At 31.4% G+C, this 70,441-nt stretch overlaps 7 protein-coding genes across 12 annotated transcripts in view; 4 read left to right on the top strand and 3 right to left on the bottom strand.

The window, feature by feature from the left end:
* PLDEPSILON (phospholipase D alpha 4) overlaps positions 1 to 3,205 on the top strand; it is a 3,419-nt gene extending 214 nt beyond the window's left edge. The window contains exons 1-4 of the mRNA XM_020368806.3: positions 1 to 50; positions 188 to 745; positions 919 to 2,110; positions 2,558 to 3,205. The exon at positions 1 to 50 is cut by the window's left edge and continues 214 nt beyond it. Coding sequence (XP_020224395.1) covers positions 1 to 50; positions 188 to 745; positions 919 to 2,110; positions 2,558 to 2,985 — 2,228 coding nt within the window. The 3' untranslated portion in view covers positions 2,986 to 3,205. The remainder of the gene's footprint in view (positions 51 to 187; positions 746 to 918; positions 2,111 to 2,557) is intronic.
* Positions 3,206 to 12,520: 9,315 nt separating this feature from the next.
* LOC109805619 (DNA double-strand break repair protein) lies at positions 12,521 to 19,036 on the bottom strand. Of its 3 annotated transcripts, XR_002240327.3 has the most exons (6): positions 18,880 to 19,036; positions 18,104 to 18,663; positions 17,842 to 17,987; positions 16,955 to 17,034; positions 16,626 to 16,870; positions 12,521 to 13,495 (listed from the first exon to the last, which is right to left on the bottom strand). XR_002240327.3 is itself a non-coding variant. In XM_020367780.3 (5 exons), the coding sequence occupies exons 2-5, from the start codon at positions 18,643 to 18,645 to the stop codon at positions 16,787 to 16,789; spliced, it is 852 nt and encodes a 283-aa protein (XP_020223369.1). In that variant the 5' UTR covers positions 18,646 to 18,663; positions 18,880 to 19,036; the 3' UTR covers positions 16,535 to 16,786. The 3 variants fall into 3 exon arrangements, 2 of the variants coding, with proteins under 2 accessions (XP_020223369.1, XP_082921280.1); XM_020367780.3 differs by lacking the exon at positions 12,521 to 13,495 and having other exon boundaries at positions 16,535 to 16,870; XM_083065154.1 differs by lacking the exon at positions 12,521 to 13,495 and having other exon boundaries at positions 16,535 to 16,870; positions 18,817 to 18,955.
* A 6,543-nt stretch (positions 19,037 to 25,579) lies between these two features.
* Positions 25,580 to 31,078, bottom strand: LOC109806758 (DEAD-box ATP-dependent RNA helicase 20). The gene is made up of 10 exons (XM_020369272.3): positions 30,897 to 31,078; positions 30,547 to 30,797; positions 30,251 to 30,430; positions 29,970 to 30,131; positions 29,691 to 29,845; positions 28,578 to 28,670; positions 27,867 to 27,952; positions 27,548 to 27,774; positions 26,275 to 26,508; positions 25,580 to 25,881 (listed from the first exon to the last, which is right to left on the bottom strand). The coding sequence occupies exons 1-10, from the start codon at positions 30,950 to 30,952 to the stop codon at positions 25,829 to 25,831; spliced, it is 1,497 nt and encodes a 498-aa protein (XP_020224861.1). The 5' UTR covers positions 30,953 to 31,078; the 3' UTR covers positions 25,580 to 25,828.
* A 212-nt stretch (positions 31,079 to 31,290) lies between these two features.
* On the top strand, positions 31,291 to 36,764 carry LOC109806759 (uncharacterized). 3 transcript variants are annotated; one of them, XM_020369273.3, is made up of 7 exons: positions 31,293 to 31,531; positions 31,605 to 31,744; positions 32,760 to 32,849; positions 34,101 to 34,153; positions 34,827 to 34,929; positions 35,472 to 35,576; positions 36,225 to 36,764. In XM_020369273.3, exons 1-7 carry the CDS (start codon positions 31,324 to 31,326, stop codon positions 36,246 to 36,248), a joined length of 723 nt encoding a protein of 240 aa, XP_020224862.1. In that variant the 5' UTR covers positions 31,293 to 31,323; the 3' UTR covers positions 36,249 to 36,764. The 3 variants fall into 3 exon arrangements, with proteins under 3 accessions (XP_020224863.1, XP_020224864.1, XP_020224862.1); XM_020369274.3 differs by lacking the exon at positions 35,472 to 35,576 and having other exon boundaries at positions 31,291 to 31,531; XM_020369275.3 differs by lacking the exons at positions 35,472 to 35,576; positions 36,225 to 36,764 and adding an exon at positions 35,428 to 35,460 and having other exon boundaries at positions 31,291 to 31,531.
* A 13,890-nt stretch (positions 36,765 to 50,654) lies between these two features.
* On the top strand, positions 50,655 to 57,083 carry LOC109805614 (beta-galactosidase 1). The gene is made up of 19 exons (XM_020367774.3): positions 50,655 to 51,082; positions 51,167 to 51,262; positions 51,372 to 51,484; positions 51,568 to 51,634; positions 51,758 to 51,850; positions 52,005 to 52,148; positions 52,361 to 52,449; positions 52,560 to 52,665; positions 52,763 to 52,850; positions 53,175 to 53,293; positions 53,388 to 53,552; positions 53,824 to 54,002; positions 54,144 to 54,253; positions 54,619 to 54,728; positions 54,999 to 55,109; positions 55,189 to 55,299; positions 55,802 to 56,007; positions 56,096 to 56,432; positions 56,538 to 57,083. Exons 1-19 carry the CDS (start codon positions 50,915 to 50,917, stop codon positions 56,646 to 56,648), a joined length of 2,523 nt encoding a protein of 840 aa, XP_020223363.1. The 5' UTR covers positions 50,655 to 50,914; the 3' UTR covers positions 56,649 to 57,083.
* A 2,166-nt stretch (positions 57,084 to 59,249) lies between these two features.
* LOC109806441 (CA-responsive protein) lies at positions 59,250 to 62,066 on the top strand. The gene is made up of 6 exons (XM_020368849.3): positions 59,250 to 59,636; positions 60,600 to 60,652; positions 61,118 to 61,205; positions 61,291 to 61,389; positions 61,567 to 61,691; positions 61,804 to 62,066. Exons 1-6 carry the CDS (start codon positions 59,265 to 59,267, stop codon positions 61,838 to 61,840), a joined length of 774 nt encoding a protein of 257 aa, XP_020224438.1. The 5' UTR covers positions 59,250 to 59,264; the 3' UTR covers positions 61,841 to 62,066.
* A 989-nt stretch (positions 62,067 to 63,055) lies between these two features.
* Positions 63,056 to 67,717, bottom strand: LOC109805914 (WD-40 repeat-containing protein MSI4). Of its 2 annotated transcripts, XM_020368201.3 has the most exons (14): positions 67,526 to 67,715; positions 67,293 to 67,443; positions 67,142 to 67,204; positions 66,994 to 67,059; positions 66,754 to 66,828; positions 66,569 to 66,644; positions 65,993 to 66,191; positions 65,490 to 65,571; positions 64,952 to 65,025; positions 64,676 to 64,787; positions 64,501 to 64,575; positions 63,919 to 63,989; positions 63,587 to 63,686; positions 63,056 to 63,287 (listed from the first exon to the last, which is right to left on the bottom strand). In XM_020368201.3, the coding sequence occupies exons 1-14, from the start codon at positions 67,681 to 67,683 to the stop codon at positions 63,192 to 63,194; spliced, it is 1,398 nt and encodes a 465-aa protein (XP_020223790.1). In that variant the 5' UTR covers positions 67,684 to 67,715; the 3' UTR covers positions 63,056 to 63,191. The 2 variants fall into 2 exon arrangements, 1 of the variants encoding a protein (XP_020223790.1); XR_014430107.1 differs by lacking the exons at positions 63,056 to 63,287; positions 63,587 to 63,686 and adding an exon at positions 64,218 to 64,294 and having other exon boundaries at positions 67,526 to 67,717.
* Positions 67,718 to 70,441: the final 2,724 nt, after the last annotated feature.

The following is a 70,441-nucleotide window of genomic DNA, read 5'->3' as shown; positions in this document are numbered from 1 at the left end:
AAGCTACCATTTTCAATGCCACACCTTACTCACCTTCATTTCCCTTCAATGTAATCTTCATCCACATAACTTCAATGCTATCTACATATTCACTTATTTTAAGTTTAGTGAAACTTAAAATAAGTGAATATGTGAAATTGTGCATTATTCTGTAAACTCATGTATGTTTGTATTTCTATTTTGTCAGTGTGTGTTTACAAATGGAAAGCCTGCATATGTGACCATCATGATAGATAACAAGAAGGTGGCGAAAACGACACAAGAAAGTGAACGTGTCTGGAACCAAACCTTTCAGATTCAGTGTGCTCATCCAGCAGATTCAATTATCACCCTTACACTGAAAACATCATGCACAATTTTGGGGAAATTCCACATGCAGGCACAGCGGTTGGAGGAAGAGAGTTTGATCAATGGTTTGTTCCCTCTCCTCATGGAAAATGGAAAACCAAACCCACAACTGAAGTTAAGATTCATGCTATGGTACAAGCCAGCAGATTTGGAACCAAGTTGGACAAAGCTACTAAGCAATGGGGAGTTTCAAGGGCTGAGGGATTCTACATTCTCACAAAGGTCCAATTGCCAAGTTAAGCTCTATCATGATGCCCATCATTCATCAACTTTCCACCCTCCTTTTGATCTTTGTGGAGCTCCAAGAAAACTGTGGGAAGATGTCTATAAAGCCATTGAGGGTGCAAAGTATTTAGTTTATATTGCAGGCTGGTCCTTCAATCCCAAGATGGTTCTGGTAAATATGATCTCATTACAACTACTTTTAAGAGTCTCTTTCGATACAGTTTAGAAGAGTTTTTTTTTTATCGAAAATAATTAGTATTTTTCAGTAGAGACTCTTAAAAAGTTCTTTTAGTCTTATATCTAAGCATGCTCTAAGTTAGAGAAGCTAATACGCCCCTTGTTCAGGTTAGAGATCCTCAAACAGAAATTCCACATGCCAGGGAGATAAAGCTGGGCGAGCTATTGAAGAAGAAGGCAGAGGAAGGGGTGGCTGTGAGGGTTATGATTTGGGATGATGAAACATCTTTGCCTTTTATCAAGAACAAAGGTGTGATGAACACTCATGATGAGGATGCTTTTGCATACTTCAAACACACAAAAGTAGTATGCAGAAAGTGTCCCAGGTTACACCACAAGTTCCCCACACTCTTTGCTCACCATCAGAAGGCCATAACTGTGGACACCAGAACACCCAACTCTGTTCATGCCAGAGAAATTATGAGCTTCTTGGGTGGTTTAGATTTGTGTGATGGCCGGTATGACACAGAGCAACACTCATTGTTTCAAACACTTGGTGAGGAATCACATTACCATGATTTCTACCAGACAAACATAGCAGGAGCTAGCCTCAACAAAGGAGGGCCAAGAGAGCCTTGGCATGATGCTCATGCTTGTGTTATTGGTGAGGCCGCTTGGGATGTTTTAACCAATTTTGAGCAAAGATGGACTAAGCAATGTGATCCTTCACTTCTAGTCCCTGCTAGCACCTTGGAAAATCTCATTCCCACATGCTCAAGCCCTCCCAAAGAGAGGAATTGGAAAGTTCAAGTGTTCAGGTCAATTGACCATGTGTCTGCTAGCCAGTTGTTTCGAAAGCTAACTGTAGAGAGAAGCATCCATGAAGCTTATGTTGAAGCAATTAGGCGTGCTGATAGGTTTGTGTACATTGAAAACCAATATTTTATTGGAGGGTGCCATTTGTGGCAGAAAGATAGGAATAGTGGATGTAGGAATCTAATTCCTGTGGAGATCGCACTAAAGGTAGTCAGTAAGATTAAAGCAAGAGAGAGGTTTGCAGTGTACATTGTCATACCAATGTGGCCAGAAGGAGTGCCTGAAAGTGAACCAGTTCAAGATATACTGCATTGGACCAGAGAAACAATGACAATGATGTATAAGTTGATTGGAGAAGCAATAATAGAAAGTGGAGAGCCAGCACATCCAAAAGACTACTTGAATTTCTTCTGCCTTGCAAATAGGGAAAAGAAGGAAAAAGATGAGTATCTTCCACCACATCCTCCCCATCCTGAAACACAATACTGGAATGCACAAAAAAATAGGAGGTTCCCGGTTTATGTTCACTCCAAGATCATGATAGGTATGATTATATATTCTTCAATCAGTTGTTTTTATTTTTCACATTACTTAACTATGTTATTGGTGCGACTGGCTTTTTCGATGATCAATCTTTGTCCAGAACTTGATTGATTATCTTTAGTAGAGTCTTTCATCTTAACTATATTTTTTATTCATAAGACTTGAATCTGAGACATTGTTTGAAAGAACTGAGTTCAATCCACTCAGATCAAAGGGGTCTTGTTGGTATTTTTCACACTATTTTATAAAAGGCTTATTTGGAATAATTTGCTACAACAATTTTATTTCAATAACCAATAGAATTGTGCATGTGAATTTGTTAAATTAACTCACTCATGCATCACATAAGCATTAAAGTAATTGAATAGGGAAATTATAGAATTGTGCTACAAACTGTATATTGATATTGTATATTAACGAAGAATTGTGGTGTATCATGTGGCACCAGTGGACGACCTATACATACTAATAGGATCAGCCAATGTGAACCAAAGATCCATGGATGGGCAAAGGGACACTGAGATTGCCATAGGGGCCTATCAGTATCAAGAAGGAGCTGATCACCACATAAGCCATGGTGATATTCATGCATACAGAATTTCACTGTGGTATGAACACACTAGAAGCGCTGAGGAACTGTTCCTAGAGCCAGAAAATTTGGCATGTGTTCAGAGAATTCGGTCAATAGGGGATCACATGTGGGAAATGTACAGTAGTGAAGAAGTTGTGGACATGGAAGGTGTGCACCTTGTAACATACCCTGTGAAAGTAACCCAAGAAGGGTCTGTGGAGGATGGTGGGGATCATTTTCCTGATACAAAATGTGCAGTGAAGGGGAAGAGATCAAAATTCCTAGCTCCTATCTTTACTACTTAACCATACAACTCAGACATGGACACACAAACTAGACTGACCATTCTTTTGCTCATCTTTTTCACCCACAAATAAAGTGTTGTTCATATGAAGCTGAAAAATACGAGCCCTGTACATTTGCTGTTGACAACAAAAGTTGTAAAGACTATTTAATTTATATATAAAGAAATTAACGAAACTATTCGTTTTTTCAGTGAATAAATAATTTATAAAAACGTCTCTTGTATTATTATCAATTATCAAATTATAAATTATTATTTACGATAAGTTTATTAACTTTTATAATAATTATTTCGTTGATAGGATAAATACACTTCTCTAATGCTTGTTTTCTCTTGTATCGTGATCTGATAATTCATTCCTCATCGCAGTTACTGTTACTGAAATCGAATACGCAAATTGTTCAACAAGCTAACGAGTTCACTCGTTGACCTGTTGGGAACAATTTTTTTTTTTTTTTCCTTTTAGGCACAATAATGATGATAAAAAATATATTAAAATAATATCATAAAAGAAAAAAAAAATAATACAAATTTATTTAACGTGATTCAGTCCTTCGTGCTTACGTCTACAAGAATGTTCATTATTTATTTTAAAATGTGTTACATATATATTAAAAATCATCTCTTTAAGTTTTGTGGGTTTAACTTGAAAATCTTTCTCACAAATTTTTTGGCAAAACTTGAAAACTATCATTCACAAGTTTTTTGGCGAAACTTGAAATGTTTAATTTGAAAATTCTTTCCCCACAAGTTATCTAGCAAAACTGGCGAAACTTGAAATGTTTAATTTGAAAATTCTTTCCCCACAAGTTATCTAGCAAAACTTGAAAACCATCGTTCACAAGTTTTTTGGCGAAACTTGGAAACACTCCTTCATATAACCATCTCTTTCATTTAAGGTGGTGAACCATTGAGGTTATTTTATTAGTATTTGTCATAGGAGATATTTTATAAGCGTTATTATTATAAGGTTATTACACAAGCATACTCTACAATGATGAAATATATTGTCCACTTTAGGTCTAAGCCCTCACGATTTTACTTTTGGGTTCATCACTCAAAAGACCTTTCGATCATTGAAATATGTTTGTACTATATAAGTTGTTATTTCTTATTTTATTTTATCAATGTGAGACTTGTTTGTATCTCAACAAACTTTCATCACATTCTTAAAAAAGGAAACAAATCTCTAAAATAAATACAATATATTTTAATTTTAAACAATATTCTAAAATAATTAATATCTTTTAAAATTTAAATAATATCTTAGAGATTTAAATTTGAAAATTTGAATTGCTTTTCCACGTGTTAAAATGCTATCCTGCTTCTCTGCATGCTTCATTTGTTCATCTGTTTTCATTCGGCGAGTCTTCCGTGCTATTTTAAGAAATGTCCAAAAATCACGAGTTTGCTATTTTTTTTTTGAGTTGGCATTTGACTCCATTAATCTTTTTTTTTTTTTGAGTCGGCATTTGACTCCATTAATCTTTTAATCAATTCTTATAATATTCTGATTTACATTTCCAAGTATAGAAGTCAAATCTTTATATCTAGATTGCTATCTGTATAACGAGATAATGAACTAAGTACAAAGACGTATATTTATTTTACATTGACTGAATGAACAAAATTTCAAATCATCCCTGCACAATAACAAAAGCAAAGAAGAGTGATTCATATTAAATCACGTGACGTGACCACTTCATGCTAAACTGAAATTCCTCTAATGTGTCAATATACTTCAAAATTTCCATCAAACCATTGCCTCTCAAGGTCTTTGGCTTTTCAGACTCACTTTGAATCTTAACACCAACACCCTTTAAGTAATGTCTCCAGCATCTGAACTCAGCTTCATCTTTACAGCAGCCTGGATTTTTTTCTCTATTCAACAATTCATCACAAAGGAACTGCAAGTTCACAATAATTGAACACTCAATTTCATCAAATGCTAACGACACTACTGTTGTTGCATTCACCTCCCCTCTACTATTCAAAATTATAGTAACCACAATTTCTTAAAACTAAAAGGGAAGTCAGCACAATCTTAATAACAGATTTTAATTGGGGCAACATATTTTGTTCAATATTTTATGTAATGTGTTTATATTTTGGTCTATAGACATGTCTAAAACTGACCATTAAAAATTAATCTGTGTTTATGGGATGTAATTTCCTTAATTAAATATTATTTTAATATTAATGAGAATCGTTCTTGTAATCACTAGGTCGACATGTGTTCATTTTTTTTTTAAAAGTTGATTTTTATATTACCTCTATGAAAGCCCTATTTGTGGAAAGTGCTTTTACTCGCAGAATACCCGGATGACAGCTACAAAGTGAACCATCTAAAAGGTATGGGTAAGCAAATGCTGGTGTTGTTGAACTGAGAGACCATATCAGGCATTTTACTTTAGGTGGAGGAGAAGTAACTTCTTCTTGTACTTGTCCTAGCCAGAGAATCTCCTGTGCTTTGAAACACTAGTTGAAGAACCCAAAAAAAAGCTCACTTGAATATCTCAGGTCTCAAGCTTCAAAAAAGATATCAATATCATATAGGTGAAATTATATACCTGTCCATAAAGATAAATTAAATGCAATGTTGGTTGGTTGAACATCTCAATACAACTCCTCACTGCAACATCCATACCAGGGCGACCTCCAAGGCGTAGTTTGAGTGTGACAGTTGGCTTTATATAAGATGTCATACCATGGAAAGATGGAACAACATAACCTTCATAATTGAGCTGTTCAAGTTTTGGGACATCAACCTCGACATCCAGTGGTTTTTCAAAACCCTTGTTTGACAAGGACATAGTTCTGAGATGAGAACACGCAACCTCTATCCTAGCACATGAGTAGAGCTCAGGTGCAAAGTCTCCAAACTGGCATGTTCAAAAACAAATTCTGGTCCATAGTTACCGGACCTTGTGATACATCAGAAACGTGCACCTTAGCTTGCCCACTTAACTTTCAGATGAGGGTACGAAGATTTGGCGCTTCAATCTTAAGCTTGTCCTCAAATTCTTGTTCAATTTCAACATAATTAAGCCTGGGAAGATTGCAAATTTTAAGGGACCCCAACCCCATGTCACCAATTTCTTTGAGAACAATTTTCTCAAGCAAAGTGGAGTAAGATAGGATCTTCTGAATGATAGAACTACTTGCATCAACCCTCAACAAAGCTAGCTCTTTAAGGCAATTAAACGGTGATCAGCAGCAAATGATGGGTGGATAGAGCAACCCTGGATATTGAGTGTGAGAAAGGATTTTGCAGAGAAAATATCCAAAGGCAAGGAATAGGCAATGTCTGAAAAACTGAGTTTGAGATGCTTGACGCAATTTATTAAAACTAAACTGATCCAATCATTGATATAAGCAATTATGGAGATGTAAAGCATATCCTTGATGTCAAAAGGTGGTCTTTCTCGTACGAAGTGCAAGTCCAATACAAAGCTGTGAATGATTGGATACTCCTGAGGTGATCGTAGAGTGGACAAGGAATCATCAACCCAAGGCATGAAACTTTGGAGATTGTGGGTAATCTGATCAAAGGAAAAGTGCAATGCAGAGAGTGAATTCCAGAGGTTATGCCAATACTTGGAGACAGTGGCCATGCGAGCTCGAGCAGCATCATGAGTTGGTAAAAAGAGAAGGATTTGCAGCAAAATGGGGTCTGGTAATTTTTTTTTATATTATCAATATCAACATCAGTATCTGCTTCCCTATTTTGTGATCAGAAGAAAGGGTTTTGTTTTGTTAGAAAATAAATAAGCTCAGTTCAGATTTCAGAATATGATGAGTTAAGGTTCGCGAAAGAAAAGGTAATCTGGACCGTTCCTCCATTCATGGGAACAGTCAAAGATTGTTTGTGAAAATGAAAACGGATTCCTGCATTCCTGGTTCGGAAGCTGGAAGCCGTTCGGCTAAAGAGGTTAAGTCAAAGCTTTCAGTTTACTAACGTTGTTACATAAATAATTTTGTAATGCATTTATTATTATTTAATAACTTTATCAAGTGATTAATTATTTATTACATTACATTATTTAACCTTATTATGATAAAAGATGGTAAAATGGTCAATAGATTCTTGAAGGATTTTTTAAAATATTTATGTTCGTAAATTTTAACCTTATTATGTAGGTTAATCTTTCTATTATATATATTTAGTTATTAACCTCGTTAGTTTCTTGAATAGTTAATAATCAAGTGTTAGGTTGACTTATTTTCTTTTTTCCAGTTGGTTGTTCTCTCTCTTAATCACTTAACATTAAACATAATGTAGGAATTTAGTATTTTCTAATAAGCAATGGTCATGTTTAAATATTCTAACCATGACTATTGTTTAAAATGGAAGGTTGTTATTGAATTTTATCAAATTTTCTATAGTTTAATTTTTTTATTTCAATCTTATTTAATTTCTTCGTATGTTATGATTACAAATTTAGGTTTGTAAATCTTAAATTATTGAATTTAAAATTTAGTAAAATAAATGATCGTTCTGAAAGATCTCAAGTAAGGATGCATCAATTAAATATGAGTATTTTTGTCATGTTTAATGAATCGTAAAACTCTTCATGTATAAGTGGAGAAGAGCTTAGTTATAATGTGAGTAAGTGAGAAAAAATAAGTCATTCAAAAGTTAATTTCATTATTTTTAAATTAAATTAATAACTAAATCTTACTTTATATTTCTAAATCTACTTAGTTTATAATTGTTGCATGCCAAGTAGGATAGAAAATATGTATCAACTTGACAATTAATTGATGACTGACTTTAAATTAATAGAATTTGTAACCAAATATACCAAAATGATTAACTTGTATAATTAAATATGCTATAAAAATCTTTCAACAACCAATTGATTACCTCTATCATCTTTAAAGATCAAATTGAGTATTTATTCAATATTTTTCTATTTTAATTTATTTAACCATGTCATTTGTTTTATTTAGGATGAATCCAACATTTTATTAAGTTTAAAACAAATCTTAAAGTGAAACTTTTCAAAATTGATAATAATTTCTTTTAATAAAAAATAAAAATATTTTAGAGATTAATATTGCAAAAATAATTATATTTGTGTCTCTTTTAGATATAGACTTTTTTAAGTGAACTTTTAAGAATGCAAAAATGACTTTAAGTTATAAAATTTTGAAAAAATTATATAAATACCTATATAAAATATATTATTTTGAAAGTGTCTAATGTAAGAGTTTTGTTAACCTCATATTGGATCAACCCGGATGTTATTTGAAAATAATGTCGTAAGATGTAAAGAATGGTTGCGTAAATAGATATAAATTAGTTTTAAAGTTAAATAAATTCTTTTAAATGTTTCCTTAATTAAATAGGTTGTTTTAAAAAATAAATAAATAAATTCGGTGCATAGCTTTGGTACTAAATTTGATTTTTATGGATAAAAAAAAGTAGTTTTTTTTATGAAAAAATATGTGGTTTGATTTTAATATTCTTATAATTTAAATATATAATCATTTTTTAAAAAATATTTTTAGTATTTTTTAATAATTAGAGTAAAGTACATTCTATAACACCAAACTCTAAACTTATCTCAACTTATTGACATTTTTTTTTTTGAGTAATTGACTATTCGTATAGCTTTATCTATATAATATTACATTCATTCTTGCATACTTTACGAAACGAATATCCTATTCATTAAGACCGATAAAAATTAATTAAATAGTTTAAGTGGTAACTTAAATTATTAATAACATAATGAATACATCTTTTTTCATGGAAAATGAGTGAATATCTCGTTTTTAATTTTACGATAAATTAATAATATACTAAAATAAAATTAACAGTTTTTTAGTGGAAATAAAAAATAAAAATAACTTTTAATGCATTTGAAAGTGGGCATATGATTTTCATAATTAGGATAAAGATGTTTTTATTTGTTTTATATAAGATTAGAGATAGTACAAAATTTTAAATTTTCTCTAATATTGCATCCTACCCTATTTTTTTAAAATTCATATTATGAGTATGAAATATTCACTAGTTAACAATAAATTTTTATTAAACAACTTAGTTAATCACTTTTAGAAAAATTTCTTCTTTTAATTATATTTTTTTATACACAGTCTCAAATTTGACATCTTATTTAAGAAAACGAGTTTAGTACCATATAAACTAATGATTTTTTAAAATGTTATACTCCATTTGAAGTAGCTTAGGAGAAATTTAAAAATAATATTTGGAATAAAATATGTGTAAATAATCTATGTATAAATAATTGTCATCTAATTACAAATCATAATATATTATAAATTTATTAATTTTTAGTATAATTATCTTGAAAATTATCCAATTAATTTATAATTAGTAGACAACATAATTATTTCTTTTAAATTGGCATTGCATATAAACTGAAGTTAAAAAAAATATACAGAAAAAAAATCATTAAATACTCGCTAACAAATTAAAGGCTAATATAACCCTACCTAACTTCAATATATAACCATAATTATTCAATATATATTTAATAACAAATTAGTATAACATTATTAGAAAACTAAGTAAAATTATAATTAAAATGAATACGAAAAATCATTTAAAAAACTATTCAACTTATTTATTAGCACTAAATTTTATCCCGTTTTGTCTAATCCCCTCTTAGATTATACAGAAAAGTAAGATGACTGATTCGTGGCTCAACCGGTTAATCGAACTAACTTCATCTCCTTTTTAGAACTTTACTTATGGTAGATAATATGGAGGATCTGACAAAGGGCCATCCCAAAACAAATTTAAGCCTCCTACCAAAATTTGAGTACGTTTTTGTTTTTAAAAGAAAATCAAATAGTTTTACCCGACCCCATGAATTTAAATCGAAATAATATTTCACATAATAGAATAATTAAAATGGAGATAGATATTTAAAAAGTTTAAATTTGGGATGACTATGATATTTTTTTTTACTGTTTTCTAATCATGTATTAAAACTTTATTTAATAAATTTGATTACACTTGGGGTCTTTGTGTTAGTATTACCGATTGATGTAGCAATCAAAGGTTTTGTTCAGATAAATATTTACATAAACACTTTTAGAAAGAAAATAAACATGAAAAATAAAATCAATTTTTCTTTATAAATTCAAATTAACTTAGGGGGGTGTATTGGTTTAGGATTTCGTAGGATTTTAAAAGACTTTTTTTGAGTAAAAAAGTCCATTGGTATTCAATCAGGATTTTATGTCACTTAAAAACAATCCAGTGGTATTCAATCTGGATTTTTAGGATTTTTTAAAGAGTCCATTAAAATCCACTGGTATTCATTTGAGATTTTTTACAACTTAAAAACAATCCATTGGTATTCAAAAATTTAAGGATTTTAAAGGATTGTTGTGTGAGAGGGATTTTGAAAGACTTTCTAGTGTTATCTATAAATACCAGATTCATAAAACAATCCCATCCAAACCCATCGGATTTTGAAGGATTGTTTGAAATGATTTTTCAAGTGTTTTAAGAATTTTCAAGTGAGTTTTTCATCTTTTTTTTTCTATGCTCTTGTCTTCTCCATTTTTTCTCTACTAATAATACTACACTATTGTTCATTGCTCATATATAATACTATTCTCATACCATTCTCCTATTTTGTGAAACTCTAATATGTAAATGATAGTGTCATTGACTTGTTTTATTTTTCTGTTCGTTCTCTTTAATTGACTTACTTTATTTTATTCTATGTAGTTGAATTTGTTCCTTTATATAACACAAAAAAATACTTGAAATTTTAACTTTTAAGTGGTAATTTTTTTTATGACACACGTTAAGAAAAGAAAAAGGTGAAAGATGAAATTGATATCATAATCTCAACAATATATATATATATATATATATATATATATATATATAAAAGATGAATTTGTTAAGGTTTTTGTGAGTAGAATGAGATAAAAATGGATCTTAGTAGGGGGAAGAACCCTCTTAGCATAAAAATTGCGAATTCTCTCTTTCCCTTGAATTTGTTACTCTTATCCCTCCTCCTTTTATGACTCAACAATTATTTTATTTTTTTTACTATGAATTTTTCTTTTTTATTTTTATATTATGAAATTAAGATTTTTTATATTTTAAAAAAAGAAAATTAACATAAGACATTGCAATATCTAATTTTTTAGGGTTTAGGATTTATGCCTTCATTAACTTATTTTTTAAAAAAGAAAATATTGTTAAAATATTTGTTAGAATAATTTATATTTATAAATATCGTTAAAAATTATCATATATATATATATATATATATATATATATATATTCTCTATATCTAAATACTTCTGTTTATATAAAAAAAAATTATATATCTAAATATTTTTTCAGTATCGAATATACTAATTTTTTTATATAAAAAATTATCTTATGTTTCTATATTTTCGTTTTTACATTTTTTTTATAATAACTGAGGTATTTGATCCATTTGGATAGCAAAAATATATTCGATCTTGTATGATGGTGTGCTTCTAAAAATAATAATATAATTTTATTGATTTTGTCTATTATCCGTAATTATTTATATAACTATTTTTTAACATATATTGTTTTAGTAATTCAAATAGGAGATTCACAAGAAAATAATAAAGAAAAATGAAAAGAGAAAGAAAACTATGAAGCTTGGATTAAGGATGATTCCGATGAATTGTTACAATTGATAGTGGATGCTATAAAAAGAGGATAGAATATTATAGAGAATTATTATTATTATTTATCTAGACATTATTTTTTTTATTTATTATTTTTATCTTTGACTCTTTAAATTTGAATGTATAATTTTTTTTAAATCTTATCAAATGTCAAAACTCCACAAAATCTCACAGAATCCATTAAAATCCTAATTTAAAAGTCTTGCAGAATCCATTAAAATCATGATTTTAAGTCTTGTAGAATCTTGCAAAATCTTAAAAGTCATGAAAATCCTGCAAAGTCTTTTAAAATCCGCAGGATTTTTTTTAACTAAAAAAGTCCTTTAAACCCCCCTTAAATATAAATTAAAAAATATGACAGAAACTAATATAAGAAATTTTATAAATTAAATTGTGCATAAGCTAATTTTAATTTTTGAAAAAGCTTATTTCATATTTTTATTATTTTCTTCTATAAATGCTTATAAAAAAATATCAAAACATACCATACTATTCCAAAACTTAATGCACTCATTGTGCCTTGGTTCTGTTCTGCATTAATAAAATATTGGCCTTTACTAGAATCAAAAAATAAGCTTCACAATAAAAACTTTAAAGTGTATAAAATAAATTAAATTAATTTATATTTCTACAAATTAACTTCTATATTTTGTGGATCTATAGGTTGTATTGTGATCTTTTAGCAGTTGCCGTAACAATTATACTATATTCCAAACAGGTCCTAGTCTTCTATAAAAAATAAATAAATAAAATGTCTGTTATAAAGGCCAACTTTAAAAAAATGAAAGACCAAGTCGAAAACATGTGATATTCAAAATAACTAACAGAAAAAATTGTTAACATTTAGGACTAAAAAGAATGCAAAAACAATATACAAACTACTGAACGATTAGCACATGAATGCATTGGAATGGAAAAAGGAATTTACATCGACTAAATTAGGTACCAAACGGGAAAATCATGCTACTTTGCAAGACCAAATAGATAATTGAACTAAAAATAATAAAACCCTAATAAGTAACGGGTATCTAGTTCAACGACAACTAAACCACAATCACACGATCAAAAGCAACTGCACTATAATCAACCATTAAGGCAACAGAAAACTGAAATAGATGGGTCAAAAATTGGAAACCAGGACCAGGATCATAACCATGGCCAAGCCCAGCCAAACCATCCTCATAAATAGCCTCTCAACTCTAGTTGCGCAGCTTTGATCATAACCAATATGAGAAGGTAAAGCTGTCCAAGCATGAGGATAACACAACAAAATATGATGATCCCAATTTGTCTGCAATGTGTTGGGTTTTCATCGATATTATTCTGCACATTGCAAACGTGGCTAACTTTCAATGCCAAATCTAATAGGGAACAACAAAAAAGTGTACGAAAGAGGCTCAATATTCCTGACCAGCCTTGAAACAAAAGGTAGTGGATTCTTAGAATCAATCTGAATTTGGGGCCTGTACTGAACGTACCTCAAGATAGATACTGAGGCTGAGGCATCCCTCAGACATGGTAAGCAAAATCTGAAGCAAGGACTCAGGCTCCATCTAGCAAACTAACAATTGTAAGTTTGAAACAATCCATGCTTACCACTAAAGCTTTCATTTCCAATCTCACAACAATATGATCCGACACAACAAAGGCATGCTAATACCTCTCTAAGTCCATCACGGCCAGGTAAAATACATCCATCCACCAGTGACCAATGGTTTTTCAGTCCCCTCGAAGCTTCCACAGATTTTGCATTTTGAAATAATAAAGATCCTACTGGTGTTCTTCAAAATAAATATATGGGGTTTTTCGTTACTTCTCAGCCCCAAACAAGATTCCCAGCTTTTCATCTGCAACCACAATAAATATAAGATTAGGACATAATAAATGGCAAGATACTTCAATATGTATACAAAGTTCAGCAGGGGGGAAATACATGAGAAAGCATAATAAAAGACAAGTGAAAGAAAATATATTGCTCATGATATATTACAGAGTTAGCAGTATCAGAACAAAACAAAATAATCATTATAAATGATAAGCAAACAAAACTGATAAGAACTAAATAAGTAAGCCACAAGACTGCTAGCATCCATCTCGCCCAGATAAAGCATACCAGTAACCTCAAGATTCATGAGGTCAATTGCTAGCACTAGCTAAGAAATGAATGCAGGTGTTTTTGGATCTAGGTGGAAACTATATCGACATTATAGGTAACCCAAAGACCCTTGTATCACTAAGGAAGCTGACTGTTCATCATGTCCCCTTAATACTCAGTCAAACTTATTCCAGAGACTGCAGATTCCAAGTCGTAAAATTCATGTCCAAGTCAGCAAAAATAACTAATATATAACCTGAATAAACTAGCCACAGCTTATTGCCCTTCAACTTAGTAGTCTCCAAAATTCTGCTACACATAAATACCTCAGATAAGAGTAGCAATAACAACCAGTATACTCAACCCACCACTAGAGATAAACGCTGAACTTTAGCCATTAAACATCAGAATTAACTGGGTGGTCCAGCAATGATTGTTTACTGTTCCTTTGCTCATATTAGAAGCCTAACAACAATCAGACCTATAGGAACATTGAACATAGAAAATTTTCCACCCTGCAACTTCAGACTGCTCCAAGTAACTAAGTATTTGAACCTATATAGAAGATCATAGTTCTTAATATTTTAAATAGGATACATTGACAGCTAGCAATATATTAAATCACTACACTAACATCAAATTAAGATTTAAATTCCTGATCATTACACTAAAACTTCTGGTTAGATGACATCACTACAAACAAAATCTAAAGATGATCTAATTCCAACCCTACTATACCCTAATTCTGGTGTGCAACAAATGTTAAAAAACCATTATAGCACTGCCATAATGCTATAACATGGCGTTTTTTGACGCCGCTGTCATAGGAATTTGTGAAGGGAAGCCTGCTAGGGCAGCGCCATAGGCCGCAATGGTGTGTTTTATGTGGCAGAATACGGCCTTCCGCCATCCACCATGGATAACCTTGGCAACAATTAAGTTTCATATTAAGCAGCATACTAAACCTTACATGATTGTAAGCAGCAGGGTAACAAATAGCAAGTTCTACATTTGTTACATCATTCAGACCGATAAAGAGAAGCAGAATACTTGCCTATGAGCTTTCTGATCAACAGCTGGCCTTCACACATACAGCAGGCTTGAAACCTTCTCTTCTGATATTCCATGGTGAATCTAGCAACATACAAGAATCTTGAAAATCATGGAGGACCTTGACCATTGAGATTTCAGCTCCTCAACCAGTATAAAGAATGAGAAAATTTGTGAAGGTACGAGAGACAACACTACCAGTTTTTTTCCTCTTTCAAATTTTCAATATCAAAAATGGTATACAATGGATAACATCCCGCTGAAATCCTAGAGCTAGGCTGGTTTGTAAGCTAACTCTAACATCTCATCCTACATTTAAATCAGCCAAACTCTGGTCCACTTCAAATAAATAGTTTGCAAGAGCAATAAAAGACCTATAGCACCACTATCTTGCTGAGCTAATGTAACACTTCCGTGAAGCCAGCTTCTCATGTATGATGATAATACTTTGTAATTGATACCAATCTCCATATGGTATTTACTATCTTAAAGCACCCAAGGTCTAACTGAACAACAATGAGAAAAGTCTTATCCTACTAGATCCCATAGCTGGTGCCAGTTCCCTGTAAAGGAGGAGGGTTATGTCAAACTTTAGAGCAAGACTAGACCTAAGTGCAACATACATTTAAATATGTATCCACTTCATCGACATCCATTGCATTAGTGGTTTTCCTTAGTCAACAAACAACAGAATGCCAGATTATCTAAAGAGGAAAACACATGTGCCTGCACATTGTCACAGCCTACAATGTATGTGTCATCAATAATGCCATTTTATGACAAAAGCAACACATTTCACCAGTCACTCTCCATGCCAGCAAAAGGAAGTAGCTATAACCAGAAGCTTGGCAGAGAATATAAGGAGCGAAAAATGCTTGAATACTCCCAAGCTTAATATTTTGTGCAGGTACATATATCAATTCCAAAAGTGAGTACATCCACCTTCAACACAAGAATCTTTTCTGGCCAATGAAACAAATAAAGTAGACTCGTCACTGAGAGCTTGCAACTTCAACTTCAAGAAAAGGGCATCCTATACACACCCTAATGACCCCATAGGTTATTCGCAACATAAGACATTCCCAAATGTATACTCCCAATAATTTGAGCACGATGCCTCTTTACCAGCTACAGAAGTACAATGGCTACAGCCAAATGAAATCCTCCATGCCACCAACATCTCCAGCAATTTTGGACAAGGTTTATCCAATCTTTCAAATAGTTACAAACTTAAATCTATCATTCTATCCTGACAATAACATACTCTAATCGCAGAAAAAAAAAATTCTCATTTTGTTCACTTGAGTATACCAGAAAATATAACCTAATATAAATTATGCTCCAACTTCCACTAATGTAGTCACTCCTCTGACAAAATAATAATTATCCACTAAATTAATTCCAAAACCCACATCCATAATCCTTGACATAAAATGAATTCAACACCGCCACTTGATGAACATACTGCCAGGATTTCAACAAGGAGAATAGGAAACAATAGTTGAAAGTTGAAACAAAATACCAATAGTCTTCTACTAATGCTAGCCAGACAAACCCATCATAAATTTAACTCCAGGCCACATGATTCAGCACATGGGAATCACAAAACCTCAACCTTACAATGTTGCATTCCCGCTCATGATCAACATAAAACATTTTTACCCAGAAAAAAGACTTGTAACTATAACCAACCAAAAACATATATAATTAAAACATGAAATATATATCAAGGGAAGACAGATAAAGTGAAGAAATCCATTATACTAAAATTTAAACAGAGATACTGCAGCAATGTTTTCTATAAGAAAAACCAAAGCAACACTAAAACCTACATATGCAGTTTAGGATAAAATATATCCAGAGTTCCAGATAAAATGACCATTGGTGTCGCATGCATACACAGAACATCAAACTCAATCCCAGCTATTCTGTTAACAGAAAAGGCAAAGTGATGGCAAGCCTTTCTTCATCACCAACATCCATCATTTGAATTTCAACGACGACTCATGCGAGGTTTCTCATGTCCCTTTCTTGAAGCAGCACCTGCTCCATACAGAGGACCTTTATCTGCAGCACCCTAAACAGCAGCACATGAAAAGTAAATATTACCTAGAAAATTGAGTGCTAAATCTAAAATATGCAAAGTAAGGAAAGCACATACCAAGTGAACACCATATGCATCTGCATATGGAGTTGGAAAACCCCCCTCCGGGTTACCAAACTTTGTTCCATAAGGCCCACCTTCATAAATAAAGAAAACATGAAAAAAATGGACTAAAGAACAAGAATAATGTCTCTGTATAATGGAACTATATGGGTCAAACTGGCTTTTAATAATGATTAATGACTTCAGCTTTCAGGCCATGATGCATAGATACTCCAAGATTGGTGAATCATAGTTATCAATCACACACACACACACACACATATATATATATATTACAATATATACATATAAATGATAAAAAATTAACACCCCACAAAATTCAACATATATTTATAATTAACAATAAAAAGTCATAGGTCTTGAGCAAAATATAAAAGTAAATAACAACTGTAATAGAGAAGGCTTGGAAACAGAACCACGGTGTCAAAAAATGTGGCCAGAAACAGGGTTTCAACCGCTGGAAAATGGAAGAGAAGTGAAGCTCTCTGACAATAGTGGGTGGGCAAAACAAAGTGGGAAAAGTGTAAAAGCCCTAGCTTTCACTTAAGGTCCGAAAAGGGGGTAAAGTCTTATTTTTATCCCCAAAATCAACTTTGGATTTTTCAATTCCCATTGGGATTGTGCTGCTGTATTGCACTATTTGCCACAATTACATCTGCTATTTCGGCTACAACAGTTGTGACAGAAAAACACTGCACAATGGATTTCCATGCTTTCACAATAATTATTTAGGGTTTAAAAGAATCGAGGATATGGCTCTTTTCAGGTCTTTTAATTGAATGACTACAGCCTGAATTGCTAATAAATACACAAGGAGTTATTTAATATATATTGAAGGACAATAAATTCTGTAAAAGGACAACATAACAAACAAGTCATACCAGCACTCCAGTGTCTGCCATCAGCACTAGCAAGCTCAGCACGTAATTTCTCAACTTCCCGGGCCATGGAAACCAAATTTTTCTCCATTGACTGCCTCTGTTCCATGAACTCTATGTTTGCCTTCTTTTCATAATCGACCATGGTTCTAGAAAGCAAAAATGAAATCATCATCAGTTCAAGCGTACAAATGTGGTAATACCCATCACAAAAGGGCTTCACAATAGAAAATGGAAACCCTGTCAGCTATGGAGCCACACACACCTGGCACGCATTAGCTCTTGGTGCAGGCCATCAATCTCAGCCCTCATCATTGGAATTTGTTGATTATCTGCTTGCAACCTTGAAACATCCTGAGTAAGCGTCTGAACCTTCCCTGTCAGCTCTTGTTTGAGACTGTTGAGCTTCTGAACTTCAGCTCGCAGTTGCATAACTTCACCCTTTAAGGGCTCATTTGCCCTAAGGTCAGCCTCCATCTTCAAGCCTTTCTCAACAAGCTCCCTGGAATGCGCCTCATGCTCGGCGCGGATGTCGCCAATGGCGAGATTCATGCGATGAAGCTCCTCCTTCGCGGCGGCAAGTTCTCGCTGCAGCGCCATTCGGTCATCAATCAACCTCCGGTTGTCTGCCACCAGCCTCCGCATCTCGGCATGCTGGAATTCAAGTTCCTCTTCCAACACAGCCGGGTGAGGAGGCATCGGCGGCGGCGCGCGCGGCATCGGAGGCACGCGGGAATAGGGCCCTTCCTGAGGGTAGCCCCTTCGAGCATTCAAGGGTTCTCTGTGTACACGGTGCCTTGACGCCATTTCAAGTGACCTAAAAGCCTAAACGCAGAAGATACAATTACAATTACAATTACAACTGCAATACCAATTACAAACATGTTGATTTTCTGACAATTACAATTACAATCACAATCACAATTGCATGCAGAAAAAGGCGAAACGAACATTAAAAATTCATGGGTAGATACATACGTGAAGTGAATAGATGGTTCAGAAGAGAAGGAAACTGAAATCGATGATAGAGAGAAAAAGAACCTTGTGAAACGAAAAGCGGAAAAAGATCTTCTCCGATGATGGAACAAAAAACGCGAGCACGCTACAATCACAATTCACAATTCACAATGAATAATCGTATTCTAGGCTTTTACTGCGTCTCACATCACCAATTTATATATTCTTTTTCTTTTGTATAAATAATTAACAATTAATATATTCCTTTTGTTTGACTGTAATACACTCTGTCTATCAAGTTATGACTAAATTACACTTGCTTTTTTCTAATTTTAAAACTGTGTTATACAATACATTCTTCTTTTCTCTCTCTTTATCAACTCCTATCTTATTTTTTATTTATTTATTTTTAAATTAAATTATAATTTTTATCCTTTATCTTATTTTTTTAGATCTATCTTAATATTTATCTATTAAAATATCTATTTTAATCTTTTATCTTTTATATTTAAATATTTAATTCTTTTAAAATAATAATACTTTTTAATTTTATGATATAATTATAATTAATTTTAACTGATTTGAGACACAAAACTTATAACAATAGATTCAACTTTATAAAAATTATACAATTTAATTGTTTGAATAATATAATGAAAACCGTGTGAAAAATATGTCTCATAAATAACTAGAAAATAATATGAAATTATACCTTTTAAATTTTTAATTGCATTTTAGAATTATTTTTATATAATTTTTACCATATTTAATACTTTTTATTTAAATTTTAGTTGCATTTAACTATTTTAATATAAATGAATATAATAAAATAAATTTCAAATTTTGAATCAGTTAAAAAATAATTAAAAATTATATTTTAAGATTGAAAATAATTATTATTTAAAAAAATTAAGAAATAAAACATCATAATAAATATTTTTAAAAAGTTAAAATAAATCTAATAAATAAGATAAATGACCAAAAGTATAATTTAATTTAATTTTTACAAAGGAAGGGTAAAACACCCCAATATTAACAAACCCGTATTTTATTCTAATTTTTAATATAAAAGGACAAATATTATGTAATATGAGTGAAAGGCACCTAATCTTTCTTATTTAAAAAGATAAATAAAAATATAGTGAGAGAGTGATTTGAATATAATTATAAGAAGAAGAAAAAAAGTCAAAAAATTTGTATATTCTAACACAAACTATCATATTTGATATATTGTTATAGATGTATATTAAAATTAAATGTAAAAATGAATATAAAAAATAATAAATTGAAATAGATAAGAAATTGAGAAAAAAAAAGCTTTAAGAATAATTTTGTTGAAGAAAACTTTCACTTTTATTCAAAATAATTATTTTAATTTATACATATAGAGAATTTTATATTTATGTTAAACAATTTGTAATGTGATGCAACTCTTAAATTATTGATAATTTACTTAAAATATTATAATTTAATTTGGAAGTAAATATGAAAAAATTGAAATGGATAAAAAAATTATAAAAATTATAAAAACCCTCACACACAAAATAAATACTTTTAAAAAGTTCTCTTTGAAAAAAAAAACTCCTTCAAATATTTTTGTCCAAAATAGTTATCTCATTCATATATAGAAAGTAATTGAAAGTAATTTTCTAAGACTTTTATCTTTTTGAATATATCATTCTCATATTACTTATATGTTTTTTTTTTAAATTATCAATTTTAAAAAAAATATATTGCAATATAAATTATTTATCATAAATTTAAAAATATAATTTATATGTTCAAAATTATTTTTTATTAAAAGTTAATTATAACACAATATATAATAAAAAAATATTTATTTATTACTAACAGTGAAAAAGGCACCATGAGTCTCCATTGTAACACTGTACATTATAATTAATTGTTGTTGATTGTATTAAAATATATGTCGTGTGATTTGTTGTCTAATTGATAGGAAATTTAAAAATTAAGAGATTCTTTATGAGATTTTAGTTGTTCAGAAGTTTCTCATAATAGAGTCAAGTTGGAGTCGTAGGGAGAAGATATATAAAATTTCTTTTAAGGTTTAAGTCTCATAAGTTCACTATTAAAAAACTAAAGACATGATTTGGAGAAGGGTTTTAGTGTTTGAGAAAAACTCTTCTCCCCCAAATCTTCTTTACAGTGTTGTAATCCTTTCCTAGAGACCTTAGGTGGTTATGTTGCTAATTTGAGCTAGTGGAACCAGGGATCAAAGACGTGATTCTGTTGTGTGGAGCTTCTAGTGATAGTTTAGAGTTGTTCTTTTTCCTTCCTCCCTTCTCGTCGATTAAGAGGTAAGGGAAACTAGGATTTCAGTTCTTTTTAGATTGATTGTGTTGTATGTTAGTTGATTTCCACCAATCCATGGTTGAGTTGGTTGATTCTGTAACGTCATATGGTATAAATATTAATCCAAATATTATAGGTATATTTATTTATAGATTGAAAACACAAGTATATTATTAATAATATTATACGTGATAACAATGAAAGATTTTCGAACTCATTTACATATAATTAGCTTATAAATTACATTACATATTAAACTAAAAATATTTACAACTACGTGCGTAACTACTTATTTTTTTCATATATATTACAATATTTACATATTAGGTTGATACAGATTTACAATGGGATTAACGTGATTAGCTGGGGGTAAATAAAAAGTAACTACTATAGGTCGTCGATCACAGTGGGAAATTATTGATTTGGAGAGAATGTGAAAGATGACACTGCCATTCCGTTGAAAGTGATTGAGTTTGCTACAGCATCTACACTCCACATAGTATCGAAGAATAGCGCAGATATGACTGAAGGAAAAAGGCTCGGTATTGCTAGTAAATCCATCTATATATATATATTTTTCTATTATAAATTAATTACATATTTTAAACAAGAAACATAAGAAATGAGAAAAATTATCCAATAAATATAAAAAAATTATACAATATGCATAGAAATATTTAATACTAATAAATATATATTAATTTTTCTTGATATAAGAATTTGAATTATACTTGTAGTGACTAGTCAAAATAAATGAGCATTAAAATAACAAATAACTAAAGGTTTTTTTACCTTAAGTTTTTTTCATTTAAATCTCCAGGTAAACCTCTAACTACAAATTAATTCAAATTTTCATTTTTATGGTCATAGAATAATATTTATTTTTATAAATGCACGAAGCAATAACAACAAAATGAGTTTAAAATATTTTAACATAAACTATATTATATTTAATATTATTATAAAATACTTGAACTAAATAAGTTGAGTATTTTTTTTATTATTTAAAATTTAATAAAATATAATTTACATATATGAAATGTATTAAAGAATATTAAACAAACAAATAACAATGATAAACATCATAAAATAATTAAACAACATAAGCTAATTAATTATTAATAGTAAAAAAATATCATAAATTAAATAAATAAATAAAATTAAAGACATCTCACTAAGTAAATATACATAAAATATAACATAAAATAAACAAACATAATAACATATAAAATTTAAAAAAAATAAAAATCTCCTTCTCTTTATCTTAGAAAAATAATATTTCTTTGAAATACTTCAAAAGTTATTTTTTTTTTCTCTCACAAAATTCCGTTCAATTTCTCTTTCTCATACAAAGTTTCGTTCAATGCCGTTCACCTTATTTCTACTGATTGTAGTTGATCTAGATAATTTTTAATTTTTATCTCCTGATTTTTTGTACTTGATATCTTATCTACTGCAGAAAATTCTTATCTCCTAATTTGCATTGAATTAGTTAATTACAAGTTATTTACTGCCGTGAATTGGGAATTGACATTCCTGCAGATTTTATCTTACTTTACCTTATCTTTATTTACTGCACATGTTATCTTGCCTTAGCTTATCTTTATTTAAGGCACATGTTTCATGATTTTTTTTATATAGATTTTATCTTATCTTTTCAACGGATTCGTTTTTTTTTTATTTACGTAATGTTTTTTTTTAATTAATAAAAACTATTTAGTTACTATTAAAAATATATAACTTATAATTCTTATCCACCACTTAACAAGCCATTGAACCATTTTATTTTATATAATATATATATATATATATATATTATATAAATTAAATATATTTAATTTGTTTCACATGTAATTATAATAATAAAATATTATAAATATTTATAATATAATTGGATATTATATATATATATATATATATTGTCTACTGAAAATATAAAAATTATAAGATAATAAATAAATAAGTAAAATATCAGTATTTATCTATTTATTTTAAATATGGTAACTAATTTTTTTTTATAAATATTGTTCTAAAAGATTATAATCAAATTGAATAATAAATATTTCTACTTTAATTTGTTGAAAATATAAAAAAAATTATAAGGTATCAAAATAAGACATTTATATTTATTTATTTTAAATATGATAGCTAAAAATTTAAAATATTATTTTTAAAATAATATAATAATAAGAAAATTCATAATATTGTATCAAAGTTTTGGAATATTATAGATTCTAAGAATTTAACATGAATTATGTTGAAGTGAAAATTGATGATTTGATCAAATTGTGTTTTCATGTTGATTTTAAGATGGATATGAGTTGTTTAATGTTTATATATGTTTTATTATGTGTTGCATGTTGGTATTGTCTGTATTTTGGGTGGTTCAGAGTCAATTTGTGATTCTACCAAGTGCAAATTTCATCATCACGTCGAGCACAATTTCAAGACGTCGAGCACAATTTCAAGATGTCGAGCACAATTTCAAGACTTCGAGCGTGGCATAGGTCAGAGACTCTGTGTCCTACTGATGCCGAGCACGAGATTGGTAGCACCAAGTATGAGTTCAAGGATATATTTCTTATTTGGTCATGTCGGGTATGAGTTGAATAGTGTCAGACATGGATACCCTTATAGCTCTTTGACTTGGCGGAGCTAAACTCTGGTTGAGTGATGTCAAGCATGATAAAGACTAAAGCTCTCAACCTAAACGATGCCGAGCGCTTGTTCAATGATGTTAGACATGAGTCAGATAAAGGCTTTCTACTTGAAATAAAGTTGGGTGTACGTTTAGCCATGTTAGGCATGATTGTCACAAGGCTAATGTCATGGTAGACACACACCCAAGTTGTCCTACCCTAATAGAAATACTAGACTTTTCTAGTTTAAGTAGTAAAATTTGAGAAAATCATGCTATTGTGGATCTTTATCCAAATTTGATTGTTAATCTAGTTAGAATAAAAAGATCGTATTATTGTTGGTTTGGTAGAATCAAACCACTTAAACTACTCAACTATGTTGTAAAAAATCTTTTAGTTGAATGCGTGATGATGCATGTAGTTGTGGTATTGTGCATATGATGTGTTGATTGTGTTGTGTTGTTCATATGCTATGTTGAATGATTAATGAGTTGCTTTATTGTTGAATGCCAAATTGAGGGTTGTTGTTTCGTTGTTTAAGTTGGAGAACATGTTGTCTTGTGTTGAAAAGTTACAAGTTGGTAAAATGTTGAAGTTAGTTGGGTTGTTTATGTTAATAGTATAATTGTTTTTACTTCCATGCTTATTATGTTGATTCTTTTGTATACTAGCTTATCATTGCATGTTTCATTATAGTTGAATTGAGACGATCATATTTATATGAGAGCAAGGTAGAGATAAATTGGAGGCAGAGGTTGAGTCAAGAGCCATACTAAATTGGTGGTGTAGCTTGATGTTACCTTTTTGTAGTTATTTTGCAGTGTTGTTTGACTGACAACTTAAGTTATATTTTCAATTTTTAGATTATAGGATATGTTGTAATTCCATTAAATAACATTTACATTCTCAGTAGAGTTTATTTAAATACATATATTATTACACATAATTTCCAGAAACTATTTACATGTTAAACTTAAGTAATTATATTTGTAATTTCCGGTGTGAGTAGTTGAATTGTAAAATGTATTGATATGACAAATTGTTACGTTCATAAAAAAATGGGTATGTGCAAAAATAATGGCTAGTTACTTTTAATAAAGTGAGCAGATATTTTTTAAAAGAAATTTTTTTAATATAAAATTAATTTATAGATGTCTTTAAAAAGTAGACACCCAATAGGTATATCCCATTTATATAATGTTATATATAAATTTTACTTATATAGAATAAATAATTACCTTATGTACTGCCAATATATTAATTTGTAAATAAGTATACATAATAAAATGTAAAAATCGAGCATTTAAACTTTTTAAAAACTAAATAATTAAAAAAAAATAGAAACCAATGATATGTTTGTGTACATGTTTAGTGATATGATAGTATTTTATTTTAATCCTAGTGATATGATGCCGAAAGTATGGGCGCATGGCTTCACTTAATCCATGTATGCGACGGATCTCACAAAGTAGAAATAAAATTAATAATTGTTGCAGTTAAAATTATTACAAAGATAGTTTAACTAATGAAAATTAAATTATACTATTTAGACTAGAAATTTATGTACCAACGAAAAATGTACTTAGAAAGTTTAAAAAATAAAATTAAAAAATTTGAATTAATTTATTCAAACAAAACATTTGATCAATAAAAAAAATAAATTAAAATTCCTTGTACAGTAATTCCTCTCTACTCCTTTTTGTAAGAAAAGTGATAGTGATAATGCGGAAGTGGAAGTAGTGTTTACTGTTTTATTTACGGTAAAAAGAACAACAATTACACCCCCTTTACAGATAGAAAAATAAAATTACAAAAATCGAAAAACAACGCGGTTATAATGCATCATGACCTTCTGTAAAATGAATTACTGTGGTATGAACGATCAAGTATGAACAACAAGTGTTTGATTATAGATACAAGGCTTCTTTTCCATGTTCCATGGACATATCTACCAAATAAATATGGAAAAAAGAGTCTATCGAAGAAGAAAACCAAATTCCTACCACTATTCGTACAAAAGGCTAATTTGAAAGTGGGACAACACAGTATGTGACGTTGTACTTGTACCAAACTACTATCAATCAGCTCCATGGGCGACCACTGCCATAACCCTTCCCACGATCTCGGAAACCTCCTGATTGATTGTTGAAGAAATACAAAGGAAAGCTTTCATAAATCAAATATGCATAGCAAATAAATCATGAATTCTAAAAATGCTGCACGTTATCAATTTGATTTTGAACAAGCTTCCCGCTCATGCATTCTCAAACTGAGGATGAACGAGGCATGCTTCCGATTACAAACTATTCACATACCAAATAATTCAGGATAGCTCCCGCTAGAGGTGTCATTGGGTGAGTGGTATAATAATTTTAGCAAACAAGCTAAGCCAATAAACCTAAGAAAATAACTCCCTTTGAATCTATGTTTTATCCAAGCATAATTAAGGTACTGTATACCCTTCAACGAAAAATTAACGGTGGGGGCAGGAAACCAAGTTATAAGTGAGTCCAGTTAACCAACTAACCTGCAGGTGGAGGGGGTGCACCACGCCCCATTGCAGCCAATTCAGGACTCACTCTCTGTCCAGCTTCCTCAAGAATGGTTATAAGTTCCTTCGCAAATCTGGCATTAGCAGCTGTGAAGAATGTGTATGCAGTTCCTTTTGCACCAGCTCTCCCTGTTCGACCAATGCGATGAACATAATCCTCAAGTGATCCCGGGAAGTCATAATTTATCACATACTTCACATCCTTCACATCTGTCAGTGACAAAGTAACAGGAAGGATCAAGATACAAATGCACAACTGTAGGCATAAGTTAAGAAGTACATTTCCTCTAACAGAAGTGTCAAGTGTGCATCCAAGCACAAAAGACACCTTTCAATGCAAATACTTTTTTTGGTTAAATTATTCCACAAGTTCTTATAAATTTGGTGCTCATAGTTTATAAGTTTTAGCAGTCTTTATGCTTCTGAAAATTTTTAAATAAGTCCTTAATCCTTGTATGCTAACTACTGTCAATTTTTGCTAAACTATATGAAATGAACCTATTTGAAAACTAACATAAAGACTCATTTAAATACGTCCCTATAGTTTAACAAAAGTTAACGGAGTCTGTTAGCAAGTCAGGACTTGATTTTTTTAAAAAAATATTTCAGGGACTCCATTAAATATTTTTAAATGTAAACATTTGCTTATAAAATTAGTGAAGACAGAGACAATAATTTAACCTAGTTTTTCCTTACACAGCTTAAATTCACAAAGGATTGAATCCAAAGATTTTAACCAATAAAAAATAGAACTCCAAGTTATCAGTGACAGAAACAGCCTTTTGCTATTCAAGTCACCACATAAAGATTGGATAATACATGATATGAGATTGACCAACAGCATATGGAAATTATAACTTAAAATGGCAAACAATTCATGCACAGATTTATCCATCACTGAGAAAATTGCTAATATGAACTGGTGGCTGTATAAATATAAAAAATTATAATGGCAAACCTAAGATTGTTTGGTCTAAAGGATAAATATGTTTCTTGCATCGGAACTAGGAAGGGGTAAATGAATGCAAAATACTGGAATAAAAAATAGCTCAAAAAGAGCATTAAAAAGTTAACAAGCTAAAAATTATTTAAAATATAAGGTGTAAGTAACCTAGTCTTAACATTAATTTAATTAAAACGTATCCTCTTCAACAAAATTATTGACTATTACCAAAGCTAGAGTAGCACTACTTTAATTTCTTATAGTGAATAAGAATAATATCTAAACTATTATGCAAAAAAGTTGTACCTAAACCACGAGCTGCAACATCTGTTGCAGTCATTATAGGGCTCTTTCCAGATTTAAACTCTGAGAGCACCCAATCTCTTTCTGCTTGACTTTTATCTCCATGAATTGAAAGTGCAGGCCAACCATCCATGCGGAGCTGCCTAGTTATCTGATCACATCCTTTCTTAGTATCCATGAATATCAGTATTCGGCTGCCATCCATGATATCTTCCAGCAACTTCACCAATCTGATAAATAAGATGGCTATATTAGGTGGTCCTAATTGATAATGTGTTAAAAGTTAGGACTCCGAGTGAAAATAACATCGATCATATCCTACTTATCATATTTCTGCTTTTCGGGAACAATGTCAACATGTTGCTTTATTGCATGGTTAGCTTTTAAATCTGGAGAACCTATAATTACCTGCACAATGGTTAAAGAAAACGTTAATGCAGTCTTCATTATAATGTTGTTATCAATCTCAGATAGCTTAAAATGCTATAACAGGATAGTAGGAGGCGAGATGGCCGCACTGTTAAGTATTATAAGCTAAATAATTTACACTGCACGTATAAATACTAAAAAAACAAAATCTAATAAACTCGTGATAAATAATGTCACAGTTACACACAATCACCACCAATCTAGGAGCAATCAGAACACGGAAATGAAGTCAAAAACTGAAAGATGATGAAATTAATTGAAAAAGAGCATAAACAAATTAAATAAAAATTAGCATAATGTGAACTGGGAAGTTTAAAGGACAGAAAAAACAAGAATAAACAAAGGGACAAATGGAAAAAAAAATAAAAAATAGTCATGTGAAGGAAGTCAGGAACAGAGGTCAAAGATTCAAAATAGAAGTAACATTATGTGGAATGGTCATTGAGTAAGGATTTCAAATCCTACTGTGTTTCTAAACAATACCATGCATGAACAAACAAACTCCTTCCTTACAAAAATATAAATTTCAGAACAAAACCATACGACAAACAGAGGAATGATATTAAAAAACAACTTAAGATGTTCCGACATGAAAGTATCTTACTTTGTATGGGTTATAAAGGAACTGCCTTGCCAATTGTTCAACCTCCTTCGGCCATGTGGCACTCCAGTACAAAGTTTGACGGTCTGGACGAATCTACATTTGGGAGGGGGGAGAAAAAAAAATCATCAGATAACTGGAGAATAAACTAATTTTAATCTGCAGCTTCATCAATCTGTCTTTGCTAATCCAACTCAGTTTGATCAGCATCAACTTCCATGATGAGCTTATCCATGTCATAAAATTCTATTAGGTAAGAAGTGGTTAGAGTAATGTCTCGTGATTCAACAGTCAATACAAAATGCACTCCTCTTTGGAAGCCACCAGTTGGTATCTATTTGGTGCATCATGTTGGACCTCAATCCTGAAGTGGTTAGCCCTTTCTATGGCTTTTATCCAATGGTTAATTTGAAAGTATGGGCCTTATCTGAAATCTTAAGGGATTGGCATTCTATCTTGAATTGGTGTCATTGAATGTTCTTCAATATATTGTTGTTTGCTTTTCTCAGAGGATATCTTATCCTTCCTTAATTATGACCTTTCTACCGAATAAAAAGCTTTATTCCACCCAGATGATTGTAATAATAAAAACAAGTTACTTCCGTGATAGCAAAGCCTTGGAAATTTGGGCCACTGGGAAATGAAAGCAAAAAAATGCCCCCACGAATTTGGTTCCAGGTATATCTACATGTTCAGAAATAGGAATAAAATTAGAGGTGATAGAGAACACATACTATACCTATCTCTTTCTCCCTCCCATGAGATAAATACAAATTGCCAAATGAAATGTAACATATAACAGAAAGATTAACAAACTTTGTGGATAAAGCATCAGGAAAGTAACCTGATTATGCAAAACAACACTAACATGAATGACCATCTACATTTTTAAAATAGATAAAAATAAGTTATACATCGACAATGTAAAACAATTTTATTATGTCATTCAATCACAAATCACCATGTATGATAAGTTTGTTGACTTTTACAATAATTATTTTAAAATTTATACCAACAATGATTTCTAATTTGTCGACAATGTAAATTATTTTTACACTAAAAATGCATTACAATTAAACCCTTTAAAATATTAATAAAATAATATAATAAAGTCACCTGAGAGACAATCTTCCTTATCTGAGGATCAAACCCCATGTCCAACATCCTATCAGCTTCATCCAGTACCAGGTATGTGACCCTCCGCAAGTTTGTATGATTCGACTCAAGCATATCTATCAACCTTCCCGGAGTGGCAATTACAATCTCAACTCCTAACCCCAAAACATCAACAAATTCAAAATCATGACAGAATAAAAGCCATTCCGTGAAGTTGCACCAAAATTGCAGATCATTTAGTCCAAGTCACGGCTCTGTAATACTTACTTCACCACATACCTTTCTGGAGATCGCGCACCTGAGGCCCTTTTGGAACCCCACCATATATGCACGTACTCTTAATCCTCGACGACGCACCAAATTTAGTCGCCTCTTGTTGTATCTGAACAGCAAGCTCGCGCGTCGGGGCCAAAACTAACACAATAGGCCCATCTCCAGGTTCTGTATAACACAGCAAAGGAATTAAAAGACAATAAAACAATGGTGGCGTGGCAGAAGCAAACAACAACAACACCATCTTCACATCTCAGTGACATTATTTAGCTTCCTTGTGAGCTCACCAAGAATTGGCTGGGCATTAACATGCACTATGGCAGGCAACAAGTATGCAAGCGTCTTCCCGGATCCTGTTTCCGCAATTCCTATAAGATCACGTCCCTTCAAAGCCATAGGCCAACCTTGTGACTGAATAGGCGTGGGTTCAACGAAGCCAGCTTTCTTAATTTCTTGCATTACATATTCTGCATTGAATCAAGTTATATAGTAATATAATCAGTAAAAAAAGTATACAAAATAACAATAAAAACTGATTTTGCTTCTGAATCATAGAATAATCGCGTGCGAAGTAAGTAATTACCTGGAAAACCAATATCATGAAAGGTCTTAACGGGTTTGGGGACGTCACGGCCTTCGACAGTGATTTCACGGCGTTGACGGTAGTCGTTAACCTCGGCGTCTGTCATTGCCCTAACGGAGGGTGATTCGGTGTAGAAGTTTTTCTCGAAATGAGGCAATCCATCCAAATTGAATTTGTTGGAACTGTCTTCGTAGTCTCTTCTGCTTGAACCGCCGTAGCCAGTGGTTGAAGGTGCAGCAAGGCCCGAATCACTGAGAATTCACAAAACAAACGTGGCATTTCAGCAATTAGCGGCAGAAAATAGAAACCCTAGAAACGGAAAAGAAAGTTGAAATGGAAGGGAGTGTAACCTTCTTCGGTCGCGGTACGAAGCGGGGTCGCCGGAGCGACTGTCGTAGCGGTTCATGGTGACGCGAGTGGAACACAACACCCAAACACAGCACAAGCACTACAATGTCAATGTGTGTCCCTCTACAGTGAGGGTTATGCTAAAGTTACCAGCTCTACGTTCAAGGAAGCCTAGGTTGACCACTCTTTTTAAGACACGTTTTATGGTTTATGTTATACGCCAGCGCCTCCAACATTCCAACTTGTGTAATCTAAATAGTAAAAAATATGAGGTGTAAATAGCAACTCCAGTTACGGAGTACGCGACTTACATGCTTGGATTGGGCTGATAATCCAAATTGGGACCAGTTTTTCATTCATTCAGCCCAACTCTAGTATAATATATAATACATCGGCACATTTGAAATCCAGAAATATGAAATAGTGCAAATGGAGACTCTGTTATCTTCTCTGAAATTCGCAGTGAGAGGTTCGTGGGACACACAACAGAGAATCCCTTACAACCCCAACGCTCCCAGAAAGCTTAAGAAGAACATTGTTCCTTCTCCCTCTTCCACTTCCACTGCACCAATTACGCGTAAGAGGGAAGATTACATCTCTAATCTTCTCAAACGCGCCACTCCTCTCCCCACAATAGGTATTATATTGCTATTCATTTCCTTCAATTTTCTCTCGTTTCTTATTTAATTATAATATTTGTATATTTTCAGGACATGTAGAAGTAGAAGAAGAACAAGATGAAACCTATTTGGGGTATGAGAAATGGCTCCCAACTCCACCCAAAGTGGTGAAGCCTCGTTCCGTCTTTAACGCTGCTACTTTAGCCTATATTGGAGATTGCATATACGAGGTCTCTTTCTTTCTCATTACTTTTCTCTCTGCCACCGTTAATGCTTCTCTTTTGTTGTTTGCTTGCTCCAAATTTCATGCCTGGATGGGAAAGTGAAGAATAATTTTTCACTAGTACAACTCAAATGGGCTTTGCTTAACCACTTGAAGTCTAAGCACTCTGATTTTGGATTTCGCTATTTGATCAAATGAACAAATTCCCATAAGGATGTTGTTCTTTCACTATTGGCAATGAGCTCAAGTGCTTAAATTATACGACCACCATTTAACATCGTCGATATGCAATAGCTACTTAATATAGTGAGGGGCAATGTTACGTTCATTTTCTAAGAATTTGTTTGGATAAACTTATGGAGAAACACTTATAGGAGAAAAAAAAAATGATGAAATAAGTTTCTTCGAAAGCTAAAATTAGCTTATGCATAAGTTGATTTGTGAAAGTTCTCTCATATTGGCTTCTCCAAAAGTTTATTTTTAACTTATACATAAGCTAATTTTAACTCTCTTTTTTTTCTCCTACAAGTATTTACAAAGAAATTTATGCAAACAGGCCTTAAGTGTTTAAGTGGATACAAAGCAATGCTGCCTTAAAAACTGAGTTGGTTTTCATGACTAACTGCATGTGCATCAAGCCAGAAGCAACAAACTGTAGCTTGTGTTTTTCCATATTTTGGTGTAAATGTGTAATATCCAAAAACGTATGTCTTGGGCTTGCAAGCAAACACACGCTAACAAATTGATAAAATGGAGACTGAATTTACAATGCGCTGCATGAATAACAGGGTACATGGTTAAGTATAATTTTTTTCCCACATTGATTGCAACTTGCAAGTACAAGAGTTTTAATAATTCTACAAATCTGTTCTTATTCTTATATCTATTTTTATGAAATAAAGTATAAATTGCCATCAACTCTGTCAATTGAACAGGCTTTCCTAGTTTGCATTATAAATTGTATTCAATAAAATTCTAACAATTCTTACAATTTTTCTCATTTTTTTTTCTGAAACATGCAGCTCTATGCTCGTAGGCACTTTTTATTTCCACCCATTGGTATTGAAGAATACAATGATCGTGTCATGGCAGTTGTGCGTTGTGAGGCTCAAGTATGATTTTTTCCTTACTACTTATTTTATCTTCATGTCTCATGTATGCTATGAAATTAGATAAGTACATCCAAGATCTAGTATACTTGAATCTTGATGGGCACGTATTTTTTTTCCATTTTTCTTTTCTTTCTAATCTATATAGCCCTGTCAGACTCAGTTGTCAACTAATTGGGAGTTCGGAATTTATTTTTTATACTTATCTTGCTTGATCTACTGTTATAGACTTGTAGCTCTTTCTGTCTTGAGTGAGATCTATACTTTCTCCCTTTCTCGACTTTGGTACTATTCACATGTTCTCTGTCCAAATCCATTCATATAGCTTTACATGCACATTAGATTTGCTCCATTCATAGTATGTTTGACAGAATTCCTTTCTCTTGATCAGGCTGTAAATCTTTTCTTCATCAGAAGTAAATCATGGACCATGATAATGAGCTATGCATTAAATAGTAGAAAATTATATAATTCAAAGAGGGAACACAAGAAATTCACTAAGCATATTTCATATTGAAGTAGTGTTTGGCCCAACTTTTTTATAAAAAGTACTTTGAAGTTAAAACTTAGAAATGAGATCTTTAAATCTAGATTTAAAGTTGTTTGGTAATTCTTCTAATTTTTTTAGCTTAAGTTTTCATTGAAGTTAAAATTTATTGGGAAGTGTGTTCTTCAATCTTGGTATTTGAAATAAAGAAGGAAATTGAGATGTAGAAGCTAAATGAAATGCTCCTAAAACTAGTTTTTTATAAAAAGAAAAACTCCTCGGTTCCAAGTTTACTTCATTAATAAAAAGTTACTTTTTCAAAAATTTATTTTCTTAAAATTTTGTTTTGTTTAACTTCTCCTTTTTGAAAAAAGAGAAGGCCAAAATAAGTTGGGCCAAACACTACCTAAATCTTCATAATAAAATCATAAACTTGGCTTCTTTTTTTTCCTCTTAACTCTTGTTTGCAAACTTCAGAAGCTTTTCCCCAAGGCTGAATTTGTTGAAAGAGTATTTTTTCAATTACATATCCTAGCTGTTCATTGCAAGTGTTTTATATCCTAATCATAGTTTTTTTTTTCTCTTTTTCTTTTTTCCTTCCGTGAAGTCAATAAAACAAAACTACATGAATTTTAGCTTCAGTTGGCTGTTGATGTCCTGGATTTTTATTTTCTGTTACTAATGAATTAAAAAATATGTTTCTAATCTAATTATTTCAGAATAAAATTATAACACATATTAAAGTGTTCATGTTTTCTGCATTCCAGGATGCATTGCTGCAGAAACTTCTCGAAAGTAACTTCTTATCAGATCAAGAGAGGTTAGAATATGTTACTTTCAGGGTCCCATCATTCTCTCTCTTTCCACACACACACTTGCATGCACACTATTTTCTATTTTTAATATAATATTGTATAATGTTTCTTCTGTATGAAGATTCTGGGATACAATATCCTGTTATCTGTCTATAATATTTACTTTAAACTGAAGTTTATATTTTTAATGCAACCTTGTCTCCAATAGTGAATTTGGTGCACGAAAAATTTACAAACAAATGAACTTTAATCTTATTTACTTTGTCGTGGGAAAATAGGAAGGAATATTCTGTCCACTATTTTGAAGTTCTATGCTTAGAGACTACTGGCACTCTACATCTTGATTTTTGACTCTATGCTTGTGTATCCTGTCTATTCCTAGATTAATTTTGAACAATGTGTAATTAAATCATTGAAGCTGATGGCCTGGTTGATTGGGTAGACTCCTTTTAAAACATGGCTGGTTTACTTCTCTAAAAGATGGGGGTAGTGAGGACTCTAATCGGTTTTAGACCTTAACATGTAAGATACATTCATTAAAAGGAGATAATTATCAACAGTGGTGCAGGTAGAGCTTTTGGGAGCATAAATCAACATTTAGTGGTGGTTAATAAAGATCCCTATTACAAAATAAAGTGCCCTGTTTTGGCTTATGGCTTTTAATGATCTTTATTGCAGGGATGTTCTTCGATGGGGAAAGAACATAGTTTCCAGCAAAACTAAGACAAAAAGACGTGCTGGTGCAGCTGTGTATAGCAGAGCATCTTCACTAGAAACATTAGTCAGTGCCTTCAAACTATGCGATCTCCCTTCTGTTAATATTAATCTTGCACAAAATAGTATCTGATTCTTGAGAATTTCCTTTATATATTTGTTTAACTCTAAAATGGCAGTGACAACTGCAACATAGTAATTTGCTCTGAGATTATTATTAAAACACATCTTTTAATTATATGCATATGTTGAGGACATATCATTGGAGAATGACTTCCTTAGATGAGAATGAGAATAATCAAATTTCAACCCTTAAATTCAAATGGAAGATTATGATTATAAGAGCTACCTTCTAAATGTCATAACCTTTATTTGCAATATGTGTAGCACAATCTACTATTAAGGGGTAATTGCTAGTTGCTATATCTTTTTTTCTGCAATTTCTGCTTACATGCGTGTTGCGACATATCTTCTATTTATACTGTTCATTTGTAATTGAAAATCAAGTATTTGATAAGAATAATCTGAAACAAATTATTTCCTATAATTTGAAACTTGTTTTCAGCCTCTTCTCTGACAAACATGAAGCTAATGTTAGAGTTGAATTAGGTTGGTTATCTGTATATGACAAATGTGAATCGCTTGGAAAAGCTAATGTTAGAGTTGGGATTCTCGGTTGACTCTTCAGTGCCTTTGAATGTGGATGAAATAATAGTAAGTTTCATATTATCCACTTCAGTTTACTATTTATTTTAGTTTTCCCAGTTGAATTTCAATAGAAGCGTGCTCTAATATTGCAGAAAACTGGAATTAACCAAGAAAGAAAATGAAATTTGAAATAAACATAAATGTAGTAATTGGTATTTTTTGGAGATTTTTTTTTTGGATGTTTGACCTCTTTTTCACATCGCCAAATCTTTATGCACAATTGATGAATTGGTTTTTCCTGCTACTGAGTACCAGCTTGTTCTACATGATAGGACATGGAAAGGAGTTTATAACATTATGTTACAGCGATCTTGTGGAAATGATATTTCTGTTGTGAATAAGAATAGACTCAGTACTAGACTACTAGCAAGATGTATAATGCAGCATTAAAATACATACGACATCATCCATGGATTATAAAGATTTTTCTTTTTATAGAAGCCATCAATAGGATGATTCAAACAAGGCTGCTGCTTTTGCATTTGCTGAACAGCATAATCTAGCTAATACATGCAACTCTCTTGTTGTTCTCATGTAGTAGACTTGAACATTGATCATTCATGACGTTGCCTCTATCTGTCAAGTGTCAGCATACATGTTGGTATTCTATTCTTGGTTTACTAGGTGATAATTGCCTTTTCTTTCCACTTTTAGACGCGTGAGTTGAACAATGGATAAAGATGATCATCAGGCAATCTTCCACAGGAGGAGGCAAAACAACATCTGAAGATTTTGTTCGATCCATTATATTCTTCTGCAAAGCATATATGACTTCCACTTTTACTTTGGCGGGAGTATCAGAACCACATTCGAACAGCATCTCTTTCCATGCTATTGATCAGAAGCCTTTGAGGTCCTTCATAACTATATTTCTGTTGTACAATGGTTGTGGCACCATAGTTTGTTAGCTATTTATCTTTTTCAGAGGGGTACAATCAGAGATGATAGAAATGCAGCGAAACTTTTGGTTCTATGTGGTAGATTAGTGTTGGGGTTTGCACACGTTGCTCGAGTTTGGTTGAGTTGGTTGGTTCATGTGCGAAATTGGTAGTTGAATACTAAGGACATAGCGACTAAGATATCTATTTGTATTATTACTTCGGAATTCTTACCTCTGGTCTTTTAACTAGTCAAGATACTTCTATTTAGTTAACAATATTAAATTTATTAACAATTTATCTATTTTTTTCTGAACTACTCTTAAAATTATTAGGATTGTATTCTCTTACCTTCTTTCCATTTAATTAACTAATGCATTTTCACTTAAGGGTATTTTTGTATAAAAACGCGATTCGTGCAATAGATAATTTGAAGGAATCTTTTAAAATTGATGAGAAGACAAATTTTTTAAAATATTTTGATGAAACTTCAATTTAATTTTATCTTGTTATTCGTGATTGTGCATGTCGCATAGATAGAAGTGATGAGTCATCCCGAAAAAAGTTTCTAGTATTAAGTGATCTAACAAAGTTTAAAATATCATCATCATTAGGGTCCAAAAAATGGGTTAGAATAGTTAAAAATATGGGGATTTAGATTTTATCTCTATCACAATTATTTTTGTAATTTTTTTTTATTTTTATTAAAAATTAAGTTTAATAGATAATTTAGTTGTCGGGGATCTTATTCTTGGGCATGTGTATGGAAGAAAAAATTGTCGAAGAAAACAAACTTAAGTAATTTTTAATAAAAGAAATTAATTATGATTATTGATTAAGAGATATCTTTGCTACAAATTAAAATGTCTTGAATCCGATATGCATCATGTATAGAGTATATGCAGGGAAATAACTATTATGGTAATATAAGCAAATGAGATTTAGAATAAAAAAGAAAATTTAATTTTAAAAAAGCGAAAGTAATTAGTAATTTAAGAATTTTAAAAAACATGAAAAAATAGTTAGAAAATGGTAAAGAAGTTATATGTTTATATAACGAGTGGTCACCCCATCTTGACATTGATAGTTAGAAAAAATAATGTCTCTTGAAGTGTACATAGTCATATGCAGGGAAACAACATAGAAATAAATAGTCCCACTCTTAGCTGTATTGCATTTGATTTCTTAAATTTTATCCGCAAGGGGAATATGTGATATAGATTATGGATAAGTTAACTGGATAATGACTCAAATTAACAGAGATATCATCTGAAGTTGTGTTAGGATATGACTGCTCACTGCCCACTTGGATGAAGTAGGCCAACCGGCCAAAGCTTTCTGGATATGCTTCCATTAATAGGGCCATGTCATGCTGAATATGTGGCGTTCTCATCACTTTGTCATAGGAAGATAACCAGTCTGTTTCTCTTTAAATGCCTTGCCTGAAAATTAATCAACTAATCCTCTTCTCACTTTAAATAAACTTTATATTCATAAATTAACAGTGGGATGGTGCCAAAAATTTAACCTACAACTGTAAACTGGTTTGACTAATGAAGTTTTTATTTTTTTATATTTTCATAATGTATTAAATCCCATGGTTATTAGAAAGAGTTTCTCCCATTTGTATCCCTTTGAACTGTTTTTTTTATTATTTTTTATTACTAAAGAGTATCTCTTTATCAAACATAAAAACTAATCTCTTTTTAGGAGTTTGACAGATTCTGAGTAGGTAAAAATCTCCTCCTAACGTTAGTTTTTTGCACTTGCAATAATCAGCATTTAATCCTTAATCATTTAGTTGAGCAACTTGATTTTTTGCGTAAGATTAATACTACAAAATGAAATGTACCACATAGAATACAAGTGACACGGCTAGCATAGAGAAAGGCATTGAGATTTATTTGTGATCTCAAACTACCTAACAAACTCAAAGGAAGACAAATTTTATTATCTTAGAATAGATATGTAGTATTGGGAGAAATGATAGGATATAGAATGGTTGTATATAGAGAGATTGGTGTAGTACTTACTGAAAAAAAAGAATACAAAAAAGTCGGTTAAGAGGTAGTTTGGACACACCCAACAAACATTAGTGAGAATAATAGATTTGCATATAATTTTAAGTCCTTCAAAGAGAAGGAGAGATTAAGAAAAATATGGAAGGTAGTTGTCAAAAGAATCTCGTAGTAAATTACATCTTTGAAACTACGTGTAATTCATGTAATCGAGCTCACAGGGGATAAAGCCTGGTTGTATTATTTTTTGTTTTATAGAATTTGACTGGCCTATATTTAACCCTACATCACTGGGTACTAGAAATTGCTAGCCCCCTCCCATAGGGTAACGATAGTGATGGGAGCAAGAACTCATTCTTTACAAATGCAGATAAGGCTCAGTGCCATCCTCACCCTTCAATTTAACATACATCTTTGTTTAAATTATATTCTTTGCTTAAAAGAATAATGCACTTGATACAAAGTGAAGCTGAACCGAAACATGTGCAGTATCATTGTCACATAAAAAAGAAAGCTCTTTAAGCTTTTCATAAAATTGGAATGTAGGATTTGCTCAATTTTAGATGGTGGTCCAAGAGGTTGACACATTGTTGGCCTCTCCTTCCCTTAAAAAGGAGTCCCTAGTTCAATTATCCTCATGCACAATATGTGTGGTTAAATTCAACATTGTATTGGTCCATTCCCGTGAGTTATGACAAATTGCATTCAACAAAAATTATATATACAATGTTTACAACATGGGGTTGGTCCCCCCATATGAAATGAACCCCCAAGCAACACATGAGTCAGATTCAGGGTTAAAAAACAAGTCACCTTGAGTTTTCCATAAACAGTTCATTTAGCCAAGGAACGTGCTATTTGAAGGCAATGGTGGTTGAACTTGAACCAAAAGTACAAGTGTTATGCCAACCGGATCTAACTACTACATTCAGACATTTAAATCCCAGCAAACATAACCAAAAGAGACCTTGAAGATTTTAGCTAGTACATGATGTTCTAAGGCCAAAGATAAAGAATATTTATGGGGAAACAACTTTCAACGATGAGGATTGTTAGGATGCAAGCAAAGTCTCATATTATTCAAACAAGAGGATGGACATAGATTATACACACAATTGTCTCCATTGGTTGAGAGGTCTTTTGGGTGGTATCCAAAAGTAAAACCGTGAGGGCTAAGCCTAAAGTGGACAATATCTTACCAATGTGGAGACATATGTATGTGTGGTAACCCTCAGGTGATCGGCTCGATGAATATGATGTAGTTGGCAGATGGATCCAAGTTTGGGATCCTTTATGTCGAAAATCTTCCTAATAGTAGAAGGTTATGAGGCGTGTCCCGCTGTCATGAGGTCATGATGGAGCGGCGGTGATAAAGTCTTCCTAATAGTGGAGGGTTATGAGGCGTGTTCCGCTGTCGAGAGGTAATGATGGAGCGGCGGGGGTTATGAGACGTGTCCCGCTGTCGAGAGGTCATGATGGAGCGGCAGTGCAAGCAAAAGTCCCAGGGAAGGATTATTGGAATGTAAGCAAAGTCTCACATCATTCAAACAAGAGAATGAACATGAGTTTATATACACACAATTAATTGTCTCCATTAGTTGAGAGGTCTTTTTGGTGGTACCCAAAAGAAAAATCATGGACTTTAAGTCCAAAGTAGACAATATCTTACCAATATGGAGACATGTATATGTATGTGGTAACTCCTCTTTCCTAACAAGGATGAGTTAGGCCAAGTTCATTATATTCTTGAACTGAACATCTTTTCTTTCACAAACCATAAATGAGTTAGGTATGGTACATGTGGTAACATCAAGATAAATACAATGAGAAGAATAAGATAAGTTCAATGTCATATAAGCAAGCATAGAGTAAACTGCACGTGCATCTTAATTAATAATTACATCGCAGTTGAATTATAATGGTATATATGATATATGATCATGGGGTGGAAAATTATTGTCAATAAAATGACTTGGGTTTCCTTAATTTGTTGAAGAAGATAGACGCAAATGTTTATCAGGGAAATAGAAGAACATAGTGATTGATGAAAATAGAGACCTTGACACCCATTATATAGTCCGGCCAAAATTGATGATTCTGATTATATTTTGTGGCTATAATTAAATATCAACTAATTATCAATAAATAAAGATCGTTACTAATCTAAGGTCACAATTTTTTGCCTTTATAATGCAGAAAGTGAGACAACAGAAAGTTAAATTGTTTCATCATTAAGAAAACCTATCACAATTCACAACCACCCCCAGCACTTCTAAAGAAACCAAAAAGAGAAAACCAAAAAAGTGATCACTTTTGCTTTGGATTTCAACTAATGAATAATGATCATTTCAAAACTAGCTAACTCTATCCTATTTTTATATTTTGAAAAACAAATGCATGCATGCTCAACCTTTAAACAAAACGTAAAGTGAAAGAGAAAGGCATGATAGACACTTTTGAACAAAAAGAAATCCCCTTAAACAATCTTACTGTTTAATTACTTAATGGGAGCAGCCATATCGGTGACGACATTAGCCTTTGATGCTTCTACAAAATAACATGACAAACGCCATCATGTTTGCGGTTTATGAGCATCTCATTGCCGTGTGGAATTCAATGTCCCAGAGTACTAAATAATTAATAACTCAAATGTTTGATAACAATAATCTCAATGATGAACACTTATATCACTATACTTTAATTTAATTGGTACTTTAATCACACGAATCAAATTTACTTATTAGGTTAGTATAGTAGTTAGGCATCCTACACTTGTAAATTGCGAAACAATAGTTAGTAGCCTTATTAATAAGGAATATTTGTAAATCTCTGAAATATTATTTGATTTATCGATAAAACTAGACAAGCCGAGAAATAAAAAGAGAGAATGAAAATAACATGTGGAAAGGAAAGTGTTATATTTTATCCGACGCAACGCATGCACTTTTTGACCCACACATTCTAGTGGCGAGTGTGGTAGAGGATTAAATATTGGGCCCTAATTATATGAAATCCAGTGACTAAGGATGGTGACCGGAGAGAGGTGGAATGGGTATTCCACCACAAAATGTATGTGGCAAGCCCATCCCTTTTCAGATAACTTCCCATGATTGTGTTGCCAACACTGCTACTATGGATCATGTGCTTCTGTGTCATTCTCATCCATTAATTTTTCCTCATTTGTGTTGTGCCTCCCCTTTTTCTTTCACTCTATTTCAGATAATTCTGCTTTCATTCCCTGTCTTTTCAAGCCATGTCACATTTCCATATTTTTATTAACCTAAGCTTTAAAAGAGGGAAATATTCTAAACCTAACTTAATCAAGATAGCCACTAGGGTTAGCCTAGTAGTTGGGTGGGCAGAGGTTGAGAAAGTTAGAAATATGAAGACCTAGGTTTAATTTTTATTACGATCATCTTTGTAATATTTCTTATCTTTATAAAAAAAATGTAATCAAGGACGATTGTTCTACCTTAAATTAATTAATAAAAGTTATGACATCTACTTAAGTATTTAATTGAAAATGAGAAGATAACAAATAAAAATAAAAACAAATTAAAAAAAGCGCTTTAGAGAAACAGTGAAAAGCAGTTACATATTATTACGTATTATTTAATTATGGATCACTATTGATGTGTTTGGAAAATCTCTTTTTCAAAACATAAAAACAGGAAACAATAATTTATTGTTTTTTTGCTAAACACATTTTGAAAGTTTTAATTGCAAATTAAAACACAAAATATGTATGAGAAATTTGTTAATTTTTACAATAATTACTTTAAAAATTATATTTTAACAAAAAAAAATTGGTTATTAGAGTGTAAAAAGTTTTAAACTAAGAGTGCATGATTATTAAATCCTTAGTTTTATCAATATTTGTATAAAAAAAATTAGGGGTGAGCAACGGGTGGGTTTGGTCGGGTTCGGGTGAAAAATGTCCAACCCGTTGTAAACCGACTTTGGAAAAATGTGACCCATATCCGACCGACTGAGCTTTTGATTTGAGGCGGTTCAGGTTGAAACGGATTCAGATTTAAGCGGGTGGGTATAATCGGGTTTGAATTTTTTTGTAGACCAATTTATCTTAAAGAAGATGAAGCTTAAAACGATAAAAAAATATTTTTAAAATAGTGTATAAAAATAGAATGAAGGTGACAATAGATGGTGTAAATAGATTCGTAGTTGAAACATTTACAAACTAAAGAAGCAAAAATAAAAGATAACAAAATTCATAGTTGTTACATGGAAAAGAAATATAAAGTTAGATTACAAAACCATAAGAAATCATAGTCACACAAAATGTACTCAAAATGGAGATAAGAAGATGGAAAAGAAAGACAAAGAAAGAAGCAAAAAGATAACTCTAAAAATGGACTAGTGTGTTGAGAAGTTGAATGAGGAAGGAGAAGACAAAATAAATATCTAAGTTATGAGAAAAAGGAAAAAAATAAGTTACAAATTGATGGCTATATTATACTTGAAATAAAGACTTTTAAATTTGGACCATTGTTGTTTAGTTATACAAAAGTAATAAAAATTTAAACTTATCTCATTTTCGGTTGGGTTCGGTTTTTAGCAGATTTAAAAATTCAAAACCGAACCCGCCCAATATAACCCGTATAAAATCAAAATTTTAACCCAATTTACCCATAAGACCCGCCCGAACCCACCCAAAAACAATATTTTTTTCGGGTTTTTCGGGTTCGATTCGGGTGTCGGTTTAATGCTCACCCGTAAAAAAAACAAATAACTTTTAAGTTATTCACTCTCCAAAAAAATTATTCTTGAATAAAAATAAAAAATAAAAAAAAAACAGGTCATCTTAACGATAATGAGAAAGGAAAGCAAAAATGATGACTACTTCCTCCCATTCTGAAAAAGTAGAATGAAAGATTCGGAAAACAAATGAAAGGTTGAACTGTTGTAGAGTCAGCGTAGTCCACTGGCCATTGTTTAATGTTTTGGTTCTTTAGAATTTGTAATTGCCGATCATACTTTCAATTTTCAATGAGGACGAAATGCAAAATGAATACTTTAGGTTTAGGTCGGTCCATTTTTTTTTATTGAAATTGCATTGAGTCCAACCAAAATGAACAATGGGCCATCAAGTAAGGGCCCATTGGGGGACCATATACTGCAACTCTAATATTTGTTGTTGATTGCGTTAAGCAACCATAAAACAATGCGTAAATGCAAAATTCAAAGACCAGGAAAATAAGTATTAAAAGGAAACCGGTGTTTTTTATTTTAAAAATACAAAATAATGTTACTCTTGCAAATTTTAAATTATAGATGCAGAAGATTATACAAAGTTACAAACACTTTTTTAAGTGTAGTATTTGGGTCATATTTAAATACGATTAATTCCATTTAAATATCTTTTGGCCGAATTTAGACGAACCAAACCAACTCGTGCAATTATATATATCACGTAATAAATTATAATTATAGGTTAATTTCATCTTTGTGTAAGTATTATAATTAATTTTTAAAGTAATATTTTAAATAAGTATATTTATTTTTAAAAAATATATTTTGGATTTCATTTTAATTAATTATATTATGTAAATAAAAATGAAGGGGCACCACAGGGCAAAGGCTTGCAAGGTGAAAAAGAAGAAGAAAAAAAATATAAAAAAGATGATATATTCTTGTGTTTGGGAAAGTATGTAATATAGGGTCCAGCAAAAGATTACATTGCCATTTGTTCTTTCTTTTGGTTTTGTACTTTCCGTCTTTTATTCCCTTTTATCATCAAATCTTACATTCAGGTACAGGAAAGACTCTTCTATCAGACATGGGACATAGGGGATTTCCCATGAAGGATTTAAGGTTTATGAAAGATGATCAAAAATAAAGTAGAAAAAAATTCATGTGTTAAACACCAAATAAAAAATTGTTTGCAGATAATGTCTTAATAATCAATTCAAAATTAAAATTTATTCGTAAAACAAAATGCATAAATGGAGACTAGATAGTGAACTAAGAAGAATGGAAAGAAAGAAAAAAAAAGATAGTGGCCATAGCTTGTTTAAAAATTCCCTTGAAACCGACATACCCCAACATTTTAATCTGCTTTGGAAACTAAAATGCCTAAAAAATCTTACAAAAATGAGCTCCTCCATCGCCTAATCCTGAGTTTCTGCAACTTTTCAGAATTATAAACAGGGCAAAATTCATTCAACTCAATCATTGTTACATTTATTGTTATATAGTACTATACTCTTGTCTTGTGCTTTCTCTGTGCCCAATTAATATTAATATCTCAACACTATTGGTTACACGCGTTTGTCCATTCACAAGAATTTGCGTTGTCATCGATTTGCATGGATCACGTGCTGTCTAATAATTAGAGCAGCGGCAAGTGGACATGGTACATAGATGCTTATATAATTAAGGTTATAAATTGAGGTTGTAAATGTGATGAATAACCATATTTATGTTCAACCACTATGGTTATTGGTTGAAATAGAAGACGTGAGTTGGCTTTGTATTATAGTCAACAAAATGGTTTTGTTGGTCATAAAAAGAAGGAGCAATGTTGGGTCCATGTTTCCTTTAGAAGCTAACTAGATCACAGCTATCCCCAACTATGCAGATAAGTAGTAAGTGACCAGGTTATCTTTCCTCTCAACACTTCATTGCCATTAACACTACCTTCTAACCTAACAAACCATACTAGCCCCAAGACTTTGTTTTAATTTCATTTATTTTGTCGATATTAAACTTGAAAGATTGAAGGACATGTTCACTTCTGATCTGAAGCTTCTAATGGAAACCCTCATCATTTTAATTAACTTTATCCTACGAAATTAAGGGAAAAATCAAACTAAAAAATAATCGATGTACCAATTCAAAATCACCATATATAATAAATTTATTTGTTTTTATAAAAAAGGGCAATCAAACATATCATAATTTAGGATTAGTTAATAATATTAATATAAAATGATTTTACAAAGTTAGTTTCGATTCAAATCAAAATCTAAAAGCATTAGTCTATTTTTTTTAATAAATAAATTCTTGTTTTTGGCCTACTACAAATTTATAAACGCATGTTAGTAAAATATGTTTAAATTTGTTTTAGTTATGAGAAATTAATGGGAGACAATTTTGCTATGATTAAAGGTGTCAAAAATGAGTTAATGTAATTTAAGTGAGTCAAGATTTTAAATAAGTGAGTCTAACTCAACTCATTTTCTAGTGAATTAAGAAAATTTCTACCGAACTCGATCTATCATAGATTGATGTGTTAAGTGAATTAACTCACTGTATTTTTAAAAAATATATAATATATAAAATAATAGTAATTTAATTTTTTTTTAAATCACAATTTTTATCTAAAAGTCATTCATTGATTCAAATATATATATATATATATATATATATATATATATATTTAAATCAATTATACACATATTAAGAAAGGTAGTTGAATGTATTTAATTTTTATAATTTTATATGAAATATACGTTACATTTACTAAAATATCCCTAATCACATTTATTGTAAATAGTGTTTTCACTTATTGTCTTATAGATATTTATGAATTGAAAGTATTAAATAAATTTTGACTCAATTAAAATTTGATTATAATTGAGACCAATAATTTTTATTTTTTTTCTTATATATAAATTTGGAGAGAGTATTGGAATATAACATTTTATTATGTTTTAATTATTAGTGAGTTAAATAAGTCAACTCATTTCAAATTTGTTTGGCTTGCAAGTTGGAAATAAACTAAGATTAGTGTAAAAAAAAAATTCTAACTTGGTTAAACTCGAACTCATAGTGAGTCGAATTGAATCACTTTAAAATGTTTAAACTTATGATTGAAACATTTGAAGTAAGTCATCCTCATCACTGTAATTCACCTTATATTATTTTTATATTAGTCAACAATTATTTAAATTAAGAGACTCTCTCACATGAGTTGATCTCATAGATTTATTAGTGAAAAATATATGATAATAAGTCAAATTAACAATATAAAATTTAGATATATATGATTTAATCTAAAATCAAGAAGATAGACAACTCTCTAGTCTTAAATCAAAAAGGTGAATGGAACTTAAAAATCATAAAGTATTTAACATACAACTCAACCTAAAATCAAATAAATACACAATTTTCTCACTTTGAACCAAAATAACGATTAAAACAAAATAATTAATATAATTGACATGTGGTTTAGCCTAAAATCATGAGGGTACATTTTAAATGTATTTTTAATTTTCAATTACATGATTTATTAATGTTGATTCCTATGACAAAATGTGGCTTCGTTATTATTTTAGTACCACAAAATTATGAAGCATTTAAGTACACGTAATATGTGAATAAAATATGCCCACTCAATATTTTTATCACTTCGATGATATATTAAAATTTATGATAAAATTTAAGAATACTTAATGTATTCAAATATATTTAGTGCATTGAGAAAACAATTTTCTTAAAATACTTACCATCATAACATTTTTAAATTTAGTTCAAAATGTAAAAGCAATCAATAAATTCAAATATGTTCAGTATGAATATTTAATTAACAAGAAAACATCACGAAATCATTTTTAAAAATACTTATCATTAAAGCATTTAAATATACCGAGTATCAATGTTGAAATAAAATATAAAAAAAACATTGTGAAATCAATTTTCTTCAAATATCTACCATTATAGCGTTTTTAAATTTAGTATAAAATTTAAAACAATTAATGCATTGCAATATATTTAGTATAATTTAAATTAAAAAAAGATACATAATGAAATCAAAATTCTTAAAATACTGACTGTGACCTTTTTAAAATAATAACAAGTAAATAAGAAAAAAAGGTCCCAAAATAGTACTTTTCTAAAAAAAATAATGAATTTAAAATGTATATAGCTTGGCCCAGTTAAAATTAAGAGGACACAATCTTCACTTAAAATTTAAAATTAATATAAATAATTGTTAGCATTAATTAATTTGACACTTATATTCCCTGATTAAAGATCGAACTCGATGTTTGACTTAAACGTATTGCTTACCCTTTTATGGCTTGTTTGGCGAAGAAAAAAAACAGAGAGAATAAAAAAAAAGAAAAAAAAAAGTAGGTAAAAGATATAATGAAAATAAAGTTGTATAGTAAGAAGAAAATGAAAAAGAAATTCGAGAAAGATAAATTTTTTAATTTATTTATATTAGATTAAATTAAATAAAAGTAAAATTAATATTATAAATTAGATTACTCAAATGACATTCAATAAATAAAAAAAAAATTAAAGAACATGTTTGGGAGGACAAAAATGTAAAAGAGGTGAATTTCTCCTCAAATCCTCTAACATTCATAGGAATTAAAAATCATGTGAAATCCACCTACTATTCTACACACTTTCACTCAATTTCACTGCACCAAACATTTAAAAAGTTAACTTGCCTTAATTTCCATAAACATTGTTATATATATATATATATGTATTTTATTTGTAAATGAAACTAGTTTCCTTAAAGTAATTAACAAAATCTTCAATTCTTCAACGTTTTACAGAACAAAGTTTATTAATGCTTCAAGTTGACGTTGTTGATGTTTCACATCTAACTGCCTTCATGTCAAAGGCAGTGTCCTGCTCTAGAATAAACCTTTTAAAAGGTATTTGTAATGAAAATTTTATTAATCCCAGTTTCCTTTTAAAAATATTTGATTAATAGATCCTCTTTTCTCTTTAACTTCACTATGTCCTTATAACAAATTTCAGAAATCTAAATTATATATTTGCTTATGAAAGCATTTCCGACAAAAATATGCTGGGAAATTTCTGACACAAATTCATCTACTTTGGTACTAATGGCAAAGTATCGAATTTGAAATTTAATCAAAGGTTTCCAATATCTGAAGCAAAACTTCCAAAATCCTTCTGCACCATTTTTTAAGTCTCATGGTTCTGCACCAACAAACATTGTTATCATTTTTCTCTCTCAACATAATAATAAATATTTGTTTTAGGTCACATCAATTTAGTTTAACATCGATCTAAAATGACACCAATCTTAGAGGCAGATCATACAAAAGCCACGATAAGTGATAACAACTATTTCTTAGTCTGTGTCTTTGAAAAAATTAAAAAACAAAAGGCACCCAGTTAGTGGAGCATGCAGATGCAAGTAACAAACTAAAGATATTCTTGATGTCTAAGTAAGAATATGTGTATAACGACATGACTGATTTTCCACAATCAATTATTTCCCCTCCTGCAGGTTGTTGACAAGCATTCAAATAAGATCAAGGGAGATAATTGCATGCATATACTTACTATTTTATTTTCTTTGGAATTACTTGTAACATATTATGCTAATAGTACATAAAGCAATCTGTTGTTGGCAAATCCTCAAAGCAAGTAAACCATTCAAAAAAATTTCTCTGTTTTTTAATATTAAAAACTATTATTCTTAAAAATATAAACAATTATATATTTTTATAAAGTATTTTTCTTCTTGTGAATATAACTGGAAAAAAAATTAGGGTGCAATTATTTTTAAATTTTTATTTCTTAGAAAAATAATAAACTGAAAATAAAAATACCTCTAATATCAATGAAAATACATTAACTTGGGATATAAAGAAACTAACAGCTGCTCATTATTAGTGTGGTGAATATAAGAGGGTAGATCAATAACTAATAAGCCTGTAAATACTTTTAAACTCACCACCACTCTCATACTTAAGGAGTGTGTGCAATTCGACCTTAATGGTTGCTTGTGGTGATTACAATTTATTAATTTAATGATACATGTTATTTAAGTTTTCTCAGTAAGTTGTAAAAATAACTAATCATTTTTCTCAGGAAACATAAATCACTATTATATTGAGAGAAAGATGAAATAAATAATTAAGATAAAAAGAAAATTGATGAGATATAAAAGAAGATAATTGGATTCATAGATAATTAATATTTGTAAAATAAAAGTGATTTTATAAATTCAAAAATTATTGATAATATTAATATTATCTAAACTAATTTTTTTTCTTTCAATTTATGTAAATTGATTGGAAAAGAAAAAAGTAATAAATATTAATATGATTTATTATTTTTTTTCTTAATCCTATCTCAATTAACATGGGGCTATTTATGATAATAGATCGATGTGATTAAAAAAAAAATTAATTAAATTGAAAAGTAAAAAAAAGAAAATGCTTAAGTCAGTTAAGTGTAGTTTCTTACTACTTTGAATGTTAGTACTTTCTGTTTAAAATTAAGGGTGTGAAAAAAATTACTTTTAAGTTTTTAAAAAAAATTTAAGATACAAGTTGAATAATAAAAAATTTATAAACTAAAAATTTATAAAAAAAAACTTAATTCTCACATTAACTAAATGTAAAATGAACAAAAATATATAAATAAATAACAATTATTATCTTATAAGTCGATTTTATAAAATTAAGTTAAATTTATATTCACAAAAATATAAGTATTTAGTAAAATTAGTTAATAAATTAACTTATAAATATAAAAAGTTGCATACAAATATTTAATGTTTAAAATAATTAATGAGAATAAAAATAAAATAATAATTTATAAATTAATTAATTAAAATAGTTTATCAAACTAAATTTATATATATTAAATACATTTAATTTAGTCCAACTAATAAATTTTTTTTCCTTTAAAGAAAGACGCTCTAAAATTTCATCTGAAATAAGTTCGTGAAATGTTGATATTAAAATTTAAGGCTGATTATTGAATTAAAATTCCATTTATAATTAAAAAAGAATATAGTAATTATTCTTAGTGCAGCGCAAAGCACGAGGGCGTGAAGCGCGTGGGAATGTAAAACACAAAAGGAACCCACCCAATGGGATTTGGCTGCAGAATCTTTCTCTCTGTCGCTTAAATCACGTTTTGGGGCAACTTGCTTCCCCAAACACGCCTTTAACATTAATTTCCATTTCTTCCTTAAACTGCTCTAACACTGTAAGTAAGCTCCTACAAATTACAAATTACAAATTACTAGTAATTACTAATTATTAAATCCGAAAAGAATGAAAAAAATAGGATTGGTTCAAGCTGAAGCTGAGGTCCGCGTCAGATGTGCGTAAGGACAAGTGTGTGGGTCCCAAAGTTCACTCAAAAGTGGGTCCCACTCTCTTTCCAAACCCAACCAGAACCAGTTCACTCCCCACCCTTTAAAATCACCACACCCCCATTTGGTTTCAAATTAAAGTCACACACCCAAAAAAATACTCACTTTGCAAAGTTCCTATTTTTATTATTTTTTATTCAGATCATCTCATCATTTTGCAAAAAGAAAAGAAAGGAATAATAGTCAGAGTGTGAGAGAGAAGAAAACCAAACCAAACCAAAGCTACTTCCTTGTTACATAGAATAACCGGAAACAAGGTGAGTGAGTGAGTGAGTGAGTGAGTGAGTGAGGGAGAAGAAGGTTTTAGTTTTTACTATTGAATCATTGATGACGGGCTTCAAGCTCATAATGTGGAATGTGTTACTGCTTGTGGCTTTTTCTCTCATTGCTTCTGCCAAGGCCTCAGTGTCCTATGACTCGAAGGCTATCACCATTAATGGCCAGAGAAGGATCCTCATTTCTGGATCCATTCATTACCCAAGGAGCACCCCTGAGGTATTACTATTGCATTTCTCAAATGGGTGTCTTAAAGTTCCTTCCTTTTGCATTTCTAACTTGTGGGCTTTCTTTCCTTTTCAGATGTGGCCAGATCTTATTCAGAAGGCCAAGGACGGAGGTTTGGATGTGATTCAGACTTATGTTTTCTGGAATGGACACGAGCCCTCACCTGGCAAGGTACCTCAAAATACAAAATAATGCCTTTATCTTGCATTCTTTGAATAGTGCATGGTTATGAATGAGTACCGAGGAATAAACAATGTTGTTGTTTTCTTGATTGCTGTAGTATTATTTTGAGGGGAACTATGATCTGGTGAAGTTCATAAAGCTGGCGCAGCAAGCAGGCCTTTATGTTAATCTCAGGATTGGTCCTTACGTCTGTGCTGAGTGGAACTTCGGGTAGTGAATTCGTTCATTTGCAAAAAAATTGGTGCATCTCAGATTAGAAATATCTGAACAGTTTTTTCTTGATTGATTTTCAGGGGTTTCCCTGTTTGGCTAAAGTACATTCCGGGAATCAGCTTCAGAACAGACAATGGTCCATTTAAGGTTAGATACTTAAGATTCCACTCTTCCTTGTACCTTAAATATTGGTAAATATTCTCCATCTTTTCCTTTTTTATTGTGTGTACCTTATAATTTCTTTTGATTTTTTCCATTGCCATAATGAAGTATCAAATGCAAAAATTTACAACGAAGATCGTTGATTTGATGAAAGCCGAGAGGTTATTTGAGAATCAGGGAGGTCCAATAATTTTGTCCCAGGTAGGAAAAATATGCTGTTAGCCATCTACTTAATCCAATTACTTGCTTTATGTTATCTTGTATATTTATTTAGTGATTAGCTTTTCATTCCTTGACTAAAAGAGTGGAGATGTGTACTAAGACTGTTATCTTTACTACTGGTGTCTTTGTACAGATTGAAAATGAATATGGACCTATGGAGTACGAAATTGGTGCTCCGGGTAAATCTTACACTAAGTGGGCAGCAGATATGGCTATAGGACTTGGTACTGGAGTTCCATGGATCATGTGCAAGCAAGATGATGCTCCTGATCCTATTGTAAGTTCAGATGAAGTGTATCTTTTTAAGAAAACATTTTTATCTTGTATAGACTCGTTTCTCTATTGTCCATAGCTCTTTTTCCTAGGTGTGAATGCTAGAAAGGGTCATAAAACCTTTTATTTTTATTTATTTTTATTTTTTATGTTTTTTATGCAATCCTTTATGCCTCCTAGCATTCAACTTCTAATTTCAAATGTCATCTTTCGCAGATTAACACTTGCAATGGCTTTTATTGTGATTATTTCTCTCCAAACAAAGCTTACAAGCCAAAGATGTGGACAGAAGCTTGGACTGGCTGGTACTGATGCCTTGTTTCTTAATTCTTTGGTTTCCATAAGAATAAGAAACATTCAAGCTTTAGATATCGCATGATTATTCATTGCCTCTATTCCTCTTTTATGCTTGCAGGTTTACTGAGTTTGGAGGTCCTGTTCCTCATCGACCTGCTGAGGACTTGGCATTTTCAGTTGCAAGGTTTGTACAGAAAGGGGGATCATTTGTAAATTATTACATGGTATGATGGTAACTTCTTTATTTATTGATTTTGATGTGTATTTTCATTTTCACCTTTTTTAAACATTCAACCGAGTCCCTATATTTGTTTCTTTCAGTATCATGGGGGAACAAATTTTGGTCGAACTGCTGGTGGTCCCTTTATTGCTACAAGCTATGATTATGATGCACCCCTTGATGAATATGGTAAGTGCAAAGGATTCCAAATACCTGATATGACTAATAAGTACTAATATTAATGATACACGTTCAATAATTCATGCAACAGTTTTTACAACGCTAGTTTTTGTCTATCTATTGCTCCATCATTTATTAATGTAATAAAAGATGTGATGTAAAGAGATAGACACAAAAAATGATGTTGTACAATTAATTGGATGTTGTTCTTGTCCCACATCTATTGGTGGGTCCTAGCCTTAGAAATGGTCCATTATTCATGTGTACTATATGTGAAGAGCTTTACATATTTGATATACATGTATTCTTAGTTTTGTTTGCTCCTTTGTGCAGGATTGCTCAGGCAACCAAAGTGGGGTCATCTGAAGGATTTACACAGAGCAATAAAACTCTGTGAACCAGCATTAGTATCGGGAGATCCTACTGTAACAAAGATTGGAAACTATCAAGAGGTATAACTTGATTCGGTGATGGGAGAATTATCAATCCTATTTAAAATGCTCTATAACCAGACTGAATTTTTATCTTTTATCATTTTATGTTCAGGCCCATGTCTTTAAATCAAAGTCGGGAGCTTGTGCTGCATTCCTTGCAAACTATAACCCGAAATCTTATGCAACAGTGGCTTTTGGAAATATGCATTACAACTTACCTCCTTGGTCTATAAGCATTCTTCCTGACTGCAAGAACACCGTTTATAACACTGCAAGGGTGAGAAAAAATAATATATATTTTTTATTTCTGATGATTAACGGGTTAGTTTTTAACTTATAATGAATATTTGAGTACAGAAAGTTTTGGCCAAACACGTGATTGAGTGGATTTAATAACCTTCTGTATACAGTTATTGTTTTGTCCACAAGATTGAGTTTTCTATTTCTTTAAAGCATCCAAATATGATTGTTAAAAGGAAAAAAAATGAGTTTTTTCGAGTGGCAGATTTCAGCCAAAATAAAAATTCCAAAATCTTTGTATTGTACAGGTTGGTTCTCAGAGTGCCCAGATGAAGATGACTCGTGTTCCTATTCATGGTGGACTCTCTTGGCAATCATTCAACGAGGAAACGACCACTACCGATGATAGTTCCTTCACCATGACTGGCCTGTTGGAGCAGTTAAATACGACGAGAGATTTAACCGACTACTTGTGGTACTCCACAGAGTGAGTGACATACAACTCTGCACCCTGCTTCCCTTTTTTTCCCTCATAATCCTTGGTTAAAAGTTAGAACACAATTGATGAATCTTATTATCCATTTTGGTTTTTCCACATCTTATACTTGTCTTGCTCTTGTTTTGTCAGTGTTGTGATTGATCCAAATGAAGGATTTCTGAGAAACGGAAATGATCCTGTTCTTACGGTGTTCTCTGCTGGGCATGCTTTGCATGTTTTTATAAATGGTCAGCTAACAGGTGAGGGGCATAATGTGCTGGCCTAAAGATTTCAGTTTAACTTCATTCAACTAATAATAACAATAGTTTCAGTTATCTGCTGTACTTTTTTTTAGTATGATCCAAGAGAAAGAAGTGGTGACCCTTTAAAATTAGTTATTATATGTTTTTGAGGTTTCAATAAATTAGAACATTGCATGGAAACAATAGTAGAGTCTGGGTCTCATCTAGTAATTTACCCAATACTTGGAGTGAAACAGCATAGATCTCAGTGTCATGCTTGTTTGACCTCTTTTTTAGAACAGAGTAAATTTAATATTTTTCTTTAGAAGCTAATAATTGTCCAGTAGCTTTGGTATTGAGCCTGTTCTTGTTCTTTTGATCAGGAACTGCATATGGAAGCTTGGAATTCCCTAAACTTACATTTAGCAAGGGAGTGAATCTTAGATCTGGTGTTAACAAGATCTCTCTTCTAAGTGTTGCAGTTGGACTACCGGTTTGTCCTCTCTCTCATACACACACAAACACATGAAATAGATATTGAGTCTATTTGGATTCAAGTTTAGAAGTGCTTTTGAAAGTTTCTCTACTGAAAACAAAGAGCTTTTTTCAGTAGAAAAACTCTCAAAAGCACTTCTAGCTTATATCCAAATAGATTCATTGTTTGGTGCACCCCTACATGTCACACTAAGCTGATTTTTCAGTATCATCAACTGTGGGTCATGATCATGACTATATCATTCATTGTCTGTTATTTGACATGCAGAATGTTGGTCCTCATTTTGAAACATGGAATGCTGGTGTTCTTGGCCCAATTTCATTAAATGGTCTCAACGAAGGGAGAAGGGACTTGACCTGGCAGAAATGGTCTTACAAGGTTTTTCCTGAAACATTCACCTCGCCTACTCTTTCAAATTGCTTGAAACTCAATTCATCTAATTGTGTGTTTTGTTTAGGTTGGTCTGAAAGGTGAACTCTTGAGTCTTCACTCTCTCAGTGGAGCTTCCTCAGTGGATTGGATTCGGGGATCTTTGGTTTCTCGAAGGCAGCCATTGACTTGGTACAAAGTGAGTAATATATCACAGGACCTCTATAACCTTCTAAAGTTAAATCTATGCAAGTTTTGCTTAATTTTTTATTTATTTATATTGACCTGTTCTTAAGACGGTACTCTTTTATTATTATTGTTATAAATAGTATTTGAAATAATGGTAGAAGAAGCAGAGAGATGTTCCTTATGGAAAAAGGACACATTTCACTTTTCTTTTCTTTTTTTACTATCTCTATTCATAAATATAAGACCCTTTTGGGTTGCACTTTGTTAGAATATCTTGAAAATATTTCACAATACTATTATCATATCTATAAGGATATTTTAGTGTATCTAAGATGATTGCTTACAAGGGGTACCACTTCTATTAGTACTTGTCTTTTGTATCACATTATCAAATCAATATCAGTTTGTCTCTATTTTCTCTTTTGCCTCTTTTCACTATCTAAACCCCAAATTTTCAACACACTTGTTGAGAAACTGGTCTTTAAGCAATATCCTTTTTAATATTATTACAGACAACTTTTGATGCGCCAGCTGGGAGTGCACCATTGGCTTTAGACATGAACAGCATGGGCAAAGGTCAAGTGTGGTTAAATGGACAAAATCTTGGTCGCTACTGGCCTGCTTATAAAGCATCTGGTACCTGTGATTACTGTGATTATGCTGGAACTTATAATGAGAAAAAATGTACAAGTAACTGTGGCGAAGCTTCTCAAAGATGGTGAGAAATATACAGCTTGCCCTTATGTAGTTCTGTATAATGCTAATGAGGAACTATTGACAAACTAATTACATGGTGGTAATTTCAGGTATCATGTTCCTCATTCATGGCTAAAGCCAACTGGAAATTTATTGGTTGTGTTTGAAGAGTTAGGTGGAGATCCAAATGGAATCTTTTTGGTTAGAAGGGATATAGATAGTGTATGTGCTGATATTTATGAGTGGCAGCCAAATCTTGTAAGCTATCAGATGCAAACTTCAGGCAAAGTTAGCAAACCAGTGAGACCAAAAGTTCATTTATCATGTGGCCTTGGACAGAAAATCTCATCAATCAAATTTGCTAGTTTTGGTACTCCAGTAGGTTCTTGTGGAAACTTCCGTGAAGGAAGCTGTCACGCTCACAAGTCTTATGATGCCTTTCAAAGGGTATTGCGTTCTTTTTGTTTCTATTTGGATAGTGAAACAATACATTTATTGTTCTGGTCTTACTATTACTTGGTTCATTATTCAATGATAACTTTGTTTTTGCAGAATTGTGTTGGACAGAACTGGTGCACAGTAACTGTGTCACCTGAAAATTTTGGAGGAGATCCATGTCCAAATGTCATGAAGAAACTCTCAGTGGAAGCTATTTGTTCCTGATCATTTTAACCTCAAAATAAATGGATTGAACTCTTCACATCGATTTTTTTCCCACTATTCAATACAGTGCCTTTGGTTCAATGAAAGCCTATAATTTGATCACCACAAGCATTATTATTTTGGCTTTACCAAGGTGAAGTTGCAAAAAACACAACACACCATGTGGTTGAAAGCCTGTAAAGATTGCTGAGATGATTGTGGATATGTGTATATACCTGTGTTCTGCTTGTTATACAGAAGTGAAAGGTGAAGATTTGGTTGGTGCACGATGAGACATACTGATTGAGTCCTTGTGCTAGTGTTTTAGACTTAGTGCGGAAGTCTCTTGCTTCCTGTAATATTATTTTTCTCTTCTAAGCTGCATTCATAGCGATTTAGTTTCTTTCTTCCTGTAAGAAACTTCCCAAGATAATAAGATCTTATTAAATTCAGTCATTTTTGTTTCCTTATTTCATGGCTTGTGTTGTGGCTTTTGGTTTCTACATGATCCTAGTTTTGAGTTCCATTGGCCTTGTTTTTTGAATTCTTCCAAGGGAAATAGTGCACACCATATTTTTGGATTGATGAAGAAGGTTGAAATGAAGTTAAATAAGACTAGATAATATTAATTGTTATCATTTGAATTGTTTAAAATATGATTGAATGGTGAAATTTGATAACATAACAGTTTATTTCTACTTATTCCATATTGTATTTACTTATTATTAAATATGTTTATCTTTAATTTATTGAATGAAAGATGAGATAATACTGTAAAAGAAATACGTATGTGTCATCAAAGGAGAAGTTTGGAATATTTGTTGCTTTGTGTTGGATGACTCTGTTTTCAGTGTGGCAAATACACGGAGACACGTATACTCACTGCTGAATGAAACGATTCATACCTTGTATAAGGGGAAAATAATCATCATAAATGATTACATATGCATCATTGCTGACTAAGTATCCCTGATTAATTAAGAAATTAGTAATAGTGATAATATTCAACATTGTGTTTTCTTAAGAATATGCGAAGATTCAAGTCTTTTTGAGAATTTTTTTTATAAGATAATATTTTTTATTTTTAGTAAAAAAATTATTTAAAACACTTATAATTTATATTTAAATATAATAAAATATTATATAATTTTTAATTTATTTAAAAAATTTATAAATTTGATCTATATATTAAAAAATTTTAATTTTATAATTGAATTGTTGAAATTTAATATATACTATGAATTATTAAGTAAAATAATTTTATCAAAAATTATTTTTAAAGTAATTTAATCTCTCCTCATATAATAATTTAAAGATTCAAATTTAATTTCTTTGTCAATATATAACAGGATATCTTTCTATTCACTAAATAACTGTTTAATGAGCTATATATTTTTCCATCTCATTTTCTCGGTTGGAAAATTATGTCTTTATATTAACAGGAGTTGAATTTAATAGAAGAGAAGAGACAAGTTATCATACCAAATTAAGATTTGACTTTTCACTAAAAAAGAAAATCATATTTTGGGTCAAATAGTATCTCAAATAAATTTATTTTCCATACTTTGGATTGAATATTGTCAAAGTTCTTATATTTTTTTTATTTTAATAAATTTGATATTTCAACTTTAATAAACTTCCTCTTCAAATCGTTAGCGAGAGACTAAAATCCATATTTATTGAAGTTGAAGTGCCAAATTATCAAAATGAAAAGAAAAAGACACCTTGCATGTGCGATTAAAGATAAAAAAAACAAAAAAAAAACATTTATCATAAAAAGAAAATATATCACCATCACATCAAAAGAGAATAATTACAATGGTATACACTATACACTTAAATAAAAAAAAATATGGTACAAGTTGTTTAAACACGTGAGTTGTTTAAATTTTTTAGTGCCAATTTTCACAAAAAAAAAAAACCTTTTTCAGAATTTTGATAAATTTTTTATTGAATTATTTAGAAAAGAAAAGAAAATATTTTTTTCTTAAACTAATTAGTTTATATATAAACTAATTTATAATTTTTTTTATATAATTATCAAAATTTTATTTTTAATTCATGTATAAATTAGTTTTATATCAAAGATAAATTTACTTTAGTTTTTGTCTCTCAAATTTAAAATTAATTTTTTTAATTATATAATTTTAAAAAATATTATTTTAATTTTTAAATTCAAATTTTGTAAAAAAAAATTAGTATTTTTATTAATAAAAATATCATATTAAATATAGTTAAAATTGTATTATTATTTGAATATGATATATTGAGATATATTATTAGTAATACGAAGAATTAAAATAAAACTTTTAAAATTATAATTTAAAATTTAAAAATTAAAAAAAAAATTATCTTAAAATTATAAATTAGGGTTAGTACAATCTTTCTAATTTTTTCTATCTTTAAAAAAAAAAAAATATATATATATATATATATATATATATATATTTAAATGAATAATGAAAACCTCAAGCGTGTGGTTCAGCGGTAGGGGTTAATCTACGCTTAAGCAAGGTCAATGGTTCGAATCTTGCCTTGTGTATGCAGTCGCGTTAAATCTTGGGGTCAAGATCAAGGTTCGAATCCTAACTAGGAGATTAGTCTTCTAAGAAGAAAGAGGGAATAGAATATTTATGAATGGAGGCTCCACCAACACCATCCTATTCCTATTCTCCATTCCCATTCTCACTCCACCCTCACTCGCAAATGCACCATCCCATTCCCATTCTCATTTTTCTCTTCTTAGCGTTCCTCTCTCTTCTCTTTCTCTCCAAACGGAAACACCTGCCCCGACCCCAGCAGAGACCCAAGAAGAAGAGGAACAAGGGTAAGAACAAGACAACCGCTTCCGCAACCCAACCCCAAGAGGGAACCAATTCGGGCCTCCCACTTGAATCCGCCAACTCCTTTCCCTTTACGTCTTCCAGTAGCGTTATGCAGAGAAAGATCAAGCAACAGTATGATGAACTCGTCAAGTGTAACCACTTGAGGAAATTGACACTGCCGCAGGTTTTTCTTTAAATTTTAATTTTTGTTGGTTCCTCTGTGATACATGTTTTTTTTTTCTTTCATTAATTTATCACCCTTTTGTTTTATTACACAGAAAATAAAAATATGGTTTTTACTTTTTAAATAAAGGGAAATAGCAGTTGCTGATAGGTAGGATAGCATTAGCCTCCAGGTACTTTATCATTGAAGTTGGGACTTATGTGGACAATTCCTTTCATGTTTCAAATAATAAGAATTGATTCTCTGTGGAGTTTGCAAGTTAGACTGGATTGGATTTTGTGGAAAAAAATGTGCCACATATTTGTTGTTTTGGAGGAAAAATATGTACTTGCGTTCACGTTGGGCTGGGTGAAAAGTAAAAACTTGTCTTGTAGTCTATAAAAAATGGAAATGGGGGGGGGGGTTTCATTTAACGTCTCAGATTGTTATTATTTATGTTTCAGTGATCTGGTTATTTTCTATAGATTGATGAAATCGTGCAATGAATATGTTTATGTAATTCAAGAAGATATGGGGCCAAGGCAGTGGCAACCTAAAAATTTTGAATGTATCTGGGTGGTTTGGGATGGATGAGCGGTTTAGGGAAAAAAACATGGAATTTTGTTAGGATGCAAGTTTACTATAAACGTAGTGCAATTAACAGAGAACATCTATTCATTGCAAATGATTGGTAATATTGTTTATCTCTACAACATGACTTGCTAAATGATTTTGTACATGTACCAAGGGTGCTCTTAACTCCTATGTTGAAAGCAAAGTGCTCTTTCTTTGGTAGTTTTCATTTTATATTTTCACATTCAGATGTTGTTTTTGTTTTAACGATGATGGATGGTATTCTCCTTTTCATGATACTTGCATGTTTCAATGTTCAGCGGCATTCTCATTCAAAATGAGATGTCGGTGTGAAAGTTATTTTAATATGAACATCTTCAAAATTTAATTCTCTTATCCTTTGTAATGCAGGTTGTGCAATTTGCTAATAGTTTGGTTGATGCTAGGAATGAGCTACAGCACAAGTACGTACAAATTTATTCTACAGCACTTCAGAATTTTACTTTCCTTCTTTTTTGGTTTCCACTCCCCACACTGCAGGGGGTATTTATGGAAACTTATTTGAGGTGACATTGGAGATTTCTGTCTATCTTTTACAACTATGTTAGCGTGTTGGGATGGATTGCACGTGATTAGTTAGGAGCAGTTAGAGCAATCGGTTAATTGGAAGGGATTAATTAGATAAATAAATAGGAGGATGTAAGGGAAGATAGATCATTCTGAATTGTTTGCATTTGGGAGTTGAGCAAATGCTCAGCTGTGAAAAGGGAAAACCCTTGGAGGGGAAATCATTTACCTTGTTTTGCTCATTTTCTATCAAGAAATAAAACCTTGGTTTTCTTTTCACTATTTACTATTCCAGATTCCTAACACCAAAATTTTCATATTCTGTGTTATTCTAATTCTTTTACACCCTCTTATTGTAACAGAGCTGATGTGATTCAACGTAAGTTTGTTATAACGAAGGCTTTACTATGCAAGGCAGACAGATCTTCTTTTGATCGCCTTCATCAACAGGTTGGTTTGATAGTAAGATGTTACGAGGAAACCTTTATCTCACCAAGGTAAGCTTGCAGATGATCTAATTTTTTTAATATTTCAGATATACAAGCTAGAATTAGAGCAAAAACGTTTAGAAGAGGATGCTTTTGTTTATAACTCACTTCAACAACAGCTTAAACTCTCACCAGCATACCAGAAGGTATCCATTTAATTTATGAGGTGTTAAGTTACACAGTAAACACTATGTTCACAAGTTTCGTGGATTTCTTGTAGCTTGCTTTTGATCTGTGCTAATTATTTTTTAATATTTAGGGTTTAACATTGTATTAACTAACATTTTTTATGATGTGCTAATTATTTAAACCTCTCTACAAAGATGCTTGAACTTGGAGCTTGCATGGAGAAGGAAAAATCAAGTGGACTAGGCGAGAACAGAGATGATGATTTTGCTGACATTTCTTTTGAAGAATTGTTAGCACAGGAGAAGAAAGATTCATTTTGGTTAGTATCATTTTTTCTTGAGTTTGCAAGTTTATGGGAGCCTCTTGTCCCTGCTTTTTAAAAATATCCCGGAGCTTCAAGTTGCCAATAACCACATTTTGTGTTTGCCCAGGCAAAAAAATGGAAAATCAAGATTATGCTCAAGCTGATAAGCCTACTAGCATGGCTAACTGTAACCTCCTGAGCTAGTTTAGTATGTACATCCAATACCTGTAGTAGTGTATCTATGGTCACAGGAATGTTCTTTTTGGTTCTTTGCCTGTGCCATTTTTGGCTAATGGAATATAGATGACACAACTTGAGTTCCCTTTAGGAATTTATAAGTGGAAGCCAGTTAAATTGAAATTAACGCGACTTACAATACCATTACTATTATTTCCTGTCTTAGGCCAAGGCATAAGAAACAGGGGATGGCTGAGACTAGCATTGTTACCAATTGTGTTCTGTTAAAACAAAGATGGTTTTGGGTTATCCATGATAAGATAAACAGCCCAAAAGACTGACGGTGCTGATGTTATATACGTAACATTGTTCCCCTTGAATCAAAACATTCTGCAAAAAAAAGGCTCTTGAACAACTTCTTCGAAGGTGCAATATAGCCACTAGCCCGCAAATATCATGACAAAAGTGTCATTTCTGAAAGTTAAATACTAATCAGCACGAATCATTTTTCGTGAAAGTGCAAGAATTTTGTTGAAGTATCAAATCCTGTATTACAGTTTTTAATTTTTTAATCTAGTTTATTTTTAAAAGATATTGGTTCACGTTCTCAATTCATTTTTTTTTCCTTTAGTAACAAAATAGTACTCTTCCAAAAATATGCACATCGGTACAAGCATAAACATTTTAAATTGGAACATGGTTTGGTATAAACAGAATTGTAATAAATAGATTGATGAAACTTTTGCGTCCTGATTTAGCGCGTATTTTACCTCATTTTTTAAACTTCTATTTAATTACAACACTTTAGACTCAGCTACTACAACGTTTTTTTAGCTAAACTACACGAACTAAAAATAACTAACAAAATCTAAGCCCAGCTCCAAGTTAAACGCAATCTAGGCCTTAACTTGGCCAAGCCAAAGTTCACCTTTCTTCCGCATACCTTTACAAATAAGGCCACCTATAAATTTTACAGTAACTGCTATTGTTATTAATTCAAGCACACGTGGGACAGTTATCAGATAACATTATCTATTTGATTAAGAACTTCATTAACTTTTGGCTGGAGAAAACTTTAGTTTACCAAAAAAATATTAATTCAAAGAATAAATTTAAGTTGTTTTTCAATCAAAATAAGAACTTCATTTTGAAAATTCAAGCGATGAAAGTTAAAGTTAATATTAAAGGTCAATACTAATTACTGAACTAAAATACCAATTTTGATTGAAGAACATGAAAAGCAAGAACTGAATTTATCCTTCTATTTAAGTATCTTCTTTTAACAGTAACATTCTACTCGATCCTGGCATTAGTAAATGTTGCAGTTTTTACGAAATGTCATGAGTTGCATTCAAAAATATGAGAATGGTACTTTTCCAGCTCATCGAGCACCTCCTCCTCTGGTCGATATATTAGATCCATCATCCGCCATATCTGCGTCATAAAAAAAATTAGGAAAAGGAAAAAGCTTTAGTTATATAACACAGGAATGACCAAAACCTTCGATGTATATCCGAAAATATTTTTATCTCCCTAGAATTTTTCAATTTTCCACTCACATGATGAAATCAAGAAATTCATGAGAAAAAAGTCAGAAACCCATTACTTTATGCAATAAGTCAAACAAAGGAGTATAAGGTTTGGCAAAATTCAACCCCACATGTGCCAAAATCTTTTATGATGTGTGGACGAGAAATCTTTTTAACTAAAAGATAGAATAAACTTATGTTTACCTGTAGGGTGCCACCTCCACCACTACTTTCACAATCATCGGAGACACTAACAATTGTCCATGGATCAGATGCATTCCAGTGGATGTCAACAACCTTGTCCCTGAATGCACAAGTACGCATCGCATCGAAACATTATTAAAAAGGTTCATCAGCTATACATGGTTGACACAGATTGGTACGTGATAAGGACCGAGTATTTACGCCATCACCCATGAAATATTTACATCACTACAATATGATGCAATTGAACAGTGCAGTTGTAATAAAAACTCCAACCACTTTTCCAATGAACTGATAAAGAAATGAAAGAACACAACCATTTGATTCCATACCTGTGCCCAGCATGTCGAAAGAATAAACCAGGGGATGTTGAATCGGCAGAATCTGCTGTTGTTTTACCAACCTAAAAGTAACAATCATTTAGCTTTACACCACAAATTTAGATAACAATAACAAACAAATATAGAAAATAAAACAAAAAATTCTAACATCATACTCAGCGAGATAAATCATATATAATAAGCAAGAGTGCCAGAATAAACTTTTTTTTCCTGCCAACAGGGTTCTGTGTCTATTGACTTTACCCAGCAGTGACAATATAGAAAACTATATTATCATGATAGGATTAGACCTTGCAGTAAATAACAAGCAAGAAGAAAGATTCTTCCAAATATTTTTGATATGCGGCATTCGGAACTCTTATTTTTCCTGGAAGGGATCAAACAATTCATTGATAAGCAAAAAAAAAAAAAAGGCTTGTGGATTCATTTTTCAGTAGCTCTAACACTCGAATAAATTAAAATTTCAAAGTCCATAAGATCTACATTTGATAAAATATTATATACAATTCACATTTCATAAAAAGAAAGGTGGCATTGGACAAAAAGGACTGCTGCATGTTTTGGGGTTCAAACCTTGTCATGATCCCAGATGTTTACAATGCCATCTTCAGCAGCACTTCCAAACACAGACGACTTATCAGGATTCCACTAAAACAGATCAAATTTGTAGGATAATAAGCACTAAATTAAAATGCCATAATACGTTAAAACTGAAATTAAAAGAAACGAGGTGGGATCTCCCACCCACCTGTACACAGAGGACTGGTGCATCATGACCTTCAAATTTATAAACAGGTGATCCAACTTCGCCACTTTTAAGATTCCGACGATCAAACATGTGAATTGTATTATCAGCAGAACTGAATCCAACCAAAAAAAAAATTAGAATGAGGATTCAGAAGGCTGATAAACTGTGTCAAGCTAAATAAAAGCACCATCTTCAAACATCAAAGTCAAACCCATAAAAGAACAAAAAAAGATAGCCTCAAATAAAGAAAAATCATAGTTCACATTCAATCGATACCCAGTCAGGATAAAATTTATATCATGAGGACTCCAATCAACACAATGAAGATCCCCGCGATGCGCCTTGTCAACCTGCTTGAAAGACAACCATGAATGTAAGAGCATATTTAGATCTAAATTACAAATGTTTCATAATAGTAATTGAAAGAAAAAAGCAAATATCAAACACAAACGACAACATTTATGTACATAAGAAAAAAAAAGAGATTTGCGAGAAACTAAATTTTCAAATATGCCAAAAATGATACCAAAACCTCAATTAAAGATATAAGCTGTACTCAAGTCATTTTCCTCTAAAGAAATATTCATAATAGCAACAATTTATGTGCAATACCACTAAGGATTAGGTTCACTATTCACAAGCCACCACACACTTTATGCACAGGATTCAAATTCCACAAGTGATGGGATGTTTGTGATGATGCCAAACTTATAACATTTATCTTATTTCCTTGAAATAATTTCAGCCATTAATATTTGGTGTTTTGAAACATGAAGAAAGCAGCAATAATATAGATGAACTCAAGAATTTAAACCTTAACAACTGGAGCAGATCCAACTCGTGCATCCCAGAGTATGAGGCGAGAATCATCACCTACGCTACAGAACTCTTGTGCACTTCAATTCAAAGTGACAAAAAGAAAGTGCAGAAAGTATATCAGAAAACCATAAAACAGAAAAAATGATATGGAAATCAGCAAGTGAATCCATCAATATTTGACAGATATCCAAAACAGTTTGAAATTGAGATTTTATAGTTCAATTTTTTTGTGTGTTTACCACTCAAGTCTCCCCATAAAATAAAGTAAATTTGATAAACATAATAAATTCTATCATTACTAAATAAAATATCAAAATCAAAAATTAAAATGACCAAAAATTTTATTCTAACAACAATAAATAACATGAAAATGAATGGACTACAAATATATACCACATGATAGGACATTTTACCAGACTCAATTCATAAATAATCTCAATTTTGGTTGACATAAATTGACGCAAGTACCAAAGTACAAATAGAGCAAGAAACAGCTACCTTGATGGGCAAAATTGCACATCCTCAACAGTGTCTGTGTGTCCCTCGTAAATGCCTCTTGGTCCAATAGAAGAGTTTTCTTTACCTTTCTCATTATTGCCCCCAATTATAGAGCCCTGTTTATCATCGGAATCTGCTTCTACTGCTAAAGTTGAAATATGATCATGAACACTCCATAAAACCACACACTTGTCCTTCCCTGCCATAATGAATTCAAACAAAGTCAACACAGTCCAATGTAGAGAGTATAAACAATAAATCATCCAGAAAGAGTACAGACATTACCATATTTTTTTTCATGGAAGTAATTAAGAGATAAAGTTTAATATTGTAGGAGCAACATTAACACAGCACTTTTAATTTGCCACAGAATTGGATAACCAATATGTATGTGTTGTTGATGAAATCAATCTTAAAAAACTACTATATTTGTGTTGCTTGACATTATAAGCTACAAACCTGAAGATAACTTTCCATTTCAGATCCCAAAAAACAAATGCTTGAGCAAGAAATTCAAACCAATTAAAAAATAAACTCGACATTATTTAGATGAGAAGGGAATAAAAAGACTCGAACCTCCAGAAAGAACAAAGGGCTCAGTGGGACACATAGCCAGAGCATATTCAGCATCATCCTTATGGCCCTTTAATACCTAAAAATAGGAAAGGCTCCAATTTCAACCGTCTGACTTATGAATAAAGAAAGGGGCGGAAGACCCCCTTTTTTTTTTTTTAAAGAAAAAGGTTGCATGAAAACAAAACCAGGTCTGGACGGGAAGTGGCTGCCCCCAGAACGGCATGACGATTTGGTTGAGTTTCAACATCCCAAATTAGTACCTGTTTTACAAAAAAAAAAATTATAATTCGTTCATCAAACTTTGATTAGTTTAATAACAGGAAGTTTGAGGACAAAAGTAAAAGGTAGAAAAAAGAAAAAACAATCCTTGACGTAACGATATTCTAATATGACAGTGAAAATGAAGCATAAAAGTCACAACTTGCCTCAGGACTATCCGTGTGAGTGGCTACTATGCTATTATTTTGTGGAAATTCCCTGATTCTATTCACCTGAAAAAATAAGTAACCCAAAGATTGTAAAGTGAGGGTTTTGCGAGCCTCTAATAAAAAAGAAAGAAAAAAAAAAAAAAACCTCGCCAGGGTGTAGAATAGTTTTGTGCTTCTTAACAAAGGGAGAGCGCGCTTCCTCGTTAAACTAGAAGAAGATGAAGAGAAAAAGAGTTAAGCGAAGAAAAGGAAAAGAGCGGAAGTAATAAAAATTGATGTAAATAAGAATGGGAGACCTGAGAGATGTGTTCGGCAGCAGCAACCCTGGGCTTAACAACCTCACAATTGGCAATAACGAGAGTGTTGGGAACACTGCCGTCAGTCTGTTCGGAGAGATAGAGACGGTGGCGGTTCTTGTAAGTGGCTTCCTCCAGTAGAGGGCCCCATCTGCGAAGGAAGGATTAATAATGAATTGGGAAATGGAAAACCCTAAGCGAAAGAGAGAGAGAGAGAGAGAGAGAGAGAGAACCTGCAAGAGAGAGAAGGCCAAACGAGGTTGTGGTTGGCGAGCCAATCGTAGAGAACGGGAACGAGGGACTTCCACTGAGTGTACCTCTCTTCCACCGAACAACAACCCTTTGCTTTCTCCTTCATCTCCCTTTCCATCAATGATGACTCTCCATTCATTTTACTTTACTTTACACACTAACCCCTTCCCCTTCCCCTTCCCGCCTTCTTTTCTCTTTAAACATTTTTTTCTATTTTTTATTACATATAGGATGCCAAATTTAAACTAAACTCAATCCATCCATTTTAAAATGGATCAGTTAATCCATCCATTTTTATAAAAACTGGACCGGTTTAATTTTTTTAAATTATAAATTAATTTTTTAAATTAAATTGGTTGGGTGTGGTGCGATTACCTATTTTTTATTCATATATGGATCGATTTTTAAAAAATTAAACCGGATCAAACTAATTCACTTTGTAAAAATGAATCGGATAATTAAACCAGTTTTATAAAGTGGATTGAATGGGATTATTTTTTAAAAATGGATCAAATTTTTCGATATGAATTAGATCGATTATGGATCAATTCGGATTAATTTAGATTTTTTACATACTACTAAAATTTACAGAATATTATTTAAGAAGCTTCATAGATGTTATTTCAAATTAAAAAAAAAAGTTTATAAAATTAACTTATAAAAATTATTTTATTTTTCTTTTTATATTTTACTTTCTTCTAGGTGTTTATGAATAAATTTATTTAAACAAACATTTTGTATCTAGGAAGTGAGTATAACTAACATGCTGGTATGGATACAATTTCTAAACTTAAGATTGGAATATCGTAAAAGTGTTTTGTTTGCTCTCTACAATAATAAAGTAAATTAAGACATATCTTTTATACCAAAAATTTAAGATATATCTCTAATATATAACTATTATTGATATATTTATAATATCTTATGAGAATAACTTAAGTTATTTTTTTAATGATAAAATAAACTTGTTTATATAACGCCCGATTCTAACGCCCAATTTATATAATAATAATTATATATTTTTTTATATAATATTTTCACAATTATATCGTTAACAATATTTTTTTTTTCATAATAAAGATAAAGGTAAAGAACAATCATATTTTGTGAATTTAATACATGATATATCGTTCTAAAATATTTACAATAATGTATTATTTTACACAATATATTTTTCTTTCACTTTTATTACAATATTTACATTGATAGTGAAAATAAATTTACAAAAATTGTAATAGATTCATCAAATAGCCTCCTTCCAAGGAATACCACAGCTATATCAACTGCAAAATGATCTGGAATCCAAAGTAGATCCATCTATTTTGTAATATATTTAATTTATAAAAACAAAGAAAAGAGAGGAGTAAGAACAATATCCAATAAATACAATAATTCAAAAGAATAAACAGAATTATTTGTAATCAATATTAAACGTATATATATATACAACTCATATATTAGATTTTCATGATACAATAAAATTTGAATTATACTTGTAGTGACTAGTCAGGATAAATGAGCATCATCATAACATCAACCAATAAAAGGATATTTCACCTTAATCAACAATAGGATATTTCACCTTCATTTCTTACTCATTTAAATCCCCAAGGTCAAACCTCCAACTACAAATAATTCAAACTTTATATTCTATGGCCATAGAACAATATTTATCTTCATAATTACGTGAAGAAATAACAACAAAACGAGTCCAAGATATCACAACTATAACATAGTTGATTATAAATATATTTACAATAAATATATCTATGTAAAAAGAATATATTAAGAATACCAATGATATAAATAAAAATGACCATCATTATAAAATAATGAAACAATATAAAATATGAACACCTTAATAATTATTATAGACAAAAATAATCAAAGGTTAAGCAAATAAATGAGGTTAGGGACACCCCACTAAATAAATATACATAAAAAATAACATAAATAAATAAAAATAGTAGTAGATAAAATTTTAAATAGATAAGGTTCTCCTCCCCCTTACCTGGATAAGTAGGAGCTAAAACTTGAGCAGAACCTCCCCCCTCTGGATTCCCTCTTTCTTTCCCTCTCTTTCCCTCTTTCTTTCTCTTTCTCTTTCTCTTTCTCTCTCTTTCTCTTTCTCTCTCTAAATTTCCACTTCTGGCTGTATGATTTTTTTTCACAGCCCCCTGCCTCCTATTTATAGGCAATCTGACGCACCCGGAACGGCCCGTAGTGATTTCGGAACGGCCTGTTCCGAAACGTTCAAATATGCGTAAAATTCTCAACAGGAACGGCCCGTTCTAATATCGGAACGACCCGTTTTCAAAAAGCAGAACGGCCCGTTCTGAAATCAGAACGGCCCGTTCTCAATCTCAGCAGAATGGCCCGTTCTCCCTCCGGAACGGCCCGTTCTCCTTGTTGGAACGGCCCGTTCTGGGCCCGTTCTCAACTTGAAATTTCAGTATATTTTTATTGCTTGGAACGGCCCGTTCCAATTTTGGAACAGCCCGTTCCAAGTTACCCTTTTACCCCTCAAACTTTAATAAAATTGCAAAAATGCCATTAATAATAAAATTACAAAAATACCCTTATTCATTTATTAAAATTACAAAATGCCATTAATTACAAAAATACCTTTTTAAAAAAATTGGGGTGTTACAATTCTCCCCTCCTTTTAGAAATTTCGTCCCCGAAATTTACCTGAAAATAGAAATGGATAAGCTTCTTGCATCTTGCTTTCTAATTCCCATGTAGCACTTTTTACCTTATTGATGCACAAATCTATCAATCTCTCTATCTAATGTTCATAAGTACAAGATGCGCAAACTCGGTAAGTCTATCCATAAGATCAAATTTCTTAAGAATATCATACATAACTACAACTAAGTCCATGGATACAGAATCTT

The sequence above is a fragment of the Cajanus cajan genome, chromosome 10 (genome assembly GCF_000230855.2).
Source record: "Cajanus cajan strain Asha chromosome 10, NIPB_CcT2T_4, whole genome shotgun sequence".
NCBI classification, from domain to species: Eukaryota; Viridiplantae; Streptophyta; class Magnoliopsida; order Fabales; family Fabaceae; genus Cajanus; species Cajanus cajan.
Note: the sequence above shows the minus strand (reverse complement) of the source record. Positions and strands in the feature narration are given on the sequence as shown.

What these genes read in the sequence shown, in the direction of transcription:
- LOC109805619 (XM_020367780.3), bottom strand. Translation starts at nt 18,645, where the DNA reads ATGGCGTCAAGGCACCGTGTACACAGAGAACCCTTGAATGCTCGAAGG. An exon ending in CAAGAGCTAATGCGTGCCAG is followed by an intron (nt 17,988 to 18,103) that starts GTGTGTGTGGCT and finishes TTTGCTTTCTAG; the next exon opens with AACCATGGTCGATTATGAAA. An exon ending in ATGCATATGGTGTTCACTTG is followed by an intron (nt 16,871 to 16,954) that starts GTATGTGCTTTC and finishes GCTGCTGTTTAG; the next exon opens with GGTGCTGCAGATAAAGGTCC.
- LOC109806758 (XM_020369272.3), bottom strand. Translation starts at nt 30,952, where the DNA reads ATGAACCGCTACGACAGTCGCTCCGGCGACCCCGCTTCGTACCGCGAC. An exon ending in TAATGCCCAGCCAATTCTTG is followed by an intron (nt 30,132 to 30,250) that starts GTGAGCTCACAA and finishes TGTGTTATACAG; the next exon opens with AACCTGGAGATGGGCCTATT. An exon ending in TGCACCCCCTCCACCTGCAG is followed by an intron (nt 25,882 to 26,274) that starts GTTAGTTGGTTA and finishes ACAATCAATCAG; the next exon opens with GAGGTTTCCGAGATCGTGGG.
- LOC109806759 (XM_020369273.3), top strand. Translation starts at nt 31,324, where the DNA reads ATGGAGACTCTGTTATCTTCTCTGAAATTCGCAGTGAGAGGTTCGTGG. An exon ending in TTGTGCGTTGTGAGGCTCAA is followed by an intron (nt 32,850 to 34,100) that starts GTATGATTTTTT and finishes TCTGCATTCCAG; the next exon opens with GATGCATTGCTGCAGAAACT. An exon ending in CATCTTCACTAGAAACATTA is followed by an intron (nt 34,930 to 35,471) that starts GTCAGTGCCTTC and finishes GAGTTGAATTAG; the next exon opens with GTTGGTTATCTGTATATGAC.
- LOC109805614 (XM_020367774.3), top strand. Translation starts at nt 50,915, where the DNA reads ATGACGGGCTTCAAGCTCATAATGTGGAATGTGTTACTGCTTGTGGCT. An exon ending in GTCCAATAATTTTGTCCCAG is followed by an intron (nt 51,851 to 52,004) that starts GTAGGAAAAATA and finishes GTCTTTGTACAG; the next exon opens with ATTGAAAATGAATATGGACC. An exon ending in GTGTTGCAGTTGGACTACCG is followed by an intron (nt 54,729 to 54,998) that starts GTTTGTCCTCTC and finishes TTTGACATGCAG; the next exon opens with AATGTTGGTCCTCATTTTGA.
- LOC109806441 (XM_020368849.3), top strand. Translation starts at nt 59,265, where the DNA reads ATGGAGGCTCCACCAACACCATCCTATTCCTATTCTCCATTCCCATTC. An exon ending in AGGAATGAGCTACAGCACAA is followed by an intron (nt 60,653 to 61,117) that starts GTACGTACAAAT and finishes TTATTGTAACAG; the next exon opens with AGCTGATGTGATTCAACGTA. An exon ending in GAGAAGAAAGATTCATTTTG is followed by an intron (nt 61,692 to 61,803) that starts GTTAGTATCATT and finishes GTGTTTGCCCAG; the next exon opens with GCAAAAAAATGGAAAATCAA.
- LOC109805914 (XM_020368201.3), bottom strand. Translation starts at nt 67,683, where the DNA reads ATGAATGGAGAGTCATCATTGATGGAAAGGGAGATGAAGGAGAAAGCA. An exon ending in ATAAATTTTATCCTGACTGG is followed by an intron (nt 64,788 to 64,951) that starts GTATCGATTGAA and finishes GGTTGGATTCAG; the next exon opens with TTCTGCTGATAATACAATTC. An exon ending in TTTCGACATGCTGGGCACAG is followed by an intron (nt 63,687 to 63,918) that starts GTATGGAATCAA and finishes TTGTGCATTCAG; the next exon opens with GGACAAGGTTGTTGACATCC.